Source organism: Polypterus senegalus, chromosome 10, assembly GCF_016835505.1.
Source record: "Polypterus senegalus isolate Bchr_013 chromosome 10, ASM1683550v1, whole genome shotgun sequence".
Lineage (NCBI taxonomy): Eukaryota > Metazoa > Chordata > Cladistia > Polypteriformes > Polypteridae > Polypterus > Polypterus senegalus.
In genome coordinates, this window is record NC_053163.1 from 135,514,945 (window position 1) to 135,587,033 (window position 72,089).

A 72,089-nucleotide genomic window follows, 5' to 3' on the forward strand; every position below is an offset into this window, starting at 1 on the left:
ACACTGCCATTTTAATGGCCACTTGTCTCAGTCTCATTTCATAACATTGAAAAAGATAATTATACTGTTATTGTGTCTTTGTTCAATAAAACAGACAACAACAGGAGATGCAAAGGAGATCTTTCTTCTTAATTGGACTATCTGGCAGTACATGCCATCCAGTTAACCAACTGTAACCACTAGGGGGTGTTGCAACACCCCAAACCCCAGACAAAACTGCACCGACACAAGTCCCGATATAATAAAAGGATTTATTTGCATGCAAATACTTTTGCAAATCTCACACCAATCATTTTCCTTCACCTTACACTCCTCCAAGTAAGCTTCATCCTCTTCTCTCGACTCACCTGACTGACACCGGACAAATTCTTTTATCTAAGACCTGGGATCATCTGAGCACATTCCCTATGTGGTATTTGTACATTAGGTACATATTTTTGATATTTTGGATTTTCCAGTGGCCTTAAACCCTTATAGTTATTATGCAAGTAATCCTCAATTCCAAACTCCTCCTTTTTCTTCTATCTAAGATCAGCTATTAAAGCACCAGGGTATTGTTCTGTCTGCTCCTCTGCCTGTACACCCACTACTTAAATTTGCCTTTGTACTTAATTCTGATTCCAGACCTGTCTCTGAATTTTATATTGGATAGTGCAGCAGCTAATCATATAGCCATTCAAAAAGTCTGGTAACAAGATTTGTTGGGTTACCATTTTTGACAGCATAAAGGCCTCCTCTAGAAATCCAGATTATCATTATGTGCAATTTAGATTTGTTCATCATACATATATCACACAATCAGTGCACCCTAGGTCAGGCTTATTAGTACACCAATCCTCTGTTTGGTAGCTAACCCGTGCTGTTAGGTTTTCCCTCCCCTTATGATCTGCTCACAAGGTGAATGCCTGATTCATATTAATGGTGGTGCTGGTCCTGCACACAATGTAAGTGTTTTTTATAGGTAAGACCGATTCCCCAGACTGTAATTTCTACCCCTCTAAGGTGCCTGCCACCTTCATGCATGTCTTTTTGGAATTTACCAGGGTGGCAGAAATGTGGAATCTTGTTGTGAGTGCCCTTACCTCCATTCTGGATATTCAATGAGCTGTATCACCAGAACTAATGATCTTACTGGATTTCTCTTTCTGGATTTCACTTCTATTGCTTTAAAATTTCTAATAGTGTGAGTAATAGTGGAGAGACCCAGATAGTGTATCCTTTAGTCAGTGGAATTTTTCTTTTTATAATTTGATGCTTTTAGAAGGCTCAGCTAATGGGCATTAGACAAAAGAATTAGAAACTGGGAGGCTATCATTAAGAAAATCAAAAGCCAATTATGCAGTTTAGTTTTTTTTTCTCTGTTATAATTTGCATACTATACTGTTTGCTGACATGGGTGAGTGGGCATTTTGGGGTTGGAGCAATGGGAGATTGTGGGTTTGGTGTTTTTTGACCACTCTAACATCTAACATTTAAAATGTAATTATTTTTCAAACATTGTTTATAATTTGTTTTTCTTTGACTTATCTGTAATTTTATATACTGTATATGTTTTCCTGTTTGTACATTTCTATTTGTCATATCTTACTCTCAAAAAATAACTGATAACAGAAAAACAAAATCTAAGACCCAGGAGTACTTCCAGTGCTACGACATAACCTGTTGGAAGAACTTTTGAGTCAACCGAAGGTTCCTGAAAGTAGGGAAGTATGAATCCCTGCAGCTCCCCCTGTTGGTCCCTACAGAACCCAACAGGGCTGCCCCATGGAACTACAGATCCCAGCATGTCTGTGTTGGAGTCCTAACTCAGGGATACTGCCATGTGGTGTATTTGAGGAGAAAATGTTCAGCCGTACTCATCTCTGTCAGCTTCTCATTGCACCGGCCCCCCAGCCAGGTAAGGATCTTTGTTCATTTCTGGAGCCTCATGTATAAACGGTGCATACACCCATTTCCACGCTCACATCGTAAAGTATAAAAACTAAATGGTGTAAAGCCACATGCATTCTCATACCAGCTCAAAGCATTGTGTAAGCAAGTTTTCTGCTCGGTTTTGGAAACTGGCAGCATCCAGCATCAAAGCAGTGCTACTGGTTCTGGGTGGTTTCCCTTTGTTTTTTAGATTCACATCTTTATCAAATACACTGAAATTAACCATATTTCATTTATAAATTTAAGGTATCTGATTGTAATCAACCTGTAACCATATAATGGTCCACGGAATGGCCAAACTATTCCAAATACCACAGCTGCTTTAGCGTTATCACTCTCAGTGCACCACTCAGAGTATGCTATCCCAATGTATCCGAGTGAGGAATCACATCTCTAAAGCAGCTGATCGGAAAGAGGATTATCAGGGTACAGCTTCTAGTACACACTGTCCCAGCAATGGGCACAGTCTACTTGAACTCCTCCCATTTGGCAAATGCTTCAGAGCCTTTCCTGTAGGGACGTCGCAGTTCAGAAACAGTTTCATCCCAAGAGCTCTAAACAAACTCAATCAGTCCATCAAGTGCTCCTGGTGGAACTGTTTGCACTTACAAGTACAATTACCTCACTATAAACTTGCATTACAGTTGTAATATTGCACAACCTGAGCCACTTATGCTTTCGTATAGTATATTTTTCATTGTTTTTGTTATTATTATTATTGTTGATGTTATTTTATCATTTTATAGGAAAATAGGTTTATGGAGGATTTGCATATTGAATCTCATTGTACCATACAATGACAGTAAAGGAATTCAATTCAACTGAGAGTGTGTATTTACAGATGATGACGACTGGCTTCAATTTAAATTTCCATGCGCTATCTTCTTGGAGCTCTTGATATCATTTTTAAGATGAAATTCAGTAAAGTATATATAAATGTAACTTCATTTAAAAACTGTATACTGTTAATAATTAAACATGTGGGCACAGAGGACAGCAGTAGGAATGAGCTGGCACCTTGTTCAGAAATTGTTCCTGCCTTGCGCTGTATGCTTGCTGGGACTGGTGCGACATATGGAATAATTATGAAGATATTTCAATGTTCCTTAAAAGTTATAAAGATTTGGCGTTCTGAGCTTACAGCTGGTTTGACATTTATTAAAGAGCTGATTGTGTGGCGATTGGTTACTTGGAGAAAGAAAAGGAAGGACAGGAATTGGGGGTTAGTACGTTTGAAAGAGACAATATTGCTGCAATAAATTATTTCATCGAAGGTCGCACACGGTGCAGCAAGCATCTTGGGGGAGGCAGGAACAATCCCCAGATGGGGCGCCAGCTCATCGCTAGTACTGTACCACCGTGTCCCCATGTTTAATACATGCTTTAATTCATTTCATCATGAAAATAATATCAAGTATACATCTTAGTATAGTGTAATATCATAAATGTAATGTATTATAAGTGATGATAAGTGCAATAAGAAAAAGTCTGTTTACGAAGCATGTAGTGATTCACACACATAGAGTAAATAGAAGAACACATAGAATATGAAGCATTTAAACGTGCTACCTTAGTTATGATGGGATTAAATTAAATGATTTTAAGATGAAGCTTATGACTTTTACTTTAATGACAAAATCAACTATGTGATTAAAGTGGAAATTTCGAGATTAAAGTTGACATTTCAACCTTTTTTTCCACTGTGTCCCTATTTTTTTTTCTTTTCTCTGTACCTTAATAAGCTTTCATATGATACTCAGACAGTGGGCTACAACTTGTCTTTTCACAGAGACTCTGATATCTGACCACTTCTTTTTATTTTGGGCACTGTGTGACTTTCTGAACTTGAACTTTCGAGTTTCTCTGCCACTCTGTCACTCGATCAACTTCCTTTTGTTGTTTATTCCATGCTTAAACCAACAAATAGTACATTTTTCTTGCCTCCACTTGGTATTTGCTGAAATTTTTCTATTTCCCCCCGTGCTTTTTCTATTGTCTTTTCACAGAATGCAGAACTTAAGGGGCCATTTATATTGATTTGCATACTCAAAGATGTGTAATTCTTGGAGGAGTCAGGGTGGGGCGGCAGGAGGGTGCACGTGCATTACATTTCATGCTGATCAGGATTTATGTAGCAGAAGAATGTGGGAGTTGGCATACGCACAGATTTATGCATCTGGATATTTTGTGCATATACACATTTCTTTTTTTGTCCATACGCCATGTTTTAGTGTGAATTCTACACACAGCGTTAAACATTTGGCCCCTGGTCTGTGATGATAGTCCATATGTCCCATCCATTACGCAGCACACACTTACATTTACCAAGCAAGGTAATATTACACAGGGAGACGATTTTGAAAAATTAGCTGTATTCACAGCATATTTTAAAATAGTTTAGGTTAGCTAGACTTTATTATCACAAGAGTTCACAAGCCCCCAAAAATTAACAAAAAGGCTTAGTAAAGGGGGAAAATATCAAACCAAGCTGATAATAAAGGCAAACACGGAACATTTATAAACAAATAAAATCATTTTATCAAAATATACTTTTGAATCAAAAGTAAACTCCGAGGAGCAACAAAAGGCAATAAGTATTAACTGACACAATACAGTCAATCCAAAGCAAACAAAGTCTCAAAACAAAATCCAAGACAAAATCAAAAACAGAGCAAAATATCCAATAAAAAAATCATAACAACACTCACCAGCTCCCAAGTGCATTCAAATGAACTGCAAGGGACTGTGGGTTACTCCCATCTTTATAGGGGGACCACCTACAAAACACACAAAACACTACAAACATACATGAACAACAGAAATTAAATAATCAATTCTGTCAACATGTGGCATGGTGGCACAGTGGTAGCGCTGCTGCCTCGCAGTTAGGAGGCCCGGGTTCGCTTCCCGGGTCCTCCATGCGTGGAGTTTGCATGTTCTCCCGTGTCTGCGTGGGTTTCCCCCGGGCGCTCCGGTTTCCTCCCACAATCCAAAGACATGCAGGTTAGGTGGATTTGCGGTTCTAAATTGGCCCTAGTGTGTGCTTGGTGTGTGGGTGTGTTTGTGTGTGTCCTGTGGTGGGTTGACACCCTGCCCGGGATTGGTTCCTGCCTTGTGCCCTGTGTTGGCTGGGATTGGCTCAAGCAGACCCCTGTGAACCTGTATTCGGATTCAGCGGGTTAGAAAATGGATGGATTGATGGAATTCTGTCAACATTAACATCAAAATTAACATCAAAACAGCACTTGAACCGCATTTGGGGGATTTTCAGAAATACAACAATCACATTCTTTAAATATCCTGCATGTGTGACATCAGTATGTCAGTAAATCTGAATGAGAGGTGAGAATGCTTGTCATTACTTCAGCCACAAACTGAAATTTGCATGCTGTGGTATTGTGGTTGCAAGTCATGTCTGAATCTGCTGGGTATTTTCTATGTGTTCATGCACAATGGGGTACAGTTTTTCATAACATTTGCACAGGTGGGAGACATTTTTAGGTGGCCTGATTGTCACACTAACCTTCCCATCCTTTTTTGAGGATTCCACTGTGTTCTCTCCTGTATAGCAATAGCAGCTCAGAAGAAGAAACATCAGTAGATGCTTATGGTGCCTTCCTCTATGCTAACCAAATGAGGCGGAGCAGTTAACCTTAATTCCTCAGTTCTACTTTAACAATCTTTCTCAGCAACTGTTATAAGGTTTGATTCAAATGGCTCTGGCTGCCCCATGACCTTGCCCTTGAGAAGCTGGTTAAGAAAAATAATTTATTGATTAAATACAATACAACACAAAAAGTGTTTCAGAAGTCTTTCTGTCTGCAGGTGATAAATATACGTCTTGGGATGTTTTATTCTTAGCAGTGTGGTCATCTGCTTGCAAGCATTATCAGCAAACTCACATCTCACTTGTCTGTGAGAACCACTTTGGGTATTCCTACACTCACAACTGCCCCAACTCACTCTCAGACAATTGCTTTTGAATTGGCAGACAGGAGCAGAACTGCCTAAGGAAGATGAATAGCTTTGTCTACTATGATAAACATTTATATCTGACCATGACCCAAAGTCTCCAGTGGACTCACCATATCCAGTAGCACTACTGGTCTTTCTGGCATTGTATGATTTGATGTAAGTGACATTCAGGACATAAGGCCATAAAAACATAAATTTGACATATGAGAGAAGATCATTCATTCCATTAAATTTGAGCCTGTGATCACATTGACTTTGGTACAAGGGATCAGTGTTATATACTTAGGGGCCTCTACCTGTCACTACTCACTCTGCAGTACACAGTGAGCAGAATAACATGCTTAATCAAGCAGTGAAGACACAAAGTACACTGAATCTATGCAGAAACACAAAGTATTTTCCTAATATTCTTATCATGGTATTAATGTACTAGTACAGTGAGGAAACATCTCAGCATCCCAGTTGGTAACGTCTTAAGCAGATATGTGGTCCAGTCGCACCCTCCAGAAATGACTATATATCTGCTGCAGCCATGTGGTACATGGGTATCCCCTTGGTCTGGTCCAACCTCTCTGGTCCTCAACAATGAGTATCCTCTGAGCAGGATCACCCTCAAGGAATAGTGCCACATGGCCATAGTGCCATAACTGACGCTCCCTCACAATATAAGTGATGTGCTTCATTCAGGACTCTTTGAGCAATCGTTCGTTCAACATAAAGTCAAACCAGCGGCACCCAAGGATTCTCTGTTGAGACACACAGTACCAAAGGGGCTCCAGTCTTTGTCTTAGGTCACTGGATAGCGTTCACCAAAGAGCAAAACAGGAAACACCAGGGGTCTCATGTATAAACGGTGCGTACACACAGAAATGTTGCGTAAGAACTTTTCCACTTTCAAATCGCGATGTATAAAACCTACACTTGGCGTAAAGCCACTCACTTTTCCACGGTACCTCATACCTTGTCATACGCAAGTTCTCCGCTTGGTTTTGCAGACTGGTGGCACCCTGTGTCAAAGAAGTGCTACTGTTCCTGTGTGGTTACTCTTTATTTTCCTGACACGACTTTATAAATACACTGAAACTAATTGCATGTTGTTTATTAGTGTAATGCATCTGATTGTAATTAACTTGTAACAATTTAATGGTCCAGGGAATAGCCATAGTATTCCAAATACCGAAACTACTTTAGCGTTGTTACTCTCGCTGCACCTTCTTCTTCTTCTTCTTCTTCTTTCAGCTGCTCCCGTTAGGAGTTGCCACAGCGGATCATCTTTTTCCATATTACTCTCACTGCACCACTCGGAGTATTTATATCACTGTATCTGAGTGTGAATCACAGAAGCAGCTGATCGGAAAGAGAATTATCGGTATACAGCTTCAAGCACATGCTGTCTCAGCCACGGCAAAACGTTTTAAAGCCTTTCCTGTACAGACCTTGCGGTTCAGAAACAGTTTCATTCCAAGAACTTGAAATGCAGCCAATCAATTGCTCCTTGTAGAACTGTTTGTACTTATAAGTACAATTACCTCACTGTAAACTTGCACTACAGTTATAATATCACACAACCTGAGCCACTTTATAAAGCGCGTATTTACATATGATGATGATATCATTTTTAAGATGAAATGCAGTAACATATGTTTATTATATTATACAGATAAAACTTTAACTTCATTTAAATAATCTATATTTTTCACTGGGACTGGCGTGAAGTATAGAATAATTAAACATGTACTACGAAGATATTTCAATGTTCCTTAAACGTTTTGAAGAATCGGCACTCTAAGCTTACAGATGGCTTAACTTCTATTACAGAGCTGATTGTGTGGCGACGGACATGGCCGCAACGGACATGGCCATCCACCGTGCATAAGCTACCTCACTGACATTGGCGGGCGAAGGAGCCACCGATTCTTCCTCTGCCCAGGGCCACCACAAGCCTAGAGCCGCCCCTGAGTACTGCTGCAATAAATAATTTCATCGAAGGTTGCACACAATCACTGCGCGTGAAACCCATGTTTAATAACGTGCTTTAACTCCTATCATCATGAAAATATTACATATACAACTCAGTATTTTAGTTATTCAGAGAGCTGTAATATCACGAATGTAATGGATTCTGTGTCCAGTTGGAGGAAGAGAGCCGGTTTAAGAAGCAAGTAGTGATTCACACACATAGAGCACATAGAAGATCAAATACAAAACAAAGTATTTAACGTGCTACTTTAATTACGATGTGATTTGAGAAACTGGTTAATTAAATGATGAAGATTATGATGTTCTACTTTAATGACACATAAACTACATGATTAAAGTGGAAATTTCAAGATTGAAGTTCACATTTTGTGCTTTTTCCCCACCGTGTGGCTTTTTTCTCTGTACCCTAATAAGCTTTCATATGACACTCAGACAGTGGGCTACAACTCGCCTTTTCACGGCAACATTGATATGTGACTTCTTTTTTATTTCTGGCACTGTGCGATTTTGTGAACGTGAGCTTTCAAGTTTCTCCAACACGCTATGTCACTCGATCAACTTCCTTTTGTTGATTATACCACAGTTTAATTAAACAAATAGTATGTTTTTCCTTTGCCTCCACTTGGTATTTGCTAAAATTCTTATATTTCCCCCCATGCTTTTCCCATTGTCTTTTCACAGAAGGCTGAGCTTAAGGGCGATTTATATTGATTTGCATATTGAAAGAGGCGTAATTCTGGGAGGAGTTGGGGCGGCACATAGGGCGCGCACACAAGCGTTACTTTTAACGATGATCAGGATTTATGTAGCGGAAAAACATGGAAGTTTGAGTACACACAGATTCCTGCATCTGGATTTTTCTGTGCGCTAAGCACATTTCGGCTTTTGTGCTTACGTCATGTTATAGTGCGAATTCTACGCACGGCATTATGCATGAGGCCCGAGGACTCTAAAGACTTGGATGGTTGTCCTTTTGCAAAGATATTGAGAGTGCAATGAGAGTGCCACAAACCGATTTCCAGCGACCTCATGACCCCCTGTGCTCGTCCAATCTGTCTACTGACTTCATAGGAAGGGTCATTGGTGACATTAATTCATTAATGTATTCCTCAAATGAAAAGATTTTTCAAATGTATATGGGGTGCAAATCTGTCTAGAGAACCAATCAGGTAGTGACATCACACATGCCTATACACACTGCAAATTATTCATGCATACATGAAGCTTATTGGGCAGCACACTAAAGTGTGAGTAAGGAACATACAGTATGCAGGTGTAAATTTTCTTTGAATGCACGACACAAACTGTGTAGATAGCGTAGATCAAGTAGTGACATCCCCATATAGCATGGCTGCTATGGCTTTTTGATGTCTTGCAGGCATTATAAAGCATCATGGGGTGTTGGAAAAAAAAGTTAATTTAAACCAACCCCACGGCAAGTCTTCAACTGCTCAAAAAAATTAAAGGAACACTTTTTAATTAGAGTATAACATCAATGAAACTTCTGGGATATTGATCTGGTCCATTAAGTAGCAGAGAGGATTGCTAATCAGTTTCAGCTGCTTTGATGTTAATAAAATTAACAACAGGTGCACTAGAGGGGCAACAATGAGACGACCCCCAAAACAGGAATGGTTTAACAGATGGAGGCCACTGACATTTTTCCCTCCTCATCTGTTATTTCACTAGTTTTGCATTTGGCTACGGTTAGTGTCAGTACTGGTATCATTAGGCAATACCTGGACCCTATAGATGTTGCACAGGTAGTCCAACTTCTCCAGGATGGCACATCAATACGTGCCATTGACGGAAGGTTGTTTTGTCTCCCGGCACAGTCTCAATGGCATGGATGAGATTCCAGGAGACAGGCAGTTAGTTTAGGAGAGCTGGACAGGGCCGTAGAAGGTCCTTAACCCATCAGCAGGACTGACCGGTATCTGCTCCTTTGGGCAACGAGGAACAGGATGAGCACTGCCATAGCCCTACAAAATGACCTCCAGCAGGCCACTGGTGTGAATATCTCTGACCAAATAATCAGAAACAGACTTCATGAGGGTGGCCTGAGGGCCCGATGTCCTCTAGTGGGCCCTGTGCTCACTGCCCGGTACCGTGGAGCTCGATTGGCATTTGCCATAGAATACCAGAACTGGCAAGTCCACCACTGGCGCCCTGTGCTTTTCACAGATGAGAGCAGGTTCTCCCTGAGCATATGTGACAGACGTGAAAGGGTCTGGGGAAACTGTGGAGAATGTTATGCTGCCTGTTACATCGTTTCAGTGCATCAGTGAGGGTCTGAGGAGGCATATCCATGGAGGGGCGCACCGACCTCTACAGGCTTGACAACGGCACCTTGACTGCCATTAGGTATCAGGATGACATCCTTGAATGCATTGTCAGACCCTATGCTGGTGCAGTGGGTCTTGGGTTCCTCCTGGTGCACAACAATGCCTATCCTCATGTGGCGAGGGTATGCAGGCAGTTCTTGGAGGATGAAGGAATAGATACCATTGCCCCCACGCTCACTCGCCTGACCTCAATCCACTAGAACACCTCTGGGGGTGACATTATGTTTCGGTACATCCAACGCCACCAGGTAGCACCTTAGACTGTCCAGGTGCTCAGTATTGCCCTGGTCCAGATCTGGGAAGAGATTCCCCTAGGACACCATTCGTCGTCCCCAAAAAAAACCCCGTCATTGTCAGGCATGCATAAAAGCACATGGGGGCCATGCAAACTACAAACATACAAACTTCTGTAGGTTGATCATTTTCATTTCCATCAAACAATGTGGCATCCTTCCATTCCTAACACATTACCCAGTCCATATCAGTAGAGATATCCAGCAGGATTTTTTTCCTATTGAGATCTGATGTGTTTTCAAAGCGTTCCTTTAATTTTTTTTGATCAGTTAATATATACATATATATGTGAATTTCCCCTTGGGATTAATAAAGTATCTATCTATCTATCTATCTATCTATCTATCTATCTATCTATCTATCTATCTATCTATCTATCTATCTATCTATCTATCTATATGGGTGTATATATATATATATATATATATATATATATATATATATATATATATATATATATATATATATATATATATATACATATACACACTGCTCACAAAAATTAAAGGAACACTTTAAAGAAACACATTATATACATCAGATCTCAATATGAAGTTGGATATCTATACAAATAATGACAGGGCAATGTCTTAGGAACAAAAGGATGCCAAGTCTTTTAATGGAAATAAAAGTTTTCTGCCTACAGAGGGCTCAATTGTGTAGACACCCTAAAATCAGAGTGAAATGAAGATGTGGCAGGCTAGTCCATTTTTCAAAAACTTAATTTCTGCTACTCAAAATGCTTTTCAGTATCTTGTGTGGCCCCACGAGCTTGTATGCATGCTTGACAACGTCGGGGCATGCTCCTAATGAGACGACGGATGGTGTCTTGTGGCATTTCCTCCCAGATCTGTATGAGGGCATCTCTGAGCTGTTGTACAGTCTGAGGAGCAACCTGGCGGCGCCTAATGGACTGAAACATAATGTCCCACAGATGTTCTATTGGGTTTAAGTCAGGGGATCGTGAAGGCCATTCAATTGTTTCAATTCCTTCATCCTCCAGGTACTGCCTGCATACTCTTGCCACATGAGGCCGGGCATTGTCGTGCATTAGGAGGAAACCAGGACCTACTGCACCAGCGTAGGGTCTGACAATGGGTCCAAGGATTTCATCCTGATACCTAATGGCAGTCAAGATGCCGTTGTCTAGCCTGTAGAGGTCTGTGAGTCGCTCCATGGATATGCCTCCAAGATCATCACTGACCCACCACCAAACCAGTCATGCTAAACGATGTTACAGGCAGCATAATATTCTCCACGGCTTCTCCTGACCCTTTCACGTCTTTCACATATACTCAGGGTGAACCTGCTCTCATCTGTGAAAAGCACAGGACGCCAGTGGTGGACCAGCCAATTCTGGTATTAAATGGCAAATGCCAATTGAGCTCCCCGTTGCTGTGCAGTGAGCACAGGGCGCAGTAGACATTTGGGCCCTCAGGCAACCCTCATGAAGTCTGTTTCTGAATGTTTGGTCAGAGACATTCACACAAGTGGCCTGCTGGAGGTTATTTTGTAGGGCTCTGGCAGTGCTCATCCTGTTCCTCCTTGCCCAAAGGAGCAGATACTGGTCCTGCTGATGGGTTATGGACCTTCTATGGCCCTCTCCAGCTCTCCTAGAGTAACTGCTTGTCTCCTAGAATCTCCTCCATGCCCTTGAGACTGTGCAGGGAGACACAGCAAACCTTCTGGCAATGACACGTATTGATGTGCCATCCTGGAGAAGTTGGACTACCTGTGCAACCTCTGTAGGGTCCAGGTATCGCCTCATGCTACCAGTAGTGACACTGACTGTAGCCAAATGCAAAACTAGTGAAGAAACAGTCAGAAAAGATGAGGAGGGAAAAATGTCAGTGGCCTCCACCTGTTAAACCATACCTGTTTTGGGGGTCGTCTCATTGTTGCCCCTCTGTTGTTAATTTCATTAACACCACGGCAGCTGAAACTGATTAACAACCCCCTCTGCTACTTAACTGACCAGATTAATATCCCATAGGTTTCATTGACTTTATGCTATACTCTGATTAAAAAGTGTTCCTTTAATTCTTTTGAGCAGTATATATATATATATATTTATATATATATATATATATATATATGGGTGTATATGTATACCCACACATTTATGTATACATAAATATGTAAAGGGTTAATATATAATTGTTCTTAAATGTATGTATTGTGGAGGATTCGGACCGGACACAAACATGCAGACACAGAATGTCTCAAAACACATGTTTATTTACAACCCCCACCACTTTGCACATAAATAGCACAATAATAAACGTCTTTCTTGCTCTCTCTTCTGCTGCCTCCAACTCCTCCCTCACAAGCTCCATCCTCTTCCACCCGACTCCGGCTGTTGAGTGGAGTGAGGCAGGCTCTTTTATACAGCACCTGGAAGTGCTGCAGGTGCTCCCTAATTAACATCCGGCAGCACTTCCGGGCGTGGCGGAAGTGCCACGGACCACAGTTCTAGAGCTGTCCAGGCACCCCCTGGTGGTGGCCACATCCCTCCATAGGGTTTAGCTTCCAAGCTCTGTGGCCCCCATGTAATCCAGGGAGGTTGCCCCCTTATGGTCCAGGGTCTGGCATCCTGGTGAGGCAAGGTCCCTGGACATCTGTCACAGTATATATGAAGCTATAACAGAATGAATACATAAGCACAATGAAAAGGATTGAGTGTAACTCAAGGGTTAACTAAATGCAACTTAAAGCTGAAAGAGGCCTCTCTTTTGTCTTGAAGAAGATCCCTGCAAGTTTTCCAAGGTTAGAAATTATAAAGTTCTACATATTAAGAGTCAGATGACATGATGTAATCAGGAAAAAATATAATAGTAGATGAATTGTTTAATTGATTGCTCACTCCGTGGACTGAGACATTTGTGCAAATAAAGAAATGTACTGCATTCTGTTCTGGACTCCATGGCTGACTTCTTTGAAGATGGAGGAGAGTTTTTTCCACATCAATGTCTAATGTTGAGAGCACTCTCAACTCCTCTTCCTCTTTTTGCCATTGTGTGTGGGCCCAGTTTAGATGAACACTTGTGTCTTATGAGTTTCCAGTCGCTTCAGTGTGAGTGGAGATATTACCATAAGTGGTGTAAAAATGCTAGTTGGAACAGAGATAATTTTCTTTTTAAATTAAACACAGTAGTGTGGATTTTTTCTGGAACTCAAAAGGGAAATGCCAGTGGGTCATGTTTTAAGGGTATATCTAGAATTGTACTAAATGTAGGATTTCTTTGTAGTTGCACTAAAATGTGTTACAAAAAGGATTATTAGTAAATATCGATGTTGTTGACAAAAAAGTAGTCTCATGTACTATGTGAGTGATAGCAGAATAATTCACGCATCTTTCATGTCATAAGACCAGCAAAGGACAGAGTAACAAAAACCAACATGGCTGAGGCTATAAAATACAAGCACAAAATGTCATATCAGGAAAGACAAAATTGTGATGAGCTAAAGTGAGTTACTGTATATTGATCTGATCATAACCATTATTTACAGATATTTTATATAATTCTCTTCACTTTAAACATGGATGCATGAAACTTAAAGAACCTTTCTTTAGTTGGATGGATTGACGGCCTCCTAGATTTTCTTTCAGGCAATCATCCATTGCTTTGGTTTTATGACCAAACAATGCGTATGGCCTTACTTTGGATAACAGTCCACCTGGTAAACTCATTGTGTCTGTGCAGTTGCAATTCTAAACGTTTTTGTTTTTTTAAAGGCATCACAATGTTCTAAATATTAATTGGGAATGATGATAGAATATTGATGGATGATGGTGTTACATTTTCTGGTACTGAGACATCCATGATGGTCTTGACTTATAAGGAGTATAAACATTACCTACTTATTTCATCACCTATATATTTCATTATAGCTCCTTTTACACTAATAATTAGCTTACTTTCCTGCTTAACTGCTATTTTTATGGCAATTTTCTTATACTTATTAAAACGTATCTCTTCATTTCTACTAATAAAGCCTTCTAATTTAGACTCTTCTTACTCAAATCACTGAATACACTTGCTGTACACCTTTATTATGAACAAATGTAAAACTGACAGGTCTCTTCCTGAACAGCAAAACGTTTTCCTCCTGTGGATGCCAACTGCACTAGGGTTTGTGGTCTATTTGAAAATGCCCGCCTTCCCCCTCCTTCCCCTATGCCTCTGTATATCAATGTGATCTAAGAAGCCAAGCTGCACAGAAAGAAGCAGAGTCATGCCGGGAGTGGGCTGGAGTGCCATCACCGCCATCTGCCTCGGACTGGCAGGTAAACTGGGACATGAGGAGAGGGGCTAGTGATGACATTTCATTTTGAATTAAACAATTTTGCATTCTTGTAAAGAAATGTAATTCATCTGCTATGTAATAACAGCCATCTTTTTTCAGAATAAGTACAAATTGATTTGAATGATGTTCATGTCAAACTAGAGCTAATTGCTAATGGTTGCATCGACTTATCCAGCCTCATACCTTTAACTTCTGTGCTTTCAGGTGTCTGTGGAGACAAGATCATTGATGGGACTGAAACCTCCCCCCACAGCCGACCCTACATGGCTTTTTTGAAAATAGAAAGTTACTTTAATAAATACATCTGTGGAGGGTTCCTTATTCACCGAGACTTCATCTTAACAGCAGCCCACTGTGAAGGACAGTAAGTCTCTTAGAGTCCTGGTTACCTCCATTAAACGAGAAGTTTATTTGGTAATGATCAAGTAAATTAGATAATGCATGCACCATGACCTTAAGAAACGAGTCCTGTAGAGAATAAAGCAGATTTGAGAATGTAATATTAACCATCATAAGGAGGCACTTGAAAGATATGAGTTTTTTACACTGGAACTGACATCTTCTTCTTCTTGTTCCTCTTCTTCTTTTCTCCCTTCTATGTCAGGTTAATGTGCTTGATCAACCTTTCCCAAACACCTCCGTCCTGCACCTCCTCCCTAGTCAGACCCTTTTCTTTCAAATCTTTATTTACTTTATCCATCCACCTCTGCTTTGGCCTCCCTCGCTTTCCGTTTCCTACTTCTTTCATTCCCATCTTTTTTGTCCCCACATATTCATTGTCTCTCCTCATCACATGTCCATACCATTTCAATGCACTTTTCTGTACTTTCTTAGATATCTCTCCTGCTTTTTTTGTACCTGTGATTGCCTCACTTCTTATTCCGTCTTTTTCTGTAACTCCACACATCAATCTCAACATTCTCATTTCTGCCACTTCTAACTTCTTCTCTTGCACTTCCTTTACTGCCCAGGTCTTGGTTCCACACAGCACTGCTAGTCTTACCATTGTCTTAAAAACCTTACCTTTAACCTTTGTCTTAATTCTTAGATCACACAATACTCCTGATACACTCTTCCAATTATTCTATCCACCCTGCGCTATGTGGGCCATCTCTGTATCTGATTTTCCATCTTGGGCTACCACTGATCCTAAATATTTAAACTTTTCCACTCATTTCAATAGCTCATCCTGCAAGCTAACTTCTCTTCCTGATCGTCGTTAAACTTCATATGTTCTGTCTTCTTCCTATTTGTCTGCAGTCCTCTATCTTCCAGGTATACCACACATAATTCAATGAACTTTAACTGCAAAAAGGTTTTTTGGTATCTCCACACTGAACTCCTGTGAGAACCTCATGTCTGGTTGAGTCAAGTTGCACTTACTGTATGCTGTTTGTGTGAGTGAGTCCAAAATGCTACTAAAGGAGAAACTTGTACACACAATGCAGAATAAGAGCAGGACTGTCCGGCACTGGAGAACAGTAACTGGTGTCATTTCTCCATGGGCTAGAGAGATTTTTTAAAGTTTATTAAAATGATGTTTTTCCAAATGAAACAAAATAAGCAGTTCTTTTAAAATTGACTCTCCATCCAGCCACCAAATCCAGAAGGCTTGACATTCCAGTTCATCCCAAAGGGGTTTAGTAGGGTTGAGGTCAGGCCTCTGTGCAGGCCATTTGATTTCCTTCACACCTAACTTGTCAAACATAGCCCCCTAAAATAGAAAATGACCAGCTTATAGCTAAGAAAGATCATTTGTAAATTCTATTTTGTCAATTATATATTATTAGAAGTGATTATTATCAGTGACGGTGTCACTGCCAATTAAAAATTAACCAACCTTATCTTAAAGTTTTCCTTCGTGCAACAGCCATTTTTGTATTTCATTTTTTCTGTTGCTGTCATTATAAAATGTTAATATTGTTTTAGTGATGTTAGAAAATCACCTTTTTGTTAATTGTTTTTGCCTACAAATGCCACCATTTTGTGCATGTGCATATGAGCATACTGATGCTGGTGGCAGCATCCAGTTGGTACCCTGTGACGTTGGTAAATTGTACTGCCAATATGCAAAATGACCACTGGGTGTCCATATTTCAATATGTTAGTCACGATGACTATAGTCATTTTTGCAGACTGTTTTGGACTTTAAAGATTTTGTCTGATTTTTTTCTCTTGATAATGAACCCTGCCTGTAGCTGAGCTCTGTAGAGGAGTCCCAAGCTCAAAATTCTGAAATAATCCCAAAACTGTCAAACATTGGCTATTTACAAAGAAAGCAATGAAGAATATTTATAAATAAAATGATTTGTTATTCAGAAAGGCTTTGTTCAACCTCCTTGGAGTTAACCCCGATCTCAGAATTCTGAGATTGAGGTGACATGTAATGTTATGCTTTATAGTGTTAAGTTCAAATAACCTGGGACAGTATTCAGCTGCCACCTAGTGGATGAAAGAACATAATGCTGTAAAACAAAATCATGAAAATTTCTATTCGTTCTGCCAATTTTTTGTAATTCATCAATATTCATGAGTAGGGTGGAGCTTCCAAAGAAAAACACAATGACAAACGAAGAGCTGTAAAGGTAGTTTTAGAATGAACTGAAACAGGTATTTTGTGCAGTAAATACAATCCCTTCTTTCTTCACCTTAGTAGTAACACCATACCACTCAGTTAAACAAAGTAAAGGCCGACTCATTCTGTATGAACAGTCAGTCATTTCATAACCTGCTATATCCTAACACAGGGTCACAGGGGTCTGCTGGAGATAATCCCAGCCAACACAGGAACAAATCCCTGGGCAGGGCACACACACACACACACACACAAAGGGACAATTTAGAATCGCCAATGCACTTAACCAGCCTGTGTTTGGACTGTGGGAGTAAACCCACACAAACACGGGGAGCACATGCAAACTCCATGCAGGGAGGACCTAGGAAGTGAACCCAGGTCTCCTTACTGCGAGGCAGCAGTACCCTCTGTATGAACAATAAAGCAAAATTACCAAAAGAAAAATAATTATATAAACATAAAATAGATCAATAATAGCATAAAATGGGAATCAAAATTTCTCCATGAAAGAAGAAAAGCACCTGATATAAGATCCCTATCTAGATACTGAAATTAGTTAAAACTCAGTAATTTATTAAAACTATCTTAATAAATAAAATGTTACATAGTAGGAATTGTAAAGGTGATACACATCTTAAAGATTTTCTTTGCAGTCTCAAAATACACAGAAGGGAAGGTAGCCCAACTCTTTGTCAAATGTTACAGTACTAAGCTTTATTATGGCACAAGCTGGAGTTCTGCTCCATTCTGGTATTTGTGCACGACGATAGTTCTTATACACCCCACTGCTCTGATCTACTGACATAAACTGCACCTCCCTTTCTAAGCCCATGCTATCTTTAAATAACTTTGGAGAACAGCACCTTTTTTGTGTAATAAATTAGTTCAACATCTTTTAGCTGCATGTTGATAACGTCTGTTCTTTACAATAATGATGTGCAGGTAATAGAGCCGTGAGGTACTTTATACTGTACATAAACACTGTTCCTTCCATCTATGCTTATTGAGCAGCATTTACAGAATTTCTTCCCTCTTCCATTCATTCATTTCCAGATAAGTAACTTTTTGGCATGTGTGTTTTGCATGTACCTTCCCGGTGTCTCACTCATACTGTCAGATGAGTACAAAAATAAAAATACAAGCTGATGTAACTGATCTCAAAGTAAAATTGAAACAGTAAACTAATTTATAGTTGAAGTCAGACAGAATGTTTTGCTCTTTAAAGACAGACAAGACTGCAAATCTTTGAAGGAGATTTTGAAATTTCAAGCCTTTGTAAAGCTTTGTATCTGTTTGAGAGATTACAACAGAAATTGAATTGTCTCAACAAATTTCCTCGAAGAATAAGCGAGCCACATTTCAACAAACCTGATCCGCCCGGGGTTGAGTTGTTTCATATAGACAGACAGGCGGACGGACGGACAGATGGACAGACATGTCTGTCTCAATAGGTGCTTCATGCATTTATATGCAGATGCAGATTAAAAGATCAATGGTGTGAAGTATGAAGAGACTGACAGCCTTAAGTACAAATGTTATTGATAAATGTCAGACCTCAATGTCTTTCCGTTTTGAGATGAGTTATAAATTAAACATGGAAGAAGCCCGAAAATTCAAGAGATTCGGAGGACTGCAGCAATCCAGTTTAGGGTCTCCAATAATTATTTCTATAGAATAGTACAATTTAGAACATTTCAATTAATTTCTCAAAGGTTATCATTATTTAGTTCAGTTCTCTGTATTTTCTCTATATTGTGCAATGTACAGATTAGGTTTCTCAGGGAAAGACTGGAAAATTGCCACCATCCTACCGTCAATGCAGAAACGCTCACCCTATACTTCTCCCTGACTCAAGAGCTGCTTTTATGCTTCACAGGAGAATCACGGTGACTCTAGGGGCTCATAACCTCTCAAGTAATGAGATGGCCCAGCAGCAGATACAAGTTCAGGACATCATCCCTCATGAACAATATGATGAGGTGACTTTTGCAAATGACATCATGCTTCTGAAGGTGAGTGCTGGGGGCTCCAGATTTAATTTATTTCTGCTGGACTTATAGAAAATCTAACTCATGGTTGTATTTTTAATGAAGCCTGAAGTTCTAAGTATGCCTAGAGCTTAAAGGTCAGACTGACTATACTCTTACTTTTCTTCACTGGTTCAACAGCTGAACCACAGTGCCGATCTCACACATGAAGTAGCAACAATCCGCCTTCCAGAGAGTGGTGAGTCCATACAGCCTGGTACCTCCTGCTCTGTGGCGGGATGGGGAAGAACTGCAACCAAAGGAAGAATCAGTGATGTGCTGAGAGAGGTGGAGGTGAAGGTCCAGAAATACTGCGACACAACTAAACAGATATGTGCAAGAGGCAGTGGAAGAAAGGGAGCTTGTATCGTAAGTCTCCAATCTGAAAACCTAGAAAACAAAGTTTGATTTGGTCAATTGACTTCTTTATCATTGGTATTTATTTTCATATGGTATCAATTTAAGACCAGTTAAAACCAGTTATGTTTATTTCAGGGAGACTCCGGAGGCCCACTGGTTTGTCTTGGCAGTGGGAACCTCTTCACTGCTGAGGGAATTGTATCTTATGGCCCAGACAAATGTGAAGATCCTGAGAGTAATGTCTACACAAGACTGTCCGAGTACCGAGACTGGATCGACCAGAAAATGGAAGCCAGCACTTCTGCTTGAGGTGCCTTCCAGAACCAGGAAGGGACCACACCTCATCCACTAAGTCATCTGGGTTCTTGAGGATTTTAATATATCGTACACTTTTATGTTAGCGTTTAGAACGCTGACACAGACAGGATGGATTACTGGGTGATTTTATTTGTTCATCTGCTTACCTGTCTGAATAAAGTCTTCATTGCAGTGTACAAAGTGTGTGACTTATTATTAAGAATTCAGATTCTGTAGTGGGGTGTTTTTCAACCAGTGTGCAGAGTGGACCGTGCCATGAGAGCTACCCAGGTATGCTGTGGAAATAACAGTGTAGAGCACCTGGGTCTGAACCTGAGAGGGACAGTTCACAGGTGGTCAAGACCTGGCTGAGGAGGACAGGACTACTTGGAGAAGCTGACATAAAAGCAGCTCTGCAATCCCTATGTTGTGGGCACAGCTTTTAGAGCATTTTGGACTTGTCCCCTGGCTGATAGAGTCCATCTACCTGGATGTGTGGTCAACAGCGAGTCTCACAGTACTGGTGGATAGTGGGCATATCAGTTACCTCTGAAGCAGAGAGTGGTGGGCAAAGTGACAAAGCAGTTGGGAGATGCCACCAAAGTGCCCACTATGTGCCGTGTCTGTGATCGCTGATATCGGTGCTGCTTTTTTACCTGCTTCTCTGATATTCCCACCCCATTCAGACTGCTGGGCCCATGTTTGAGATGTGATGTGTTTGTATTTAGTCAAAAAGTGGTGTGCCTTTGGATATTTTTGATTACAAAAAGTGTGCCACCATAGGAAAAACATAAGAATATGAGAAGAACATAAAAAATTTGACAACCAAGAGGAAACAATTCAGTTCATAAAACCTATTTGTTTAGCTAAGCTCTCCCAATAAAAATATTGGGAAACAACTGCTGTAGTGGATGATAGAAAGCACTGATTTTAAATAACAAATTACATTTTTTTTTTTTTTCTCATAACAGCTGTATAGACCTCAGAGCCGTTTCTGGGCATAGATGGTCTAGGCAAGCGCCTAAGGTGCCCTCTCATGGTCATGGCACATTACTGCAGCCCCATGTAGTGATTCCTATCTTTATTTTGTTTAGAAAAATGTATCAAACTGGAGCGGAGCACAAAGAAATGTTTATGTTGTGCACCTCAGCAGAGCCTGCACTGTCTGCACTCTGCACAGCACATTCTGTTGCCCAGAAATGGCCCTGGGTGACATGACATTTTTTTAAATAATACAGACCTGTGAACACTCAGGTTCAAAGCGAATGAAGTGTAATGTTTTGTATTATTTTAGCATATTCGGCCTTAATGTCTGACAACCTACACAGTCCAACAATAACACGAACAACAGCAGTTAGGATGATGAGTTAGGAGACCTGGGTTCGCTTCCCGGGTCTTCCCTGCATGGAGTTTGCATGTTCTCCCCGTGCCTGTGTGGGTTTCCTCCGGGTACTCCGGTTTCCTCCCACAGTCCAAAGACATGCAGGTTAGGTACATTGGCGAGTCTAAATTGGCCCTAGTGTGTGCTTGGTGTATGGGTGTGTGTGTGTGCCCTGCAGTGGGCTGGTGCCCTGCCCAGGGTTTGTTTCCTGCCTTGTGCCCTGTGTTGGCTGGGATTGGCTCCAGCAGACCCCCATGGCCCTGTAGTAAGGATATAGCGGGTTTGATAATGGATAGATGGATGTCAATAATAATAATTCTCAAACTGTAGCACAGAAGACATACACATAGTGAAATAAAATTAAACAATCAAAACAGCAACAGGACTGTAGCTCCTGAGTGAATTGCTAAAAGCTGATCTAACTCAAACTATGATTGTCTCCCAAATTGACATCTAATAAAACTTGTGTTAAAACTTAATAAATATCATCCTCTGTTCCGCACCACCATTTGTGAGATTTGCTCTGGGCACGCTAAAGCAGTTATTCGTAGTGCTTTTCTCACTGGCAAAGCTCACGGAATGATTGGATAAGTAGATTGCATTATTTGCATACACGACTATACGGTAAATAGGAATTGTGGGTAAATACTCCTATTTAAAGATAATATATTCTCAGTTTCACTGAATGTTGTTAGTATGTAAAGTTTTTGATATATTATATTAATTTAAATGACATATATGTTATGGTGATGCATGTATGTTATGATTATGTTGCATTTTCCACAGAAAAACAAAAGCTGGTATTGCTGGACTTGTGCCTAATATAGGTCTGTGTCAGGATTGGAGAGCTGATGCGCCCCCTGCAGGCTACAGAGTGTAAGAAAAACCACAAGCAATCATAAAGAGCTGGGGCAACTGCAGAAAAACTCTGTATAATTGAAACAAAATGTGAGCTAAAAAAATGCTAAAAAAAAAGAAGAAGAGGAAGAGGTCTGTCCAGGTGGACTGACACCAGAGGTGATGTCAAAAGTGGAAGCCATCAATCATACAGAGGGAGGAAGATCCAAGGAGTAAGTAATTAATGCCATCTTGTGTTCCAGTGAGAATTTACCATCACCCGAGTTCTTAAACTGTCCCCAGCTGCCCCCAATGTACACATGTGACAGAGGTTCACAGTTGCAATGCACTTCTACCCTGGACTACAGTCCCATATCTCACTGTCAGTAGTTTCTTAAAAACTTCGTCCAGGTATGACTGTCACTGTAGCCTTCCTCTTGGAAGTCTGCTCTTTCCTTTACTGATTTTGACTGAACTGAGAAAGGTTTGCAGCTCCTGGCATTTAAAATCGAGCAAAAATGCAGGTAGGAAAGAAATCTTTAATACGTTTTCATCTTAAAACATTGTTCAAATAGGTCTTAAGGGTGCTGCTGTAGTGGCAAACGGCAGCAGGTCAGTTTATTTCCATCTTTGTCTAACTTTCTTACTTATTGCCTCATCTTATTTTTATATTTTTCTTTATTCTTTCTTTTTTCATCTTGTAAAATACTTTGAGCTGCATCTTTAATATGAAAACGTGCTTTAAAAATAAATGCTGTCGTTGTTGTTGATAACATCACACAAAGAAGTCAATGGAGGCATGGACTTGAAAGGAAATACTACTGTACATGATTATGAGATTGTACAACTAGGATTAAAAAGGCTAAAAATAAATTAATTTCCAGGTTTAGACAACAAAGAGTCTGGAGCTTGTATTCATAAATCAATAGTGCATATTTTTTCAGGCATACAGTAATTACATTGAAGGGGAAAATCATAAATGATGGAAGTTATCAAGCACTATATAAAAAAGAAGATTAGGCTGAATCTCCTGGAAAAGAAGTCCTGGCCTATTTATGCACGTTCTCCATGTGTGCATATTGTTTTTTGTTCAGATACACAGGTGATTACAGTCCATATGGGATGACTGGTAACAAATTAGCATTCTGTAATTGAGGATGCCCTGTACTCGACTAGCTCCTTAAAAGAAGTGACATTTGATCCTTTTACCTCTCCATCAGAGCAAAACTTTAGGCAATCTGATTACAGGGGCAGCGGTTTTTGTTGCTATGCTGTTATCTAAAATACTGATCTGCAGGAAACTGCTGACTGTGCTTCTCTTCCAGCTAATGATTTCTATCTGATAGTCTTTAAATAACCACTTGTTATTGTTTCTCAACGCCTTTGCACTCCAAAACCTGTATAGCCCATAAAGAAAGGTCTCCTTGGCAGATGCATCTCTTCTATAAGAGCCTTAAGAGTCCTCACTGTCAGAGTGGGACAGCGTTGAGTTCTGTTTCAGTTTTGTCGTGTTTGACTGTAGCCACTTACATTTCCTTCTCTCCTCCTTGACGTCTTTCTATGATCCAGCAGGGGTTCTTCTCCTTACATAGTACTTCTGCTAAACTATGAATAGTTTCTTCTATTTGTATGAATAGAAAACGTTTTAACCATCTAGCTGTCCTTGAACTCTCAACACATTAAGATTAATGGATCATCTTCATAAATGTAAAATAATGGAGGTCCACTGTAAGTCACAGTTGCATAGCCAGATTCCAGTAACAGGAATGTATAACTTTTGGGTTGTCTTACATTCTGTACAATCCTCTTTGGTTTAGTCCTGTTGTATTTACTTACTAATATTCTTTATGACCATCTTTCTTTATTCTATGCTTATATATTCACTATATTTAATTGTAAATGTCAGTTCATATTTGTTTTATGTTTATCTTATTCATTAAAAATGTAATCACAAAAAATAATTGTCATCCAGTACAATTTTATCACACTGTACTGTTTTACTGATGGCTTGAAGAGTGTCAGGGGTGATTTGTGACAGACGGATATCAGGAAGAGTGAAAGGGAAGGTCTACAGAACGGTAGTGAGACCAGCTATGTTATATGGGTTGGAGACGGTGGCACTGACCACAAAGCAGGAGACAGAGCTTGAGGTGGCAGAGTTAAAGATGCTAAGATTTGCATTGGGTGTGACGAGGATAGACAGGATTAGAAATGAGGACATTAGAGGGTCGGTTCAAGTTGGTAGGCTGGGAGATGAGGCGAGGTGAGATTGTGTTGGTTTGGAGAAGTGCAGAAGAGAGATGCTGGGTATATTGGGAGAAGGATACTAAGGATAGAGCTGCTAGAAAAGAGGAAGGCCTAAGAGGAGGTTTATTTGATGCTGTGAGAGAGGACATGCTGGTGATGAGGTTAACAGAACAAGATGCAGAGGACAGGAAGAGGCAGAAAAAGATGATCTACTCTGGCAACCACTAACGGGAGTAGCCGAAAAAAGAAGACAGTACTGTTTTGTCGTGGAAAGGTTCTTAGGGACAACTCTCCTTAAAACATTAAGGTCCTTTCCAAATGCATTCAATGATGTGATAATGTTTACTTATCTGTCACTGCTTTACTTTGTCAGTCCTTACACTTACCATCTGTTATGATCAGAGATTTTGAATATTTAGTGCATCTGGCCCTGAGGGGATTTTTACAATCTTTATGTCTTTCTGAGGGTTTTAATACTCAAACGTGGATGAAAACATACATTTAATACATCTGAAATTCCTTTATGTCTTACTGCGATGCAATTTTGCTTTTTGTTGGGCCCCACCATGTTACAGTTTTGGGTCAATCATTTCAATGCGTGCTCGTTAGTAACATCACCATTAGCGAATAAATTAGTGCATGCAGATCAAAAAGGAGTCCCTGGTTATTCAAGTTGACAGGCAGAACTCTGTACTTAGTGAATTTCTAAACTTTAATTTTGTTTCATTTTCCTGATTATCAAATCGTTGAGTGGGGACGTACACAAGAAACCACTGAAATGTGGTGATGGACATGTGGTGACCATCCTCCTAATTACACAAACTAAGAAGCATACATTTTCTTACCAGTTAATGATTCTGTGGATTTTTATAAAGTGATATGTTGCACTAAATAGATGTTTTTTAGAAGCTTATGATACAGTTTTATTTGTAATGATTAAAACACATGTGCAGTGAAACAACAGTGCAAGATTAAATTAAGCCACATTATTTATTTAAAATGTGCACCCTCTGCAAAAAGCCATGCGTGACTCACTTGACTCCCACCCTGATGAATGATATTGGACTTAGTTGAAGTAAAAGTCATATTAAGCAGAAATGAATGTTCTTTTTTTCATAGAATACTCAAGATTAGATTAAAATATAATGACCTACACAGATTGATATCATCTTTCCAGTATGTGGTACCAGCAACATCTTCTCATCTAACAAATAACAAGAAATATGCTAAAAAAATGTTCCAAACACCACACTGTAAAGGACAGCAAGCATGAGCTTGCAACCCAACCTGGGATGGTTCAAGGTTCCCTACCCACCCAGAAGCCAAACCAATACTGGGACAGGAATTGAGGGCAGGATGTTCCCTGCCTCAATCAAGAATGACACAGCAAAAATGCTGACATCTGGGAAGGGCTCAGTTGAGGACTGAACAGCTGGGAGGCCATTATGCCGGAAGTTCAGGTGGTGATAAAATATATGAACTATTTGCTTCCCCAAGACATGAGATGGCCGCATCTATGGTGTATGGCACCTGTATAGATACCCACAGGGCATGCTGGGATCTGTAGTCCAGCAGGGTGGCCCTGTTGGGTTCCCTGGGTGCTCCCAACGAGTGCTGCAGAGATATGTGAAGTTTACTTTGTCAGACTTCCTCATGACCCTGAAGTGCTTCCAACAAACCATATCTTGACACCAGAAGTACTCCCGGGTGCCTAGATAAAAGGAATCGCTCTGCCTCACCTCAGGGAGTCAAAGCTGGGGGGCAGAGGACAACACTTCCTTGGAGAAAGAAGAGTGGGGTGGTGCATTGCTGTGTTATTGCTGTGGTGTGCTGGCGGGATACATTTTGGTATTTTGATTGCCCTTTGGACTTTAAAAGTCAGTTGGCCCGCTTAGGCCAAATCCTGCAGGTAGAAGTTGGGGTTGGTTGCTTAAAGGTGGTGCTACATGAATACAGGTTTGTGGAGGTCCTGGTCTGCTTTATGGCTTATTTTACCAGCCTCACACCCCTTTTCACCATGTCTCAAACTCTTAATTACAACAGCAAGAACACTGGAAGGAAAAGGGAGAGTAGCTTAGTGGGCCTGCCTGAAACAAAGGAGGAAAAAAAAGCACAAATTGGATTTAATATTCTTATTTTTATTGTTTGGTATATAAGGTGACTAACTTTATCTTTCCATAAGTAAAATGAAAGAGGTTCACTTTTGTTATGCAAAGATATACAACAACAACAACAACAACATTTATTTATATAGCACATTTTCATACAAACAGTAGCTCAAAGTGCTTTACATATTAAAGAATAGAAAAATGAAAGACACAATTATAAAACAAAATAAATCAACATTAATTAACATCGAATAAGAGTAAGGTTCAATGGCCAGGGGACAGAAAAACAAAAACTCCAGACGGCTGGAGAAAAAATAAAATCTGTAGGGATTCCAGACCATGATACCGCCCAGTCCCCTCTGGGCATTGTACCTAACATAAATGAAACAGTCCTCTTTGGATTTAGGGTTCTCACGGAAGGGCTTGATGATGATGATGGTCACGTAGACTTCTTCCTTTTAATCCGTCCATCATTGTTGGAGCATCATGAAGCTTTGAGTAGGTGGAGGTGGCGCAGGCCACCACCACAAAGAAACCGGAAAAAGAAACAGAAAAGAGAGTAGGGGTCAGTACCGATTTTAGAGCCACCATGAATAGTTATTTTGAGGAGATTGAACATATAGAGTATCAGGATTAAGTTAAATTACGATTAAAATGAAGTTATAAAAGGCCATGTTAAAGTAATGTGTTTTCAGCAGTTTTTTAAAGTGCTCTACTGTATCAGCCTGGCGAATTCCTATTGGCAGGCTATTCCAGATTTTAGGTGCCTAGCAGCAGAAGGCCGCCTCACCACTTCTTTTAAGTTTTGTTCTTGGAATTCTAAGGAGACACTCATTTGAGGATCTGAGGTTACGATTTGGAATATAAGGTGTCAGACATTCCGATATATATGATGGGGCGAGATTATTTAAGGCTTTATAAACCATAAGCAGAATTTTAAAGTCAATTCTGAATGACACAGGTAACCAGTGTAGTGACATTAAAACTGGAGAAATGTGTTCGGATTTTCTTTTCCTAGTTAGGTTTCTAGCAGCTGCATTCTGCACTAGTTGCAAACGATTTATATCTTTTTTGGGTAGTCCAGAGAGGAGTGCATTACAGTAATCTAGTCGACTGAAAACAAACGCGTGAACTAATTTCTCAGCATCTTTCAGTGATATAAGCGGTCTAACTTTATCTATGTTTCTTAAGTGAATAAATGCTGTCCTAATGATCTGATTAATATGTGATTTAAAATTCAGATTACAGTCAACAATCACCTCTAAGCTTTTTACCTCCGTCTTGACTTTTAATCCTAATGTATCCAGTTTATTTCTAATAGCCTCATTGTATCCATTATTGCTGATCACTAAAATTTCAGTTTTCTCTTTATTTAACTTGAGAAAATTACTATTCATCCATTCTGAGATACAAGTCAGACATTGTGTTAGTGAATCAAGAGAATCAGGGTCATCAGGAGCTATTGATAAGTACAGCTGTGTGTCATCAGCATAGCTGTGGTAGCTCACATTGTGCTCTGAGATAATCTGACCTAACGGAAGTATGTAGGTTGAGAAGAGCAGCGGACCCAGGATAGAGCCTTGTGGAACACCATATTGGATATCATGTGTCTTCGAGTTGTAATTCCCACAACTAACAAAATATTTTCTCCCTGTCAGGTAGGATTCAAACCAATTTAGGACCGTGCCAGAGAGGCCCACCCATTGACTAAGGCGATTTCTAAGTATGTTGTGATCAATGGTGTCAAATGCAGCACTCAGATATCATATACAGCAGAAAAAGACAGAGAAAGAGAAAAAAAAAAAGGTAAGATCAAAGGACAACTATAGCAAAAGAGCACTTTGAGCTCAGGGTTAAGCAACAGTTGAATGAAAAAACAAAGACAACCGCAGGAGGAAATTAGCTGAGAATAGGCTCTTTCCTTTCCAAGCTGCATACAAGAACTGATCATGCAGTTTTCTCTTAAACCAAATTGGCACCGGAAGAAACTATCCATACCCACATGATGTCACACAAGTGCAAGCACATAGGAGGTACTCCCTACCAACATGTGATGCCACCGACGATAATTCGCAAAAGGCAACAACTGGATGGTATGACCAATATACTAATAAATAACTGGAACTAAATACAGTAAACAAAATATAATTCTGACTGTGTTCTCCCAAATTTCATCATCTTTCTTGCTTAATTTAACACAAAAATATGCATAAATATTAACTTTTTCACTAGTAAGTCATTATCTGAATGTGGAGTGATATCATGGGTGGCACAGTGGCGCAGTGGTAGCGCTGCTGCCTCACAGCTAGGAGACCTGGGTTCGCTTCCTGCATCCACCCTGCGTGGAGTTTGCATTTTCTCCCCGTGTCTGCGTGGGTTTCCTCCTGGTGGACTGGTTTCACAGTCCAAAGACAAGCAGGTTAGGTCCATTGGTGATTCTAAATTGTCCCTAGTGTGTGCTTGTTGAGTGTGTGTGTGGGCCCTGCGGTGGGCTGGCGCAGTGCATGGGGTTTGTTTCCTGCCTTGCTCTCTGTGTTGGCTGGGATTGGCTCCAGCAGACCCCTGTGACCCTGGAGTTAGGATATAACAGGTTGGATAATGGATGGAATGATCTCATGGGGGTCGTATATTTTTCAAAATATACTTGTTTTTGCTGTGTATTTTACAGAACCTTTTCTCTGCTTCTACCTGTATTCTCTTAATTATGAGCCACATTTAAGTGAATGCAGCTCTGAATCTTATGTTGGTGAGATGATGAAAAAATAACATCATTCATTTCAATAATGCATTTTCATGCATTAATAAATAAATAAACAATATCATTCCTATCATTAGCAAACTGAATAAACACATACATCCTTCCATCCATTTTCCAACCCGTTGAATCCAAACACAGGGTCACGGGGGTCTGCTGGAGCCAATCCCAGGGAGCAAGGCAGGAACCAATCCCAGGCATGTCGCCAACCCACCACAGGACACACACACCAAGCACATATCAGGGACAATGTAGAATCGCCAGTCCACCTAACCTGCATGTCTTTGGACTGTGGGAGGAAACCGGAGAACCCGGAGGAAACCCATGCAGAAACGGGGAGAACATGCAAACTCCATGCAGGGAGGACCCGGGAAGCGAAACCTGGGTCTCCAAACTGCGAGGCAGCAGCGCTACCACTGCGCCACTGTGCCCAACTCATTTAAGGCTATGCCTTTCTTTATTTTATTTTTTATAAGATTCCACTGGGTAGCCATCCAGGCTGGTTGCTTTCCCGCTATGAACTGAGTTTATAGCATCTAATAATTCTGAAAGTGTCAGAAGTTTATCCAGTTGCACAGCACTAAGAGTATCTAGCAGTAATAACTGCAATGAATCAAGAAACTCATTAGACTGTGTTTTCTTTAAACTGAGTAGAATATAAGAACTTACAGTTCTCTCTAAATATGTAAGTTATAGTTTAATGGTCAATAATTTTGTCTCTGTTGTTAATTGCTGCTATTGCATTATGGAATTTGATCATATTGACCTTTTCTCCATGTTCATAATAATGATGCTGCAATTTAAAGATAAGCTGTTCTGCATCAGAAGTTAAACTATGATTCCAGAACCTGTCATTTCCTTTAAAGTGCCGATTTAAAACAAAAATCATGATGTAGTGAAAACATACACAAGACATCAAACAACAGAAAACAAATGCCTGGTGCCACACTAGAGTTTGCATTAGGACAGACCTGGGCATTGTATGGCCCCTGGGCCACATCCCTGACTAGCCCACGTTAGGTTATTGGGAAATTAGGAATCAAACATAATAATTGCACATCATTCATACAATACAACTACATACATTTGTTTTCTAAAGGCGACTATTTTTCTATGTACCTAATCAATTTACATACATTTGTGTGTGTGTGTGTGCATGCGAGTGCATACACCTTCACTGTACCGTGTTGGCAAACAGACATTTACGAGAAATGTAAGTTAGCTGTTAGCCCTCAACTCACATTTACAAAAGAAAGATTGATAAAGAATACAGAGTTATTAACAAGACATGGACTTCTAAGTATTTATTTATTGAAGTCAAAGGCAAACCATGTGCTTAGTTTGTGGAGAACAGATTGCTGTATTTAAGGATTAATCCATTATGAGACTAAATACGCAGAGAAATATAAGAGCTTGACTGATACAGAGCAGTCACGGACAATAACACATTATGCAATAACTCTTTATGTAATAACACATTAGTTTCTTGCACAAAGTTTAATGCTGCTCTTTGAAATACTGAAAAAATACGGACATTTTCAAAATTGTTTTTGTGAATGTTGATTAAATAGTGATATAATGTTGGCATTTTTACTATGCCTGTTCCAAATTTTCATAGCCTAATCATAACATCTCCTCTTACCAGTAGCAGATAATCAAAATCATACAATTTACTTCTTTTTATAAAGAGGTAAAATGAATATAGAACAGAATTGAGTCCAGCCTATTGGTCTGGCCCTCCAAAACAGTCCAAGTTTCTCATGTGGCCTCTTGGGAAAATGAATAGCCAGCATTATGACCAGAATTCTATCTGTTCCCCATTTTCCTACTTGAGTTTTTGAAATTCTCTAACTCTAACTCAAAGGTTGAAATAACTTTGCAAAAATGTGTTTGCTGGAGGACAAAACTAAAACTAAAACAGATGTCTCCTGTAATGCAACTTCTTAAAACACAAAGTGATCCAAAGTGTCCACAGCTCAGGCACTCACTACCCTTCTTTTTTCTCAGGCTGATCGCTCCAGGTTGACTACTGGCACTCTGGGTCTGAGAGCACTGCTGGCATATTAAAAGCAGTTAACCAGGAGATGTGTGTTTCTTTCAAAAATAACATAAAGGAGTTGCTTCTTGAAAAATAGAAATCAAATCAAAAGCTAAAAATAAACATTTCAAAGCACCGAATTTGTTTTTTCTAAACAAGAAGGCTTAGCCATAATCATTTTCAGGAATAAATTACAAGCTGTCGTTCAACAAAGCTGTACTCTAGAACAAGAGCCAAACTGGCAAAACACTGACAGAGACAAAAAGGAAACAGCAAACCTCAAAACCAGAACACCAAAAACAAGACTTTCCAAGAATACCTCTGTGGTGACTGAATCTGTATCTCGAACAAAGGAGCTTGCAATTCTGTGTTGTGTGAGGAAGACGGACCTTAGAAACAGTTAGGATGCTGCAATAAACATTATCTTATGAGTGCTGCAGAAGATGAATGGGCATTCCAGAAAGTGATTCCTTGCCTGGACTGGATGCCATGGGAAGAGAAAATGGAAGGACGGGCTGTCTGACTAGATGAGCAAAAAGAATCCTTACCAGCAGGGAGACCAGTATGAGAGGAGGACTAGGAGAGATACCAGCTACTGCGTCCCCTGATAGGATAGAGGGCAGCACCCCTGGAATTTGGGCCCCCGTCTAATATCCACAGAGTATCATTGGAATTAGAGTTCCAGAACAAAGCCTCCCTGGGTTCTGTGAGTGCCACCAGGGGGCACTGCAGAGGGTGTAGAGGCAGACTGGCGCAGGCACATTGATATACACACTTCACAGATCCTAACCACAAAAGTACTGTATGAAAGACGCATACACATGCATGCACATTATACCCCAGCACTTTAACCCACACATGTGCCATATGAATAACACATTCACAGTCTGCTTTCCCTAGTACTCCAAGAGATTTATGTATCATAGGCTTGAACAACGGGCGATGTCTTATATATATATCTCAGGCCTAAATATTACATTTGGTCTCCAAGAATATATTCAAACATACAAAGACTCACCATCCCTGGCTACAGGCCATTTATCAAACAGTGAGTGTTTTACTTTAACACATTGTTTATTATTGGTCAGAGCTCTCTGTCCACAGCTCAATAAACCTTGCAGCATGGATCATATGGCACTTCCTAACTGCTCCAGGTGCTCAAAGAAATTGACCTTATTACTTCAATCACTCTAAATGCGAAAACGTATAGAAAGTGAAAAGCAGTGTGGTATTTATTGCATGAATAATAATAATACCAGTAATATCTTTCATAAAAATAACATTAGCTTCCACTGTTATGCTGATGACACCCAGCTCTACCTCACTAGCAAACCTACTTTTTCCTTTCCATCTTCCTCGCTTATTGATTTCATAGCAGAAATTAAATCTTGGTTATTTTCACATTTTTGTTAATTAAATAGTGACAAAGCTAAGGTTCTCCTCATTTGTACAAAATCAACTTTATTCAAAACTGATCGTTTTTCCTTTATTATTAATCATTCCTCTGTCTCCCCTTCCTCACAGGTTAAGAGTCTGGTTGTCATCCTTGATAACACTCTGTCTTTTCAGTCTTACATCAGTAACATCTCCTGATCGTCTGCATATTTCAACCTGAGTAACATTAATCATATTCACCCCTCCCTTACTCCCCACACCACTGCTATCCTTGTTCATAGCCTTGTCACTTCTCATCTGGATTATTGTAGTTTTACTTTGGTCTTTCTCGCAGATCTCTTTATAAGCTTCAACTGGTTCAAAATTCAGCTGCCTTCATCATTTCAAGAACCCCGTCTATTCACCATTTCACTCCCGTCTTGCAGCCGCTTCACTGGCTTCCAGTTAAGTTCCGCATTCAATTCAAAATTCTTCTGTTAAGTTTTAAGGATATCCACAGCCTTGCCCCTCTTATATCTGTCTGACCTCCTCCATGTTGCCATTCCCTCCCGCATCCTCAAATCCTCTTCCTCCATCCACTTGACTGTCCTCTTCATCCATCTTACCACTATAATGTGAATGCTCTGCTCCCCAGCTCTGGAACTCACTACTGTCTGAGCTTAGAAATATTGAATCATTCTCACTTCTCAAATCTAAACCCATCCATCTATCCATTATCTATCCATTTCCAACCCGATATATCCTAACTACAGGGTCACGGGGATCTGCTGGAGCCAATCCCAGCCAACACAGGGCACAAGGCAGGAAACAATCCCTGGGCAGGGCACCAGCCCACCACAGAGCACACACACACATACACACACACCCACACACCAAGCACACACTAGGGACAATTTTAGAATCGCCAATGCACCTAACCTGCATGTCTTTGGACTGTGGGAGTAAACGGGAGCACTCAGAGAAAACCCACGCAGACACGGGAAGAACATGCAAATTCCATACTCAGCAGTGCTACCCAGTGCGCCACTGTGCCGCCCTCAATTCTAAACTTAAAACTCATTTGTTTAATAAGACTGCTTTTTCACTTTGACTAAAATTGCTCTGTCTGATTTTTTTTTTTAATTTTGTATTTAAGTTTTGTTTATAATGGGTGTTTTGTCTGTTGTAAAGTGTCCTTGAGTGTTTAGAAAGGCACCTACAAATAAATAAAATGTTTTATTACTATTATTAGAGAAAACCATAAAAGAAAATGTGGATAGCAAAGTCTGGATATATATAGTCTTTAGAAAAAGCTTATGAAAAGTAAAGATGACAAGGATAAATGTCGCGGGCGGCTTGTGATCTAGCACTCGTAGTTGTTCATTAGATACTTTTCTGATGATCAGATGGAAACGGCCGCACATTGCTGGCACCCTCTTCTGATGTCTCCCTCGCCCCGCTCTGAAATTGTCCTGTTCGCTTCTTCTCTTCCTCTTCTTCTTCTAATGATACTCTTCAGATGAGGCATATTTATTATAAACTTTCATGCCTGGGGTTTCACAGCACATGATTGTTGCATACACCTGATTGGCTGGCTGTCAATATGATGGATGAATTTTGCTCAAACACTTTAATCTATCTTTTTCCCAAATAATAGTATCTACTGGCATGTCTTCCTTTCCCAGACTGTAAACCCATTTAGCAACTTGTTGTCCCTGATGTTCATCCTTTCTCAGGTTATAAAGTAATCGATAGCCTGAGGCATCCTCTTTTTGTCTGAACAGCTGTTTTAAAAGTGAGGTACAAATGGGAAGAGGATATGCTTTGATATGTCTTGTGTTTAAATTCATCTGTTGTTTTCTTGAACAAAATATAATGAAAATATAAACCAAAATGTACAGATTTTGAACCCCACAACACTGCTGTGATCCTGTGCAGTCTTCTCATAATGATGAAGCCACAACGTTATAATTATGAAGTATCAAATATGAAAGGAACACACATGTTCATTGCAGATTTATTGTCTGTGTCTGTCTCCAGAGACATGCAGCCAAAACCTGACATGGAAGAAAATATGGTTCTTCATGTTTATGTGGCAGTGGCTGAACTGCCTGCCTCTTTTTGGCACACTTGTTCAAGTGCAGCTGAAGGGACTGGTGAGCATTCAGTTTTGAGAAAATTTGTGCAATCATTTCTTAGGAGGCTGACAAAATGGGTTATATACATAATATTGTCACAGAAGGATTTCTTTCTAATTGGGGGTTGCTGTTCAAAGGAATATGTAATTTGTAGAAAAATCGAACAAAACACATGCCGCCTCTGCAGCTTATCCACTCTTCTGGAGAACTGTTTGATTCTTGAAATGTATGAAGTTGAGCTACTGATCCTCAATGAATGTTCTGTGGTCTGTGGCTAGTTTATATCCACCCACCACTACCACCACAGCACAACACTCCCACACGGTGTCTTCATCAACAACTGCAGTATAAAAAAATGTGTCCAGAGTAATCGAGGTGCAGAGATGTTGAGGAACGTAGCCATGTTAGCAGTCTACTGGAGCACCATCACTGCTGCTTGCCTTGGATTGGCAGGTAAATGTGAAAGTATGGGTGAGATCTGGGTTTGGGGGGATTTATCTTCAGTTTGAATTTTTAATGTTTTGGATCATGCATAGTGACAGCCAAATGAGTAAAAACTGAAGAAAAAATATGTTAGTATAAAAACTATTCAAGACTGCAAATTAACATTGTTTTTATATTCCACTGTCTCTTTGGTATAACTTTGGTTTTGAAGTGCGTGGTGAACAACAAAACAGACTGCACAGTTTTCAGACATGAAACACTTCATCTCTGTAGCAGGACAGGTGCTTGGAGACAAAGAGATGATTTTAAAAGAAATGAATAAGTATAGCCACTTTCTGCCATCTTCTGCTGTAAATGTTGTACCAACAGAGTAGATCTTTGGCTTCTTTGCACTTTCTAACTTCTTGATGATTCTCTATTACTAACTAAATCTGTAAAGTTCAAAGGATGGCTATCATGAGATATGTTACAGGATAAGGTACACCCCAGTAATGACTGACACACACATGTGCACTTTTCTCATTTAGGTGTCTTAGGCGAGAAAATCATTGATGGGAGAGAAGCCGAACCGCACAGCCGACCTTACATGGCCTATCTGAAGATACAAAGAAGCGAAGGCTTTTTCAAATGTGGAGGCGTCATCATTCATCCAAGATTCATTCTGTCAGCCGCCCACTGCAGTGGAGAGTAAGTGATCTCACCTGCTTAGATCCTGAAGTATCCATTCAATTTTTCATTTTTGAATTCTGTTTAGAGGACCACAAGGTGGTTGCAGCCTGTCATTAGATGTAAAACAGGAATTCATGGATAGGATAGGATAGGATAGGATAGAATAGAACATTTCTAGATCCATGCCCTACATTTGAGCTCATAAATACAAAGCCAATTTATCTTTACAATATAGAAGAAAGGGAAATAGTCTGAAAAACTCTACTGGGATACAGGAGGAACACAGCTCAAACAACTGTGCTATCGCACCATTAATGTCTTAATTAAAGCAGTATTATCTTTATTAATACTAGACAACCTAATATGGCTGTTGCATCTACTGAATCAATTAAATTGAATCTATTGAATCCACCTCAGTGTCGAACAAATGCTTCACCTTAAGCTGAATAGACAGCTTCCTTATTGAGGTCCATGCGCCCTGTGGTCCTGGTTCAAGTTCCCACAAGAAAGCCATCTGTCCATCCATATACTGATATCCTACATCCATTAATTTATTTAAACTATCAGTTAATTCATCTATCAGTCCATTTACAGAACCAGTCCATTTGAGTATTTACTGAATCTACATAATCCTACCCCTGGTATGGCTAGAGGAAGTCATTTTCACCAACATTAGGGACAACACACTAGCCAGATTAGTATGGGACACGGCAACATCACAGCACCAGATGAACTGAAGTCAAGGCCTCAGGAGAAGAGGCTTATAATAAATACTGCAGGCGTGATGAGTATGGAAGACTACACATGCTAAAACTAAATGTAATCCATCATGTAAAATACACCAAAAAAAATGCAGATTCATGTCATGCATTTAAATTGGAATGATTATCGTAATTAAATGAAATCAATTGAATGCTTCTTTGCTTATTTAATTATGGAAACAAAATGCCTGTCTTTCCAAGGCCACGACTTAAGTGTGCCAAAGCTAAATGAAATGAGGTGACCAGTCAGTGTCACAGGGTGGCTCAACAGCAAGGGTAAGAAGCATTGCAGTCATGACTGTCTCTTCTCAATCAGTGAGAAGAGATACGCGATCTAACTATCATAATGAGCACTGACACCAGCAGAGACACAGAGATATCAAGCCAGATGAGCAGTTTGAGCCCTTAGACCAGCTGGCATACCTCTTCAATCCTAGTGGGGTTCTCTAGAAAACTATGGAAGATCACAGTTTCTTGTAGAGATTTTACTATCAATTAGATCGCTGATGATCAAAAACTGTTCTTATCATGCTGGTCGCTACACTGTTACCTCTTACCATGTAAAACATTATTTGAAAAAAGAAGAGCTCTTGATAAAGAGGGATTGTAGATGGGCTTGTGGTGGGGCTATTACTGGCTTCATTTGCTGATGGAGTACTCACATTACCTCAACTGCTCCAGAATATCCACAGTTTGCTTAAATAAGTCGATGTGGCCATTTTCAGCATTAACATCTGCCAAATGTTCGTCAAAGTACAATTGAAATAGGAAAAATAATAAGATCAAAATATAATATCTGACTATTTTAGTTCCAAGGTGCCTCACCATGTTTACACAAGCTCTCTCTTTTGTTTTTAACTTTTATGCATTTTTTTTAACAAATTATTACAGTTTTTTCCCAATTGCTTAAACACTATATCTTGAACAGACAGCTAGATAACCATTTGCTTTAATTCAGTCCTGAAAATGATCACACTATTCTCAGAATTACAAACTGTGTTCCTGTTTTTAGTGTCATATGACAGATTGGGTACACCATTTGAGCAGATCTTCAAACCCTACTCCCACAGGTAAAGCACACTCCTCACCATACAACTAATCTGAAAACACTCTTCTCTCTAATCAAACACAATGCGTCAAAACATAAGCTCTAGTAGCACTCGGCTCTCCATTTGAAAACACTGTGTGTCAAATTGCTTCACACTTGATGCTAAACTACTGACTGCTTATAGTTTTTCACAATTACTAACACACTAAAATGACATGCATAGCACAATTATTCAAACTGACACACAGAGAGAAAAACCTCTACTCAAGTCTCTAAAACTCTAAACACATTTCCTGCTTTACACACATTTTGCAATTCAAAATGGCACTTTCTAAATGCACTGAACACGGTTCTCTGCATAAAACACAACAATCTGACATATAGTGACATGTTTGCCATTACAACACACTGCCATTCAAAAGGACAGAACATGAGCTAATTGGCCAATATATGTGTCACCTGACCAAACACCTCAATGGTTAATTGTTACCACTTCAATCAGGAAGTAAGCACTATAAAAAGACCACAGGTGAGCACCTTTTTTCAAGAACAATGGAAGACATTGCAGAGAGAGGAAGAGGAAGAGGGAGGGTGAGGATGAGAGGGGGAGGATGAGTGAGAGGTAGGGATAGAGCTGGTATAGGAGGTCATGGGCGAAGAAGACTGCAACTGTCAAATGAAATCAGAGCAACCTTAGTTGATCATGTCATCAACCAATGTAAGAGGCTGGACGTAGTGTGCAGCCCAACATGAGCCGTTTTACTGTTGCCTCTGTCAACCGGACATTTAGACTGGAGCACAGGCATGCAACCAAAATGTCTTTCACACTGTGTAGTACACCCCATGTCATAGTGTATCAGTTGGGTGACACCTGTGTACTTCATGAATGGCTAATGTCATACACTAACTCTACAAGTTTCCTGTCCAATTTACTCTACTGTGGGGGATTTTTAGGCTGCATTGTCCAAGCCCTATATTTGTGTTTTTTGTTTTTGTAAAGGACTGAGAGATGCAACCATGGTGGAGGAAGGGGTGAAATGTTCACAGGGGTACAGGAAGCTGCCATTGTAAACTTGGTATTGGAGAATAATGAAATCAGATTACTGTAAGAGAAATTCAAAGCAACATCACACAAGACAACACCATATTCACTAACATTCAACGAGTCAGTCTGTCCACATTGGCTCGCATTCTCAAGCGAAACCAAATCAGCCTGAAACAATTGTATAAGGTGCCTTTTGAGAGAAACTCTCAAAGAAACAAAGAGCTCAGACGAGTATATGTGGATGTAAGTACAATATTGACTGCAGTACATTACACGCAACATTGTTTTCCAGTGTACTGGATAACACCATATTGATTGGTTTTAGTTCATTGTTTTCAGGGAGTACTGGAAATGGATGCTCATGCAATCCCACATGAGTTTATCTTCATAGATGAGGCTGGTTAACAAAGACCAGAAGAAGGGGAAGAAACGTCATTGGCCACAGAGCCTATATAGATGTTCCTGGCCAAAGTGGTGGGAACATCACAATGTGCTCTGCCATCTCCAATATGCATGGTGTCCTCCACCGTAATGCCAACCTTGGACCATACAACACAGGCCATATTCTAACATTTCTGGACAGACTCCATAACATTCTCCTTCCACCAGAGCGTATGAATGATGCAGACCATGCAAGAACCCGGTATGTTGTAGTATGGGATAATGTGAGCTTTCATTATGCAGCCCCAGTCCAAAATTGGTTTGCTGACCACCCACTGTTTCTCGTGCAATACCTCCCACAATTCTCACCATTTCTGAACCCCATAGAGAGTTCTTTTCGGCATGGCGGTGGAAGGTATACGACCGGCAGCCATATGTGCGCATGCCTCTTGTGCAGGCTATGGAAGAGGCATGTGATGAAATTGATGTGGGTGCGATTCAGGGATGGATAAGGCACTGAAGGCGCTTCTTCCCTCGATGTCCGGCAAGGGAAGATATTGCCTGTTATGTGGATTGTGGCCAGACCCAGCTGAGAGGCAAGATGCTACCTAATTATTTTTCCTTGCCTCTTTTTTTTCTATTTATTTCTTCTGCACATTTTCTTTTTCAGTTTACTGTTTTTTCTGAGCATATTTTTGTTCACTCCAATGTAAATATATCTGCTGTGCATATGTTGCACTGATTTGTTTGGTGAAAAATAAAACAATAAATGCATGTGTGTGTATCTGCAAATATTTCTGTGCATGTGAACACTCTAATTTTCTACAATTTGGACTATTTTAGTATTGTGGCAGAGCATACTAAAGATGAGAGTGCTTTTCATTTTGCTCAACAGTGTGTAGTTGGATAGACAAAAATATGGTGATATGACTGACATGTGTGCCATTTAGTGCAGTAGTTTGATTATGATCATTCTATATATAGTTTTGGTTGCAGTGTTTCATTTTGCAGGATATGTGAGGTGTTTTGCTCTTTGGGTGAGGTGTTTTGTGAATTGTGCTAAATGATTTGCAACAATGAGCCTTGTTGTCAACATTGTGCTTTAGCAATTGTAAAAAACTGTAAATGAAGCTGTGGGTTTACTATGGCTGTTTTTGGAGGAACCTACAAAGGATAACCGACAGGGAGACAGAAAAAGAAAAGAGAGAAACCGGGCAACAATTACATCAGAATCTCATTTGCTACACAGTTGCTTCCGTAGCCTGTACCTTCAGAATTAATTACAGGCAAAGCACTCTACCTGTATGGTATCTAGCAGACTTACATAATTACAGGGACAGTCTCTGTTGGGTCCTTGAGCAAGACCCTTAACCTGCACTTGCTCTGTCCTGGGTATGACGTTAATCAGCATCCAGCCCTGCAAGCAGAACCTCCAAATTGCAGGGAAAACTTTGGGGTTGGTGGGAGGATTGACACTCCAGCCATTGTAAAACAAACTCACACTATTCTACTCCATTTGAACTAGTGTGCTGCTGAAGTGTCACCAGTTGCATGGCTACATTTGGTTGCTAATCTGGGTTCCTGAAGTGTTTCGTAATGTGGTAGGGTGGCAAGCTCTGTTTCAGTGTATGCTCCCATCGTCTTCCTCCTTCTCCTCCTACATGGAGCTGTGGAAAAATGTTCATATTGGCAGTACTGAACAGATCCAACACAAAAATGACACTGTACTTAGATATTAGAAGATCTTTGCCTTAGAAGACCAAGCATCTTGTATGGCATGGATGAGGCGTTGTGGCCTGACACAGCCTGGAGACACGAAGCTGATAAATAATGTCTGTAATGTACAGTATTTGACAGACATGTTCTTTTTATTACAGTTTTTGCTTTGTGATCTGCCCCACCATAACCTATCATCTATGGGGGAGTAGTGAAAGCGCTAGATTCGTCAAAATTTCCGATCTCCAAGCTAAAACGGCTGGACGGAAAAATACCAAATTCGAAATCTAAGCCTGTTATGAGATGACAATGTGCTGATTAGGTTTTGAGCCAAATTGTGCAAGAGAAAGATGCACTCTAGAGGAACCCTAAAAATGAATTTTTAATAATATCTTGAGAATTATGCCAAATACTGTAATTCTGCAATTAATTATGAATGATTCTTGTCAATTGCTATTGTACTGGCCTGTTTTAATTATTTCATTCGTCATAACGTTTTTCATCATTTTAATTCATCAGAAAGATCAGCATCAGAGCAGTACATAATTACTGAAATGTTATAGAATAGTTAATTTAACTTGGTTCCTAGGGCATAAAGTCTACTGACGCTCACGTCTGATTGTTTTTTTTTGTCATTTATGGAATTTTTATTTACTGTACCTTTTATCATCTTAGTTTTATAGCACGTATAGTAATTTTTTTTCTTTTGTTGTGCATGAGTTTACATATTGTTGCGTTTGGAGCAGTGCATTTGAGTAAAATTTAAATTTGACAGTTGGTCTTGCACATGGCGTACCAGTACACTTTCATGATTGTATGTTGATTACAATTCATAGCTTGCTCAGTGTGAAGTATATGTTTCCTGTTTGTGCCATGTTCTTAGAGTAGTGTTCTGAATTGATCCTTGTTGTGTCTTGTCGTCATTGTGTGTGTGATCATTTTTCTTGCTTGTGTGTGTCATCTGCGTGAAATGTTTACTTTAAGCGACAGAGTGAATGATTTTGAGTTTACTGTTTGCTTTTGGGCTGGAAGTCTGGGATTTTATGATGTGTTTAAACTTTTAAGGAAATGAGAGCACTTTCAGTGAAATGTGTTTAAGCAATTGAGAAACACTGTAATGGTATTACTTACTGTTGTTAAGATGTGGTATGCATCTTGTTACTATAAGTTACCATAATTTTTTTAATGGCTTTTAAAATTGAGGATTTGCTTCTGTGATCACAGAAATGAGCTTCGGCTCACTGGAACTGCCTTTTGGTCGAGCTACGAGCTTAAGAGACGGCACAGGGTGAGCAATGAGGATCTAAAGGTTACCATACGTTCACAAAATCTGAGAAGCTAAGAAACTATGAGGAATTTAAATTGGGATTTATTCCATTTTTCTGTACTCGGCTGGTAGCACTGTCATCACTAACTCCAAAGGAGCTCACATCTTATTGAAGGAACAGCTCCTCGGAGAATGGCAAAAGTGAACTTCTAGAGTGGGAATGAAAGTAAGGTGCAATGGCTTTAAAACTGACCAGCCTTCATCGCTTTTTAAGATTAAAGGACTATCACGTTTCATGGCGAGTTACAGTGAGTTCAGGTATTGTGGTATTTTGGATATTGTGAAGAGTCAGGTTAAATCTCCTATTTCTGATTTAGGACGCATTACAATAGAAAGAGCAGGTGGGGGTCTGGAGATATACCAAAAAAGCAAGCTAAAATGTGTCATACAGACTTTGAAATGCAGTCCAAATTCATCCATGTTACTGACTAGGAAAGGATTTCATCATCCTGTTGATGCTTATTTATAAAATTAGCAAAAAAAATGATTCACTCTGCTGTGAACACTCTAAAGATTGGCCATTGTGAAAACTCGTGTCTTCCACAAGGCAACTTGGATGGAACGAACTTTTAACAGTCCAACCGAGAGAGAGAGAGAGAGGGACTTTTGAAGGGTGTTTGGTGCAGGGGCACTGTGTTGTGTGCGGGGCTTATAAAATAAACATTGTGTGTTGTGGAACATTCTGTGTCCACCTGTCTGGCTAACCTCCACACTATCTATCTACGAGGAATGTTCAAAAAGTTTCTGCACTTTTTTTTAACTCTGTTTATTAAAACTTTCAAAAATAAATGACATCACTTTTCTACATAGTTACCTTCATTTGTGATGCAATTTTCCCAGTTACTACTCCTCCTGCCTTCACCGATTCCAACGAAAATATAAAAAGTGCAGAAACATTTTGAATGTCCTTCATATCTATCAGATTACCCAAAAAAGATGAAAAGATGCAGAAAAAGGAATAACAAATACCTTCACACCTTAACAGCTACCATTTTAGAATTTCAATGGGTAGTCAATTGGTCACTAGAAAGCATTGCATAGATGCTAATGACCTCCTGCCAGGAGGAACAAGGATTCTTGTGACAAATACTTGCTTATGGATTACAGTGTAGCACCATCTGTCCTTGTCTCAGATTATGGATTTAAACTTTGTGTTAGTTTGGTGCTTTAGGTTCTGATCTTCTGGTAACGACTCATAACTGCCTACATCTCATCTTGATTCTCACTGTTAGAATTTTTGTTAGAATTTTTGTTCTAGGTGAATTACTGTGCTCTTGTTAATGGCTTCTTGCAGTTCTTGTTTGGCAACAGCAATGGTTAATTCCTCTGGTTTTTGATAACAATCAACAGTCCATAAACCTGTTTGTTTAGATTTCCATCTCTGATCTGTTGCTAATAACAGTTAGCAGCTACACTTGCTCTCATTTTGTCAGCCGGCTATTCAAAGAAGGTAGCTGGAATTTAGATAGATAGATAGATAGATAGATAGATAGATAGATAGATAGATAGATAGATAGATAGATAGATAGATAGATAGATAGATAGATAGATAGATAGATAGATAGATAGATAGATAGATAGATAGATACTTTATTAATCCCGAGGGGAAATTCATTCATACACTGATACAAAAAACAATATTAAATTAAAGAGTAATAAAAATGCATGTAAAAACAGACAATAACTGTGAATAATGTTAGCATTTACTCCCCCGGTTGGAATTGAAGAGTTGCATAGTGTGGGGGAGGAACGATCTCCTCAGTCTGTCACTGAAGTTGCTCCTCTGTCTGGAGATGACACTGTTCAGTGGATGCAGTGGATTCTCCATGATTGACAGGAGCCTGCTCAGCGCCCGTCTCCCTGCTACAGATGTTAAACTGTCCAGCTTTATTCCTACAATAGAGCCTGCCTTCCTAACAAGTTTGTCCAGGTGTGAGACATCCTTCTTCTTTATGCTGCCTCCCCAGCACACCACCGCGTAGAAGAGGGCACTAGCCACAACCGTCTGGTAGAACATCTGCAGCATCTTATTGCAGATGTTGAAGGATGCCAGCCTTCTAAGGAAGTATAGTCGGCTCTGACCTTTCTTACACAGAGCATCAGTATTGGCAGACCAGTCCAATTTGTCATCCAGCTGCACTCCCAGGTAGTTATAGTTTATACATGGTGGCATATAGAAGGCAGACAGACATCATCCAGCTGAGTCACTTCAGGTACTTGTGTATCTAAGATAACAGAATGTTGTTAATGCTGGTTAATGCTATGGATTGTTCTCCCTATACTCTTCTCTGACTCACTTGATCTGTTCTGATCAACAGGAATATTACTGTAATTCTAGGGGCTCATGATCTCCTGAAAATTGAGACATCATGGCAGAAGATTCTTGTGAAGAAGATAATCGTTCATGAGAAGTATAAGAAAAAAACCCATGAAAATGACATCATGCTTTTGGAGGTAAGCGTCGCCATGAGGACAAAGTGTTACGTAAAAGGCTCAGTGGCTCTGCAGCTCTGGGGCCTCATGTATAACGCCGTGCGTAGAATTCGCACTATAAAACGGCGTAATCACAAATGCCGAAATGTGCTTACACACAGAAAAATCCAGATGCAGGAATCTGTGCATACTCCAACTTCCACGTTCTTCCGCTACATAAATCCCGATCAGCGTGAAAAGTAACACTCGTGCACACGCTTTATGTGCCGCCCCACTCCTCCCAGAATTATGCCTCTTTGAATATGCAAATCAATATAAATTGCCCTTAAGCTCAGCCTTCTGTGAAAAGACAATGGGAAAAGCATGGGGGAAAATATAAGAATTTCAGCAAATACCAAGTGGAGACAAAGGAAAAACATACTATTTCTTTAATAAAACCGTGGTATAATCAACAAAAGGAAGTTGATCGAGTGACATAGCGTGTTGGAGAAACTTGAAAGCTCACGTTCACAAAGTCGCACAGTGCTGGAAATAAAAAAGAAGTCGCATATCAAAGTCGCCGTGGAAAGCCGAGTTGTAGCCCACTGTTTGAGTGTCATATGAAAGCTTATTAGGGTACAGAGAAAAAAGGCACACAGTGGGGAAAAAGCACGAAATGTCAACTTCAATCTCGAAATTAAAGTTTTATCTGTATAATAAACATATTTTGCTGCATTTCACCTTAAAAATGATATCGTCATCATATGTAAATACGCGCTTTATAAAGAGGCCCAGGTTGTGAGATATTATAACTGTAGTGCAAGGTTACAGTGGGGTGATTGTACTTATAAGTACAAACAGTTTTACAAAGAGCAATTGATTGAGTGCATTTAAAGTTCTTGGGATTAAACTGTTTCTGAACCGCAAGGTCCGTATAGGAAAGGCTTTGAAACATTTTGCCGTGACAGAGAGAGCGTGTGCTTGAAGCTGTATACCGATAATTCTCTTTCTGATCAGCTGCTGCTGTGATTCACACTCAGATACAGTGATATAAATACTCCGAGTGGTGCAGTGAGAGTAATATGGAAAAAGATGATCCGCTGTGGCAACTCCTAATGGGAGGAGCTGAAAGACGAAGAAGAAGAAGAAGAAGTTGCAGTGAGAGTAACAACGCTAAAGCAGTTATGGTATTTGGAATACTATGGCTATTCCCTGGACCATTATATTGTTACGAGTTAATTACAATCAGATGCATGACACTAATAAACAATTTACAGTTAGTTTCATTGTATTTATAAAGCCGCGTCAGGAAAATAAGGTGTAACCACACAGGAACAGTAGCACTGCTTTGACGCTGGGTGCCACCAGTCTGCAAAACCGAGCGGAGAACTTGCGTACGACAAGGTATGAGGTACCGTGGAAATGTGCGTGGCTTTACGCCAAGTGTAGGTTTTACACATCGCGATTTGAACGTGGAAAAGTTCTTACGCAACATTTCTGTGCGTATGCACCGTTTATACATTATGCCCCTGGTGACAGGAATAGTTCCACAGACATTTGTAGCCCAAGATTTGAAGTGTGGCATTGTGATCTGTAAAGTTTATCCCACAGTACATGATTTACACCAAAAAACTAAAGGCATGTATTGACACAGATGAACTATCTAACCTATGCAAATCAGCTGACAGAGAGAGATCAACACTTCCATGTAAGCAACCTGACAGGGAGATGGATCAAGACAAGTGGAGGCAATTCCAGTAGGATGTTTAATATGAGGGGCCAAACAGGCCATAAATCATATATTTCTGTGTGTAATCTATTGGTTTACGTGTGATCACTATTGGTTTATGAATATTTACTCTCGGTTTGCATGCATACATAATTGGTTTGCGTGCGAACAATACTGATTTCATTCATATGAACTATATTGGTTCGTGTCCATATATTATCAGTTTGTGCGTGAACTATATCCGTTTTTCAAGCATACCACTGGTTTGCATATGAACTATATTGATTTGCATGTGTATATCACTGGTTCCAGTACGATTTGTTATTGGTTTGTGAGTGAACTGCATTGGTTTACGCTTGCATGTTATCGGTTTGAGTATGAACTATACTGGCTTGTGTTCTGTGTCAGTCTAACAATGGATTTGTGTATGCACTATATTGGTTTCATGCATGTCTTATACTGGTTTCATGTGGGTAACTTGTCGATTTTGACCTTAAACTCTATTGGTTGTATGTGTGCACTATGTCGGTTTCGCGTATGAAACATATTGGTTATGCGTGCGCACCCTATTGCAACTCTGTGTATGAACTATATCGGTTCTGCATGTGAACTGTATTGGTTGTTCACGTGATCTTCAGCGGAAATGGGCGGGGCAAGAAACAGGACCTCAGGGGCCGGTAGAATCATGGAGTGTAAAGAGATGTGTCTAGGAGACACATCTGCGATTAAACGGCACTATATATTTAATTCTGAAATGATCATCGGGCTGAAGTTAGGTACGCATTCGGCTGGCATTTTATTCACTCCCAGCTACTCCCAGTATAAACTTGCAGTCAGCTACTTATTCACACAGCTTTTGCAAAGTGGCTTTTTATTCTATTATAACAGCAAGGCAAAATATTCTACAGTGTGTACATTAATCGGCAAAATGATCCATTATTTGAAAAAATAAATATTCCACATTTTGGTCCTGCACAGGTCAAAATTGTTAAACTCTAATTTAACAAATGAATCTGTCCTGGACAAGTTTATATATGCCAATGTCACAAAACAATAAAAATTAAGGTTGCCCAGCATCATTTAACACTTTACAGTGCCCATAAAATTTCACAGTAAATCCAATTTATCTGATATTGAAGTGGGAATACATTTTCAGTTTCACCCTGATACTCGCACTGGGCAGATCAAAACTCCGGTGCATCTTAAAAAAACGCATCTGTCCTTTCATAAAACTGTGAAAGGTAAGGTGGCCCAATATGATGTAACTGACCCATGCAGGTCCTAAATGTTAAAAGTTTAGCTTTTCAAAGAATTGGCACATTTAGTCAATTAATCTACACGTTATAGATGTGCAAGCATTGTGGTTAGGGCTTTGCACTTTCAACCCTTTGTTCGTGGGTTCAAGTCCTGGGACTGACACTGTGTGGCCCTGAGCAAGTCACTTCACCTGTCTGTGCGGCGCGGCGCGGTGCGGCGCGGGGTCGCCGGGCATAATAAATCTAACTAGTAGTAACTAAATGTGATGTTGCACAATGACGTCAATCGAAAATGTTGAATTTTTTGCCTCTAGAATAAGTAAATGTTTTGCAAATACTGTGTGAACAAGTACAGCTGCGGGTTGCAAGTAAGCATGTAGATGGGGTCGAATAAGAAGATGGCCAAATACATACCTAACTTCACCCTTGCGTTCATTACAGACTCAAGGGTAGATTCTGTTAAATTGTAATAATTACCACCAAGTCCTTTCGCAAATGTACGGTGGGGAAAAAATATATAGTGCCGTTTAAACGCCAATGCGTCTCCTAGGCACATCTCTTTACAGTCCATTGCTCTACCGACCCTTGAGTTCCTGTTTCTTGCCCCTCCCATTTCCGCTGAAAATGACGTGAACAACCAATATAGTTCACACGCAGAACCGATATACTGTAGTTCATACACAGAGTTGCGATAGGGTGCGCACGCATAACCAATATGTTTCATACGTGAAACCGACATAGTGCACACATACAACCAATACAGTTCAAGCGCAAAATCTACAGGTTACCCACATGAAACCAATATAGTGCATACGCAAATCCATTGTTAAACCGTCACAGAACGCAAGCCAATATAATTTATACGCAAACCGATAACATGCAAGCGTAAACCAATGCAGTTCACTCACAAACCAATAACAAATGTACTGGAACCAGTGATATACACATGCAAATCAATATAGTTCACATGCAAACCAGTGAGATGCATGTACAAACGGATAATATATGGACACGAACCAATATACAGTAGTTCATATGAATGAAACCAGTATTGTACGAGGGCAAACCAATTATGTATGCATGCAAACCGAGAGTAAATATTCATAAACCAATAGTGTTCACACGTAAACCAATAGATTACACACAGAAATATATGATTTATGGCCTGTTTGGCCCCTCATAGTTTAAGGAGAGTAGGCGTATCTCATGGTTCTCTTGTCAGTTTATTGTGCTGCAGTGACTAGCTAGCTATATCAGCAACAGATTGAACCCATAGTTGGAGATTGCATGCTCTTATTTTGCGAGACTTGGACTGTAGAGAAAGTATAGAAACAATTGCTCATGGAAGCTCATCTACAATTGGATGGATGGCATCATTTCTGCTCCTGCCTAAAAAATACATCTTGCACTTTTGAAGTTGATGGGCTATATGGTCTCCTCTTCGGTGTCAACATTTTACGTTCTGATGTTCTTGAATACATGGCATGCTTGCATCATCCATGATGGGATGGCAATGGGAATTGTCTTTAGTGTAAACAAAGCCATAGGTGGGCAGTGGCAACTCCTAAAAATAAAAGCAAAACAGTATGACAGAAAATAAATGAAAAAATATGTCTTTTTGGCAAGTGAAGTATTGCAAGTCCCAAACATAAATGTTGGGGTGCCAACCAGTTTGTCCCTGTTTAATTCAGTCCAAGAACGCCTCCTTCCAGCAACTTTATAGGTTGGGAACTGTAGAGGGCAAAGTCAGTTGTCCTCACTGGGTGTCTTCTCAGTACTACGGAGGGAACAAAAGAAGAGAAGGTTAGCGCTAGAACCCCCTCTTGACCTGGGGTGGTATGATCTGATGTGCATGTGTGACACGCTATATATATATACAGCAACACAATGTCTGTCCGGCATTGGTTCCTTTGCTGAGAGTAATGCACATGAACAAATCCATGTAGCCAGTATAAGACAGTAAACCATGCAGCATACATTTGAGCATCCATGCAAGGAAGGCAATTAGAAGCATAAAGAGAAGGGGATGTAAGGGATTCATAAATGCGGGGCATGATCTAAACAGACTAACTTACCATTGCACCACTAAAATGGGATTTTCACTAAGGTATACATAATGCCACAATGCAAATACGATTCACAATTAACAACCGTAATATTTAAAAATGTTAACAATTTTAATTCTCTCTGTCTCTCTATCTCCCTGACTTCTACTGATGGGTTGCTGTCCACCCCTAGTTAATGTGTGCACCCAGGTTTAACTCCTAATTTCCCTTTGCTGGCGGCCCTACATATTATCTTCTTGGGGTGGCCAACACAAATTTTATGTCTATTTCTCCCTAATGCCACCCAGGAGGGTCTCTTCTGCTGTGAGTATAGCTTTTTGTTAGACCTTTAGTTGTATTTTAAGTGGGCATGTATCAATCTGTAGGTGTCCTTGACTGACTGAGGTCACTACTCACTACTTAGAGAGTCTGCCAAAGTTCAGGGAGAAATGGTGGCCATCAGTTTAGACTGAAATGTCAGCTGGCATTAGTGAATATCATTCTGATCACAATGTGTCTTTAATTCATTTGAATCAGCTGTGGCACAAGGCCACATGGACTCCAGAGGTGCAGCCCATCAAGATTCCAGATGCAGCTGTGGATGTCCAACCCAACACCAGCTGCTCTGTGGCGGGATGGGGCAAAACGAACAACAATAGTACAAGCAACAAAGTGCTGAGGGAAGTAAACGTCAAAGTTCAGGATGTCAACGAATGTAAGGCTGCGAAAAAAAACAACCTAAAGGAAAAAGTGATCTGTGCACGAGGCACTGGCATTAAAGGGACCTGCAATGTAAGTACATGTCCCCAATACCCTCATATAATTTCTTTAATATTGAAACTGTCCACTTTAAATTTAAAAAACTGTTCCCATATGTATGTCTGCTAATGTCCTACATGGGGCCTATTCAGCTCAGTGCATAGAGGCCTGCAGGATTCCATTGTAACTAATGTCTTAATTATAGGCTAATTCTTGGCTGTAACTGACAATTACTTTTAGATTAAGCTGTGCACATGACATACTTTGAGAGGTGGGGGGATACACCAGAGTGCCAGGGAACACAGAGAGAACCTGCATGATCAACAAAGGCAGTGATTAGGCCAGGATATGAACCCTAGACTCTGCTACTGTGAGGTGGCACCGCAACCACTGCAATTCTGGCCACAGTTCTCTGTGAGATATATTTCTGGACAAGAACTCAGCTTTGTCAGACGTTGCCTCAGATGCACAAGTGGTGAGCACTGCTGCCTCATGGAAACCGAATACTGGCCCCATATCCAATGCCTAGTTGCTGCCTGTGTTTGTTTTGCTGCACATCTGTAATCAGAATAATAAGTTTAATGTCACTGTGCTCTGTATAAAAAAATATTTTATAAACCCACTCACATGTACAGGCCAAATTTAGTACACAGGGGCTCACCATTTAGAATTGCTAGGCAAGCATTAGAAAGGGACAACTACGAAAATGAGCATTGCACTATTTCTGTATGCAAATACCCAAGGGTTTTGTTCTCTGTAGTTAATAAACTACTCCAACCCGCATCTGGCCCAACTACCTCTTCTACTGAAGTCTGTGAGAAATTCCTCCACTTTTTCCGTAACAAAATTAAAGATCTAAATAATTCAACTAACATAAATACATCATCTTTTTATATCTTTCCCTGTTTTCCTGCTCCATCCAGCTCCTTCTCTATGTTTTCACCAGTCATATCTGTGTTTGTTAATGACCTGCTTTGTAAAATGAGGCCGACTACTTGTATACTGGACCCCATTCCCACCACACTACTTAAATCCTGCCTTCATGCCATAATCCAGACTATTACAACAATAATAAACTCATCCCTCGCCACTGGCTTTGTGCCGCTCACTTTAAAATTGCTTCTGTAACCCCAATGTTAAAAAAGTCTTGACAATCTTAACAATTTTTGGTCTATTTCCCACTTACTTTTTCTGTCAAACGTTCTTGAGCGTGTTGTAGCTTCCCAACTCACCAACTACTTAACTTCTAATAATTTGATGGAACCCTTTCAGTCTGGTTTCAGGGCGCAGCACAGCTGTGAAACTGCTCTTCTTCGGGTAACCAATGATTTGCTTATGGCAGCAGACTCTGGACAAACCAGCATATTAATTTTGTTAGACCTTAGTGCAGCATTTGACACTCAGGTCAGACATGACATTCTACTGTCCAGAATGGAGAACATGCTGGGTATCTCTGGCACTGCCCTCCAGTGGTTCAAGTCCTATCTGACTGATAGGCAAGAGTTTGTTAGTCTTGGCAACAGCAGATCCAGCACAGCGCCAGTCACACAAGGAATTCCTCAGGGCTCTGTGCTTGGTCTTCTGCTTTTCTGTATTTAAATGCTTCCCCTTGGTAATATTATTCATAGCTATGGACTGGGCTATCATTTTTATGCAGACGATACTCAACTCTACTTCAATGTTAATAGTGGAACTTCATCACAGCTTTCTCAGCTCATAACTTGCCTCAGTGAAATTAATACCTGGATGGAGCAGAACTCTTTAAAATTAAATTGCAACAAAACTGAACTCCTGCAAATTGGGACTAAAGTGCAACTTAATAAAATGAGCTCTTTCTCTGTTCATCTTGGCGGTGATCTCATCAGACCTGCCTCTACTGCAAAGAAACTGTCATTTTTGATTCCTCCCTTTCTTATTCCGCCCACATAAAGCACATTAAGAAACTTTCTTACTTTCATCTCCGTAACATATCCCGTGTTCGCTCCTTCCTCTCCTTTTCTAATGCTGAGAAACTTGTCCATGCTTTTATCACATCCCGCATCGATTATTGTAACTCGCTGCTGGCAGGTGCCTCTTCTAATCTTATATCACAGCTCCAGCTTATTCAAAACTCAGCTGCAAGATTCCTTACACGAACCAGCAGCAGCGAGCACATAACACCCATCCTGCTCCATCTTCACTGGCTCCCTGTGTCTTACAGAATTGAATATAAATAAAAAATCTACTAATAACCTACAAAGCCTTAAATAACCTCGCGCCAAACTACATCAGTGACCTTCTCCATCACTGTGTGCCTGCCGCCCACTAAGGTCCTCTGATTCTGGCAATCTTGTTGTGCCCCACACTAATCTACACTCTGTGGGTGACAGACAGGGCCTTCAGCTGTATAGCGCCCAGACTCTGGAATGACCTACCGAAATGAATCAGGTCAGCTGACTCCATGAATTCTTTTAAAAAACAACTCAAAACTCATCTTTTCAGGAAGGCTTTTAGCTCTACTTGAATTTATTACCCTTCTCTCAGTTAACCTCTATGTCAAGATGCTCATGTAACCTGTATGTGTGTGTGCTAGACCATCAATTCTGTTGTCTGTTAGGCTTTTCTCTGAATTTACTATCTTACTCTTCTTTATTTATTTATCTTGTTTAGTACAATGCTCTATACTGTATACCCTGCTATTCTTTCTTAAACTCTGTGAAGTGCCTTGAGCATTGGAAAGGTGCTATATAAATAAAATGTATTATTTGTAATATTATTATATCTATATAGTTTCGGGTTACTTAAAATGCCACAAAAGCTACAAAAGACCTTATTCCAACCAGGGAGCTAGCGACCCCTGCTGGAAATAACATCCCAGGTCAAGATCTTAAACTTAAAATGAAAAGAGAACAAGTCAATGTGATATGTTTGATTATCTGTTTTCCTGATATTCTATATAAAATGTCCACTATTTTTATTTCAGGGGGACTCCGGGAGTCCGCTGATCTGTCCCATCAAAGGAGCCCATCTGGCAGCTGTGGGAATTGTATCTTTTCGTTTGTCTAATGAAAAAGAGTGTGAAGACCCTGACCGCAATAACGTCTATATGAAGGTGTCTGCATATTGGAGCTGGATTAAAAAAAATATCAGGGCCAACTCCCAGACTTGGTGAGGCCACCACACTGCATTAAGCCAAATGAGCCGCCAGCAATGTGCCAGTCTGTAGGAGAGAGAGGAGGACGCAAGGTGACTTTGTCACCAGTAGCTATGCTTGTTAGCAAATGTAACTGCCTGCCTGAATAAACATTTCTGTCTAAGCAAACAAGCCTCTGGTTCATGACTGCAGCCTCAGCTTTTTTAGCAATGTGTAACTAAGTAGAATTAAACTTTATATGGTGTCTCAAGATTATTTAGTCCATGTTGTATTTATTGGCATCTGTGGTGAACTCTTAGGCCCACTTGTTACTATTTCCCTCTTGATTATTTCAACTTTTATGAGTGAGACTGGGAATTTACACTGGATGTAAAAATGTAGACTGTTTAGGGCAAAGAGAGAATTCAAGAAGCTCAGGAATGTAATCACAGATCATTTGTCTATTGTTCCCATTTAGGAACTTATTTTTCTAAGATAACAGAAAGACTTTATTATTATTAGCAGCTATTTTCAATAGACCTCTCGGACTCCACTCCATTGAGGAGGTTGTCGCTTTCATTAAATGTCAGTGGTAATGCTTGGTTACACTATGGTTAAGATTAGGGTTGGTGGAGGGTTCTCTGACTCATGTCAAGTAAATCTTGTGACAAAAACATGTAATCCAATCGGCTGTCCAGCAGAGCTACTGAATTGCGGCGCTATGGATTTCTGCAGCTGGACCCATCTCACTATGTTATCTGTCGAAGGTAATGACATAACCTGAAAAATATTTCTTATCTCTTGCTTTATGTGTAGCCTCAGTGTTCTTTCAACATATCTCTTCCGTATCCTTGTATATCTCAAACAGTCTTGGCTGGTGCTTCCTCTTGCAGTTGTATTTCCTTCTCAGATTCTGTAATTTCGAGGTGCGATGCTCACCTCTTATCTGCTTTTTGACTACTACCAACAGTGGACAGGTCCCAATTACCTGCTGTGAAAACATCATTTGTATTCTTGTGAATACTTCCTCTCTTTGAAGGTAACTCTCAGCATTCCTCCTATGCCTTTCCTTGGTATCCTTGTGTGTGTTAACCTTCCTTGCCTGGCACTTCCTATCTCCATTGTTTCTGGCTGAGCAACCTAAAAAAAATTGACCAAGAAGACCAGAGCCAAACAGATGAATTAGATTGCTCAGAGAGACCAGACATTAGTGTTTTATTACATAGTTTTCTTATATGGTTGACGTCTTTCATTTAAGGTAAAATTGTTTCCATTTCTTTTTTCACTTGGAGTACAGGCAGGTGAAGTGACTTGGTCAATGTCACACAGTGTCAGTAGCAGGATTTAAAAGCACAACCCCAGGGTTTAAAGTCCAAAGCCTTAACCACTACACTGCCAGATGTAAGAGGAAGCCTGTCCTAGCAGCATTTAATAGAGCAACCAGCTGTTAGGTGCCAGTCAATGCGAGCCAGACTCACATGCACACCCAAACTCACTCATGCAGGACCGATGTATAAGCACTATTTAAGTTTGTTGGGGGAATCTGTAATATCCTGGAGAAAATCCACCCAGACACCATGAGAACTTGCAAAGGCCTTGGTCACCAGGCCAGGATCTGGAACTGTGAGGCAGTATTGCTAAGCACTGCAACACCAAGAATTAATTCCATTTATTTATGCATTGTTTTCATATTTTGCAGTTGGAGCCAGGTTAAATGACTTAGGGCTTTGAGGTCAGATATCTTTGAAAAATTAAGTCTCATAGAACAGTATGTGAATAAGTGATAGAACAGAGTTATTTCAGCTAAACAGTTAAACAAGGAAACTGGAGACACCTAGTGGATTGTAAGCAATTCTTTAAATAAAGATTATACACTATTCTAATGTTCACAGTCAAAGGCTCATTAACTTTTCAAAGAGTGACAGGATGGAGTTTTAAGCACCAACTACATATCTGCTTCCTGCACTGCTCCTCTAAAATGATATTTAAGTCACAACCTACCATCTCAAATGTATAAATTCTCATTTTAAAAACACACAGAAACTGGACAGCAAGAAATGGACAAGATTTGGGGGATACACTGTCCACTATTTAGCACACAATGTCCACTAAAACAAGTGTGATAGACTTACCAGACATTGATGCAATTGTTGAGACTCTTCTAAGTTACTGTTTTAATAGGTAATTAACACTAGAATTACCAAAGCCTATGAAAAAAACTGTAATCCCAGCTCCACGCAATTGTTGTTACGGTTCTGCCTTTGTGCCGAAATGGTTTCATAAACTTTATGAACTTAGTCTCGGAAAGTCTTTTTCCCTATGGGCGACTGGGATCTTTTACTGAATATGGTCAAACACAGTTGCGCAGGGTGCAACAGGAGCTTTTACCTGCAGCTAAAGTCACTTCAGTGCACATGTACTTTGTCAGCATGCCCGTGTCGATCAAACAGAGGGAGCTCTGCAGTCTACTTGTGACTTTAAGCTGTAGGAAGATAAGTAAATGAATCAAGGTAAATACCATTCGATATGGCTTTTTATGTAAGTAACATATAAATGTTTTTTTATATAAAGACCATCACAAAATATAATCACAAACAGGACTTTGCATGATACCTTGGTGAGCTCTGTAAGCCCTGCTTGTTCTTTGAAGGACAGGTGAGGGGCAGACTGACTGGCATGATGACGCCTGACCTGTTGCTGCATCCTAACGGTGCCATCTTTTGCCTTTATGCCTGGTGCAGGTACATTATTCTTATATGTGAGTAGACATTTCTTGTGGGGAGGGCTACTGTTCTCTTTCTCAAATGTAGAACCTTCATCCTCATCTAAGTTCACCTCTGTTATAGGACGTCTTTATTTGAAAATATCAGTCTCAGTTCGGGGCGAGCGTGAATGTGGCTGAAAGAATAAAACTGAATTTAAACAAAACAAAAAAAGCTAACATTTACAAGTACCATAAATGTACAGTGGCTGCTACAGGCTCTAATCAAATGTATGTTTTTATTCTATAATAGTAAGAATAAGAGAAGCTCACTGCTCAAAATGGAAGAATTCAGGATCGAACCACAAGCATCTTGATTACGAGTAAGCAGTTCTTACCACTACACCACCAATGCAGTCTTATTTAGTGCATGCCAATGTCACACCCTAACATGAGTTATTTTTCTGCAGTTATATTCTTGAATAAAAGTACACTTGTTTTGTTATACTTGCAACTTTTGTGAAAGTGTTTATTTGATATTTGGATTTCAGGTTTCAAACATTATACACTTCATGTCTACAGTTTGTCAATTATTACTAAAACATGAAAAATGTTTCTGTTTTAACAATGTGTTTACGTAGATTGTTGTAGACACGCAACACACATGAAATGCATGTATTCCAAATAATGATCTATTACTTACCCTCTACAACTCCAGGCAACTCACACGCAGGTAAACAGATTTGAGCTGAGAGAACTTTCTGCCCTTTCTGTGTTGGTGGGGGGATCAGATAACAGGCTGCTTGCTGCTTTTGCCGATCGACACATTTACAAGACAAAAGACACTGACGGAGAGGTGTGATTTAAGGTGGGCTGGGATTACGAGTTTTTTCATAGGCTTTGGTAATTCTAGTATTAAGAAAAGAAAAAATATCTCAAAAAACACATTAGCACATGCCACTGCATCAACCCTCTTTTACAAATCAAATCTAACTCAACTGTTGAAGCTCCATCTCTCTCTGCCTGCTGTGGCTCAAAAGATGACCTCTTGGCTTTGTTCTTCCACTTTTATGGTCCCCAGCTCTGGGAGGGCAGGACTAATATCCCCCTTCAGGGGCATGGCTAAAGCCCCTCTCCTGCTAAATGCTCAGTACTGTGGTGAAAACAGGAGATACCTCTGGGTGGTGTTTGTCGACTTACCAGAGCCGTCCAAGTGATCCCAATGCACACATGCATGACATGGGCTCTTAAAACAATAATGAGTTCGGTCATTAGTGTACTGCAGAATAAATTCTCCCATCTGGGAAAAGTTCTGGGTTGCCAGTAACTCTGTACCTCTTTGGAATGTGGGAGAAAAAAAAACTTCTCTTTACAGTTTGGGGGAAACAACTGCCCTTAGGGAGGAGTTTAAGTATCTCAATATCTTATTCACGAGTGACAAAAAAAGGAAGCGTGAGTTTGACAAGCAGATTGGAGTGTCTGCAGCCATTCTGTGGGCGCTGTGCTGGACCATGCTGGTCCATGGTGGTGAAATGGGAGCTGAATCTAAAGACATAATTCTCGGTTTATTGTTTGATCTCTTTTGGGCAGTGAGTAATGATGTTGAAAGACCTGAACCTTCTGAGAATTATAAGAATATCACTGAAGATGGTAAATGGCCTGTATTTGATATAGCGCCTACTAGAGTCCAAGAACCCCCCTAGGCGCTTCACAACACAACAGTCATTCACCCATTCGTGATGATAAGCTACTTTGTAGCCACAGCTGCCCTGGGGCACACTGACAGAGGCGTTGGTTTCCTCCCATAATCCAAAGACATGCAGGTTAGGTGGATTGGCGATTCTAAATTGGCCCTGGTGTGTTTGTGTGTGTCCTGCGGTAGGATGGCACCCTGCCCAGGATTGGTTCCTGTGTTGGCTGGGATTGGCTCCAGCAGACCCCTGTGACCCTCTGTTCGGAAGATCGATCTAATAGATTATACATGCAGAAAATGGTCATAATCTTTAGGGATCTGCAACCTTTACTAATCTCTTCTTTTCTCTGTTTTCATTTGCAGTTTTTCTGTGGTGGCGTTTTCACCACCACCATCACATGATTAAACATCTTTGACAGTTGTTCCTAAAGCACCTCTTAACCTACAGACTTACGTCTCATATCATGAAGACGATCATTGAGAGACTGTTCCTGAACTATATGAGTATATGTAGTATATATCTTTTGGTAGACCACCTGGACCCACTGCAGTTTGCCTATTGGACAAAGATTGGAGCGGAGGATGCAATTCTCTGTCTGCTCCACAAGGCTCATAACACAGAGGAATTGTAGAAGAGAGAGCAGAGCAGGCTCTTTTTTCTTAGAAGACTGCGTTCCTTTAGTGTGGGTAGTGACATCCTTCAGATTCTCTAGATCTTTGTGAAGGCCAGTGCAGTTTTCTGCAGTGTGGTATGCTGGGCTGATAATTTCAATTCAAGAGAGACCCACTGAATCAGCTAGCTAATTAAACGGGCAGACTCAGTTATGGCCACACTCTAGATCACCTGGAGGTCATAGTGAAGAAGAGAATTAAAACAAAATGGAGTACCAATGCTGTACATCCTCTCTTTGACACAGTAACACTGAGGACTTTCAGCCAGCAAAGTATTCAACAGAAGTGCGTCGCAAAATGCTCCTTCATGCCCAGAGCAATATGCCTGCATAATGCCTAACTGCGACTGGCACTGCCAGTTCTGAAGTTTTCTTTCTTTTTAATCATCTTTCCTTGAAGTCATTCTGGTGTGTGATCAGACCATTGTGTGTGTGTGTATATTTATTTATTTATATATTTATTTATTTAATGAGCTTCTGTAAGAAGCCAAATTTCCCCTAGGGACAAATAAAACTCTACCTGTCTATCTATTAACTTGACATTAATATAAATGAAATATCATCCAGCTGATATCTGTACAGTGTTTCGTACAGTATATTATAATCTATCCTAGAAAAAAATCACATTGTAACAGCACACGTTGTAAACCCACTATTAACTCTATCACAAAACAGTAGGCTGTAAATTGAAACTTACGTATGCTGGCAGGCCTACCATTTTCAGTTACTTTTAGTAAATTACAGAAAGAGGAAAAGGAGAGGTTAGGAGCAGGTGCTGATACAGCGCGTTACTGCACTCACCACATGACAAACCAACTCAGGATCCCAGATTAAGACCCGAGTGCAGCCATTGTGAATATTCTAGCTCGGATCACAGACAGACTCTAAGGACACCAGTACCAAAGCACACGTGATTTTATTTATACACTTCCAACAAGCATCAACACACTTTACTTTTATCCCTTTTATTTCTACTTCTTTATCTCTCTCTTTCTCTCCATCTTTCTTTCTCCTCCACTCTCCCTCCGGCAACCTTCGTCCTCCTCCTTCCGACTCTGGCTCTCGGAGTAGTGTCTACTGGCTCCTTATATAGGGCACCCGGAAGTGCTCTAGGTGTCTGATGATGTGTTTCCAGCAGCACTTCAGGCTGTGGTGGAAGAGCTGCTCTCCAGGGCTCAGCAGTAATTGTACAACCCCCTGACTTTACCAAACTCCAGCTCCCATGAAGCCCTGCGGGAGTCTGAGGGACCACTGCAACCCAGGAGGGCTGCCATCTAACGTTCCGTGGGAGGTAATGCTTTGGATACACTTGCTCTCCTGGTCCTCCTATAGTGGAGATGTCCCAGCTTAGCAAAGGTCCCAGCTGTCTGTCACACCATGTAATGGGTGACACCTCAGCACCACACTAGTTCAAATGGAACCAATGTGAGTGTTTTTTTTTTTTTTTTATGGTGACTGGACTGCCAGTTCTACCACCAACCCCCTGGTTTTTCCCTGCAGGTTGGACAACCTACATGCAGGGCTGGATGAAGATTAATGTCGTACTCAGGACAGTGCAATTGCAGGTTAAGGGCCTTGCTCAAGGGCCCAACGAAGTAGAGTCACTTTTGGCAGAAAGTTCTAACTAAATTTGAATCACCAATTTAAAAGACTGTTTAGCTTTTTCCAGGTTAAAAAATAAGAATTGAATGATTTGTCTTGGGTCTGGACACACAGTACAGTGGAACCTCGGTTCACGACCATAATTCGTTCCAAAACTCTGGTCGTTAGCCGATTTGGTCGTGAAGTAATTTCCCCCATAGGATTGTATGTAAATATAATGAATCCGTTCCAGACCGTACGAACTGTATGTAAATATATTTTTTTAAAGATTTTCAAGCACAAATATAGTTAATTACACCATAGAATGCACAGCGTAATAGTAAACTAAATGTAAAAACATTGAATAACACTGAGAAAAACTTGAAAAACAGAAAAGTAACACTGCAAGAGTTTGCGCTATAGCGCTACAAACCGCTCGCTTAAAACACTTTTTTTTAATGAGTTTTAAGCACAGGGAAAAAAATTTGAAAAATCCTTAATTTAATAAACCACCAAGAAAAGTAGCATTGCAACAATGCACGCTACGAACCAATCGCTGTAAACAGAAGTGAAGTGGAAGTTAAAATACAATAGAAAAAAGTCTTCATTAAATACAACAAGGTTTAAACAATGCTCGAATCAGTCTCTTTAAAAACAAGCATGGTGCATTCTTCAACTGCCTTCTCGGCCTTATGCGTCCAGCCGTCTCTCTCGCTTGCGCGCCCGTCTGTGTGTGTGTGTGTCTCTCTCATGTGTGTCTGTGTGTGTTTGTCTCTCACTCGCATCTGTGTGTGTGTGTGTCTCTCTCGCTTGTGTCTGTGTGTGTGTGTCTCTCGCGCGTGTGTCTGTGTGTGTGTGTGTCTCTCTCGCTTGCGTCTGTGTGTGTGTGTCTCTTGTGTGTGTGTCTCTCTCTCGCGCATGTCTGTGTGTGTGTGTCTCTCTCGTGCGTGTCTGTGTCTCTCTGTTTCACATACGGAAATCATCGGACGTGCACAAACCGAAAGGGAAACTGGCTTGTTCGTATACCGAGTCTGTGGTCGTGAACAGATGCAAAAGTATGGCGAACTTTTTGGTCGTAAACCAATTTATACGTGTTCCGAGACGTTTGTGAACCGAGGTTCCACTGTATATTGCATACCTTATGTAGAGTATATTTGAAAATATATTTGTTGCAATATATTAAGGAAAAAACATGTTTCCTTACATTTCAAACATATATTTGATCTACATATGTGTTACGTTATATTGAAAGATATGTCCACATATTTGTTATATTTTTCATTTTTCAAAGGAAAGCATGTGGGGAATTCATATTTAAATGTGTCACAGAAATAGAAAGAAAGGGCCAGTGCCTAAGAAAACGTCCAGTTACTGACAGTTCTTTGATGAAAATATGACAGAGGCCAAAGTTGTTTGACTTGACTTCCTCAAACTAAAACTCAGTCAATTAATAGCTGGGACCAACAGGGGTATCAAAATAGGCATCTCAGTGTTTTTCTATGTTTGTCATGGATGGCGTAAGGTGGCCAAACACACAAGTGAAACCCACTTCTGTTTGTGAAATACAAGATGGTGTGTTTGGAGGAACACGACAACAACATAGCAAATATTCTTAATTGGCATTTTTTATGTGAGAAAAGTCTATAATGAAGCCAACAGATAAAGTGACTTTAAAGGAAATGCTGAATGATTAGGACATTGCACTATCCATTATCCAACCCGCTATATCCTAACTACAGGTTCATGGGGGTCTGCTGGAGCCAATCCCAGCCAACAGAGGGCGCAAGGCAGGAAACAAACCCCAGGCAAGAGAATCGAACCCGGGTCTCTTAACTGCGAGGCAGCAGCGCTACCCACTGCACCACTGGACATTGCACTACTAAGATTAAAAAGGCCAAAAATAAATTCATTTCCAGGACCAGACAATAGTGAGTCTGGAGCTCAAATTTACAAATCAATAGTGCATATTTTTTCAGGTATATTTATTTACATATATGTGGAAATTCCTAAATGCTGAAAATGATATAAAAACAAACGATTAGGATGATGCTGCCTATAAGAAGTATATTGCAGACTGTGCTTGGTGTCTCAACCTGTTTGACATTGTCTATAATATTTCTTCTTTAGGTGTTCTGGTTTTGCTTTCATATTTCAAAGAAGTATGGTCCAGAGGGTTGGATTGACTTGTAACTACAAACTGGCCATCTATAACCAGTCATCAGGAAACTTCATACATTTTGTTCAATCTGATTATAGGGGCATCTTGTCAGCACTTTTTGTAGATATGCCTCTATCTGAAAAGCTGGTCTGCTGGAAACTGCACGTTCTTCTTCTATATTGCTTATACTGTATTTCTTATTCTATATTGCTTAAAGATTTCTATCTGTAATATTAAAGAAACCGAGTCTGCCTTGTTTCTTTCTTTAAAAATAGATATTTTTTGTTTTATCTAATGTTGGAAACCTCTTGGAGGACTGACAACTGGGGAGCATATTACAGGTGTTGGGGAAAAAAGGAGCATATGGGGAAGAGCTTGTCACCATCACTAATGTGTGTTCCATTTGTGTGTAATAATAAAACATATATATATATATATATATAAATATATATCATATTATATATATAGCATATTATATATATGTCACAGAAGGCTGGGGTTCTTACCCAGCTGGGAAACCTTGAAGGACCGGAAGGTGGCATTTATGCCCTCCGGGCCATGAGGGGGCAACTGCCCCAGATCAGGAGAGGACCACGGGAGAGGAGCAAGGAGATTCCTACCCATTGGGACCCGTGGCCTCAAGCCTCATGAAGCCCGGGAAACATTTACTTCCGCCACACCCGGGAATATGGAGGAAGATCCTTCCAGGGATGCCCGGAGTGCTTCCGGGTGCAAGGGCAGCACTTCCGCCTCACCAGGAAGTGCTGCTGGAAGGACGTCATCAGGCACCTGGAGCACATCCGGGTGGGAATAAAAGGGGCCGCCTTCCTACAATCGAGGAGCTGGAGTCGGGAGTGGAAGCAGGATGAAGCTCCCATAAGGACATTGAAAAGAAGCCCGGAAGAGGGGTGATTGGTGCTGGGAGCACTGTGTGCTGTGTAAGGGACTGTGTATTTGATGCTTAATAAAATGTGTGCTTTTATAAAGATGTGGTTTCTGACTGGTGGTGTCCGGGCATGTTTCACAATGGTGCCCAATGTGGGGCCTTCTGCCTGTTCCAAGGCAGGGACCCCTATAAAAAAATATTTTGTGAGCTGCCCGGCACCTCAGTCAACCACACACATGCGCCGCATGGAAGCGGCCTGCACTCTGCACCGCGGATGTTCCACGAATCGCCCAGAGGCCATCAGAGGTTCCCCGAAGTGCCATCTCTCACCCGATCGGGGTTAGGAATGCCAGGCAAGGCAGGAGACTTGATGATTCTCCAGCGTTCGCCGTCACCGTGCAGACCGCGGTAGGCACATCCACTGATTTGGCCAGTGGAAGGCTAGAAGCTCTGAGAGATGGGATCCAAGAGGTGAGTCCCAGGCCCTGCGATATGCAGCCCACAGGGGTCGGCCGTACAAGGCTCTGTATCGGTTTTGCAGGAGGGGACTTCCTGGATCCGCGTCGCCGGCTGGAGTGTGCCGATCCTGACAACGAAGCCGGACGGCAACGCTAGAAGAAAGGGAGGATCCGCCACGTCTTGAGAAGCCACGGCAGAGGTGCTGCAGCGAGTCTCACCGAACCCTCAAGAGAAGGGAGAAGATGGCGTCAGACTGGAAGTCCCTCTCCGTGACAGGCAAGGGATTGGACGGTGTGTGACGTGCTCCCGTCGATGATTGGTTGGCGGTGGGACCGGCGAACGTCCATCTTGAGCAAGGGGAGGGCTCGGCAAAACCCGGAAGAAAGCTCCAGAGTGCACAGCCGGTCAGTAGGACCGATCTAAAGGTAAGTCCTCCATTGGCTGATGCTTTGTTTGTACCTGCAGCTCAAGACTAATCAGAGATTACTCTTCGGTTCTCAAAGTTGTTGTGGCAGGTGGAACACAACCTTCATGTCTGCATAGATGAGCTGAAGAGGAAGGCGATCGCACCACGTCAGACATTACGTCAGGGGGCAGAGCGGCGCGGCGCTGGAATCTTTGGCCGGAGGATTGTGGCGGTACAAGTAAGTGAAACCGGTACCGTAAAGAGAAACGGAGAAGTTAGCAAATGTGTCCCGGTATCGTGCGGTTCCAGTGAACGAGTAGCCGCATCTCTGATAGTGGTGGCGATGCGAGAAGCTGATCGCATGAAAAGGGTGGAGCCAAGACATCAGCTGATGAGTGCTGTGGGTGTTCGTGCCCTACTGCCAGAACCAGCATCAGTTTCATGCCGCTCCACAAGGGTGCAGACGGGGAGGGGTCTCTTCCTTTCCCATAGGGAGACCCAAGCCATCAGAGCGCCCCAGAGGAAAAGGCAGAATCGGAGGAGGAAAACCATCTCTTCCTATGAAGTGAGATGTGAGCCCATGAGCTCACGTATCGTGACAGACCGCCCTTTGCAGTGGCAGAGTGAAGCCCCGAAGTCAGCGGGGATGACGAGAATACGAGCGGTCCCAGTAGTCAACCCGAAGATAGGGGCATGAAGGACACAGAATGGGTGCCGAAGTTTCGGCAACCAGCGTTCCGGCCGAAGGGGGGAGTGTTGGCCCTTTTATAGAATGGAAGACGCCAGACAGTGGCGTCAGGGCAACGGCTCTGCCCTGTGTCAATTTTATTTCATATAGGACCCAGCCCAGGACGACGGCATTTTGAACTTGCTTCGTCGGAAACCTACCCTCGTGGAAAGGCGGCCACGGACATTGAAAAGAACCCCGGAAGAGGAGTGATTGGTGCTGGGAGCACTGTGTGTTGTGTAAGGGACTGTGTATTTGGTGCTTAATAAACGTGTGCTTTTATAAAGATATGGTTTCTGACTGGTGGTGTCCGGGCATGTCTCACAATATATATATATATTTATATACTAGCTGTTTAAGCCCGTGCTGTAAAAAGCACAGGGTCCTAGAAACTATTGAAATAGAAAAAAATTGAAATGTAGAGATATCAGGTAATTGAAAGGAACTACTCTGGGCACCTCTCTCCTAGGAGTTTTCATGTTGCTGACGTGCTCGCCTCGCTTGTGTATTAGCAGAGGGAGGAAAAGTAAAAGGGATACCGTGCTTGCCCCGCCTTTGTAATAGCGGATAGGCGAGTGACTCTTTCTTCGGAGGATTTGTTTTGCTGACGTGCTCACCTCGGTTGTTTATCCTCGGAGGTGGAGCACTTAGCCCAACTCCACATCTCACTTCCAGGCCTGACAGACACAGACCCAGCAATATACCACATGGTAACAGAATGAAATAATGGATATTTATTCATTTCCCAGACACTTTCTACAATCCTCTCCTGATGTAAGCCACAATTATAAAATCAATAAACAATAAACTAAAAATTCTCTCTCCTTCTCTACCTCTATTGAGCTTTGCCTGCTACCTCCTGACTCTGACTCATCCATGTGTGACAACGGCCTTTCTTTTATGACAAGCCGAAGAGTTCTTCTGGTGCCATACCATATCTTCTGGTTAGCACTTCTGGGTCATAAAGAAAATAAGGAGCCCCCTTTCAATCCAAAGGCACCTCTCCATCTCCCAAGCACCCCTGTAGGTGTCCCAACTAAATTTCCAAGCAAGGATGACTACCATCTGTTGTATGGGGAATGTAACCACTCCCAGCTCTCAGCTTCTGCTGGTCCACCCAACATTTTAGTCTGACTAGGTGTAAAGTGGGCGGCACGGTGGCGCAGTGGTAGCGCTGCTGCCTCGCAGTTAGGAGACCTGGGTTCGCTTCCTGGGTCCTCCCTGCGTGGAGTTTGCATGTTCTCCCCGTGTCTGCATGGGTTTCCTCCCACAATCCAAAGACATGCAGGTTAGGTGGATTGGTGATTCTAAATTGGCCCTAGTATGTGCTTGGTGTGTTTGTGTGTGTCCTGTGGTGGGTTGGCACACTGCCCAGGATTGGTTCCTGCCTTGTGGCCTGGGATTGGCTCCAGCAGACCCCCGTGACCCTGTCTTCGGATTCAGCAGGTTAGAAAATGGATGGGTGTAAAGTTATTTCCTCGTTCAGCCACCCATCCAATCTGTCCTTCTGTTTTGCTCTCCCATTAGGGTAATAACACATCCTCCTCCCAGCTGTATTGCCCATTCTCCTTCTACTATATGCATATACTGTGATACCTTGGGGCATGTACAGCCTCCCTAACCTGACACAGGCAGGCAGGACACAGGTTCACCACACAGCACACATTTTATTCCTGTGCGGGGAAGTGCTTTCGCTTACTCCCCACTTCTCCCCACCAAGACAAAACAGAGTTATAGAATGGTGTTTTTTAAGTTTAGGCCTGTGAAGAACACAATGAACTTGTCAAGTCATTTTCTAACCTGCTTAATCTAGATCAGGATTGGGGGGTGGGTGTATGTGCCGGAGCCTATCCTGACAGGGTGAACCACATTACACACCTGCACATCGGCCAATTTAGTACCACCAATTCACCTAACCTGCATGTTTTTGGACGACAATGCATTTACTAGTTTTGTTTTTGATGTTATATTTAAAAAAATCCACACTGGACTTTGTTCTTTTGTACTGACTATGTTGAACTCCGATGCCACCCTAAAAAAAAAAAACGGAAGCAAGAGAAAAATAAGTAAAAAAAAAGTCTACACATATGCTGCCATCATTTGGAGTATTCAAAAAAATGTAATGATTTACAGTAGAGTACATAATAGGCAACGACCCGGCCGGGACGCCGTGAGGGACCAGAGGACCCGGAGGGAACCCACACAGACTTGAGGAAAACATGCAAACTCCACACAGGGAAGACTCAGGAAGTGAACCCTGGTCTCCTTAGTGTGAGGCAGGAATGCTAACACTGTGCCACCATGCCGCCCTCAAGCAGTATTACTGGACTATAAATCACAATACACAAATAATTTAAAGTAACATCTGAACTGCAGGCATCTATAACCATTTGAAAAGGTAAGTACACCCCATGCAATGTTTTTTCTTTTTTAATACTTCAAGACATATCAAGATTTGATCTTCATTTAAATAGTATTTTTAGATAAAGGTGATGTAATTGACATCAAAATAAATGACAATGGGCGGCACGGTGGCGCAGTGGTAGCTTGCAGTTAGGAGACCCGGGTTCGCTTCCCAGGTCCTCCCTGCGTGGAGTTTGCATGTTTTCCCCGTGTCTGGGTGGGTTTCCTCCGTGTGCTCTGGGTTCCTCCTACAGTCTAAAAACATGCAGGTTAGGTGGATTGGTGATTCTAAGTTGGCCCTGGTGTGTGCTTGGTTTGTGTGTGTCCTGCGGTGGGTTGGCACCCTGCTCGGGATTGGTTCCTGCTTTGTGCCCTGTGATTGGCTCCAGCAGACCCCCGTGACCCTGTGTTCAGATTCAGCAGGTTGGAAAATGGATTGATAAATGACAATTTCAGTTTGAAATCATTTTTTCCAGCAAAAAAGTAACAGATATGCATCTGTAAAAAAGTAGGTCCACCCTTGGCTCAAATAACTGGTATTGTCCCCTTTGGTTTTATATGGTGATTTGTTTCTTTAAGTTAAGACCAATTTAACCCAAAACCTGGCTATAACAGCTTTAAGAGAAAATCAAATCTTACAGTTCACAAAGACTTTTCTTTTGTGTAAAATTTAACAGTAAGCTCCCTTTAGAGCTGCTTGTGTAATAAACTAAGGGGAGTTCCTACCTTTCTTATACCCTTAAGTGAACTACTTCTTATCCAACATATGAAACTGCATCTTTGCCAGTTTCCCAAAATCGAGCTGCTACTGAGTTGGCAAGGTAAGCTCTAGGAAACATGTAACAAAAGAAAACTCAGTCCAATAAAGTTTGTTTTAAAAATGGTTTAGTGAAAATACAAATAAAAACACAAATAGAGAAAAAAGTTGTTACACATGCAGGATAAACGACAAAAATGGGAAAAATGTTTCTTCTATAAACTTAGCTTTTTCTTGTTAAACTTCAGTTACTTTTTATCCTTAAAGGTGACGTTATTTCTATATGGCAAACTTACATATGCTTTACTTAATACATTCAATATGTTCCATATGTACAGCACATTCAATATGGCTAATCCAATATGTTACGATATACGCTTTGAAAACGATTTGCCTCCATGCTTTACCAACTGCAAAGGAGATCACAAACTGGGACTAATCTGTAGTCAGACGGACAAGAAATAATTAGGATATTCCACTTCAGGTTTAGCTTGTGAGAGATACTGTATATGAGAATGTCCCACAGACTATGCACTAATATGTAGGCAAACATTTTAACATAACTAAGAAAATCCTTCAATCAATTTAACATCACTGTACTAAATAACAAATGGCTCTTACAGTATTTCTTGTCCTGGTCTCCGCTGAATCCTGACCAGAACAGTCAAGACTTCTGTGGTTGTTCTTGACCTCACTAGGCCGTTTCAGCTCCCACATACCCTCAGTTACCATACTGAGTGGGTCCTTCATGAGCCTTGTGCAGACTCCTCCAAAGGAAAAAGAAGAACACTGTCAGGGTTCAGCCAATATATTCCCCCGGCTGGTGGTCAAAGTTGTGTTTCTGGCTTGTTTTATTTGTTTGTTATTTTATGCCATGTATTTGTATTGAGGTTTATTTTGTTTATTATGTACATTTTTCGTTGTGTTCATTTGTCCTTGTCCCTTGTGCTTTGTGGATGGTACCACAAGGGGTGGGACCACCTGCCAATTACCACTAAAAATGGCCCTCCACCCTATTTAAGGGAGGGCCTCCCCATGATTCCTTGCAGTTCATTGAATGCACTGGAGTGGTGAGTTCTTGTGAGTATCTGTGTCTTTGCTATTGATTTTTGATTTTCTGGATAGCGAACCTGCACTGTGTTTCTCAACTTCGTCTTTGGACTGTATATCTGATTTTTTGAACCTCTGCTACGTTTTGACTTTGATTTTTATGGATACTGTATTGGGACTCTGTTTTCTGTGTAACTTTTATCTTCCAGGCAACACTTTGTGCTCTTTGGAGCTTCATGCCTGCACAGGCTTTTGTGAGAATAAACCTTTTATTTTTATCAAGATTTATCTCGACCCTTTGGGATTATAGTGGGGTATTTTCACAGTGTTTTTCCCCTCAAGTTGGCAGGATTGGAAGTGTTTTGCAGCTGTACTTTTTGAACTCAGCCATTTCATGACAAGCACTCTGAAGTATCCAACGTTCCTCAGACATCACAAGGAGGAAGAGTGAACTGTGACACAAGCTGAACTGCTGAATATAATCAAAAGACCTGAATTGCCCATTTTGGGGTGGCAAATGTTTCTCAGGCTTTGTCCCTATCTGCACTGTGGTTTACAGCTGGTTTCAAGCTATCTTTTTTCCAAATCCATTTCTTTGTACTGTATATCACTGTGATCTCAGTGTAGCCTTGATGGAATGTTCTTGATGGACATGATCTCCTCCTGCCTCAGACCAGCAGGTAAAATGGGTTAGGATGAGGACTGCAATGGAATTGTCTTTGAAGCATTTTATTGAACAATGACAAATTTGTAGTCACTGTTCACTTTGTTTTTAATCGGATTGGAGAACAAATCCAGTTGATCAAATAATTGGCTCTTTTGTCTTCTCCCAGGTTACAGGGGATTCCTTTGGCCAGTTTAGTAAAACCCCCTACCTGCCTCAGGTTCTTTTCACATTTTCAGGTAGCGAGAAAGACAAGATCATCGATGGAACAAAAGCCAAAGCGCACAGTCATCCCTATATGGCCATGGTTACGGTGCAAGATATCTCATTCACTGAGATCAGCTTATACTGCGAGAAAGAGTAACCGTCTAAGTGGCTGGCCATCTTGTCAGTTCTTGCCATGCAGCACTCATGTCATTAAAAGTCATGAATATTTCTGCAGAAAAATCCATAAAGAAGTATGCTTGCTATCAGAGAGAGTTCCATTTGGTACATGTTTACCATTTCTTTCATTTCCTTTTGTTCACTTATTATTTGTGTTTATTTAAATGGTGTGCCGTCCTTCAGATTGGGACAGTGTTGGATAGTGGGAATAGCACTGTATAGACAAAACTGTGCTCCCTCTACTCCTCCTTCTCTCATCTGCTGAATTTTCCTGTTCAACAGGTCAATAACTTTTGGTTTGGGACAAGAGACCCCAGTGGAGAAAGTCATTCCTCAAGAGCAATTTAAAGGCAAGACTTCTGTAAATGACTCTGTGCTTCTGAAGGTGAGTTTTAACTAAAATCACAGCTACATATTACTCAATGCTACTGGCTTTTGGGTTTCTGGTAACATGAGGGACTGTCACCCTGAATCTTTTGCATGATGTGAAGAATAAAAATTAAAGCTCTTTCTATTTATCCTTTCCAATTTAATCATAAAGAGATGGTCAGAATGGAAGACTTCTTAAATTGGCCAAATAGACTCCAAATCCATACACCAAACCAGAGAGCTACATGAAGTCCTCATACAGAAGGTTTCCATCTGCTTTTCCTTCATAAATACCATGAAATTGAAGTAACCTCTGTATCCTTCCACCTTGGCACAGGGCTCAGTGGTCACTTGAAGGGTAGAGTAGACTTAATAGTTTCCAAGGGTTTTCAGATCAGATAGAATGCATTCTGACATTTCTCCATTTGGAAACAGCTCAATCACAATGGCAAATCACAAAAGAAGTGCAGGTAATCCATCTTCTAAACAGCAATGAGTCCTTTCCACCTGGTACCACCTGCTCTCTGGCTGGAAGGGGAAAAACTGAGAGTGAATGTCAAGGCAGCACTGTGTTGAGAGAAGTGGAAATGGCAATCCGGAAAGACTATGACTGAAAAGACGAGCGCAACACTGGAGCAACACAAGGAACTGGGCTGTCTCCTTTTCTCTTCACTCTGTATACTTCAGACTATAAATATTTATAACACCAGGTCTGTCATGTCACTTGCAGAAATTCTCAGGTGATTCTACACTTATGGGGTACATTGATAAGGGGTGTGAGACAGAGTAGAGGAGTCGAGTAGAGAACTGTAATGCAGACATTGAAACTCTGGCTCTCGGAATTTGTCCATAATCTGCGATCAAGGAGATAAATAAAATTATCCTTATTAATGCTTATATTATTCCCACCACAAATGGGGACCTAGCAATGGAAATGATTCATTCTGTCACCAACACTCTAATGATGACTCACTCCAACTCTGCAGTTATAATATAGATAGATAGATAGATAGATAGATAGATAGATAGATAGATAGATAGATAGATAGATAGATAGATAGATAGATAGATACTTTATTAATCCCAAGGGGAAATTCAGTTATGTTGGTGACTTCAACCATGTGACTTTGGAACAAATGATGACAAAGTTCTATCACTCTATACTTGTTCCACTCAACAAGATAACATGCTGGACCAGCTGTATTCAAATGTTAAAGATGCCATTAAGTGTAAATTGCTTACTCCTTTAGGCAAATCTGACCACAACCTGATTCATGTTTTCCCAGCTACAAACCTATTAGTAGACAGCAGCCTGTTACCACCAGAAAAGTGAGGAAATGGAGCCTGGATTGATTCTGCTCTTATGGGGTGTTTTGATAAGTGGGATGAGACAGAGTATAGGAGACTTCTTAACATCAGCAAAACCAAGGAACTGGTTATTTACTTTCACCACACTAAAGAGCGTTTATATCTGATCACTGTTCAAGGAGAGGATGAAGAGGTGG

General features: G+C 40.7%; 1 protein-coding gene across 1 annotated transcript; it reads left to right on the forward strand.

Annotated features, from left to right (window-relative positions):
* Nucleotides 1–14,758: 14,758 nt before the first annotated feature.
* On the forward strand, nt 14,759–53,867 carry LOC120538252 (transmembrane protease serine 9-like). The gene is made up of 10 exons (XM_039767705.1): nt 14,759–14,814; nt 15,039–15,198; nt 19,286–19,421; nt 19,578–19,805; nt 19,932–20,099; nt 35,250–35,424; nt 35,943–36,102; nt 44,681–44,816; nt 50,342–50,596; nt 53,526–53,867. Exons 1-10 carry the CDS (start codon nt 14,763–14,765, stop codon nt 53,712–53,714), a joined length of 1,659 nt encoding a protein of 552 aa, XP_039623639.1. The 5' UTR covers nt 14,759–14,762; the 3' UTR covers nt 53,715–53,867.
* Nucleotides 53,868–72,089: the final 18,222 nt, after the last annotated feature.

What these genes read in the sequence shown, in the direction of transcription:
- LOC120538252 (XM_039767705.1), top strand. Translation starts at nt 14,763, where the DNA reads ATGCCGGGAGTGGGCTGGAGTGCCATCACCGCCATCTGCCTCGGACTG. An exon ending in ATGACATCATGCTTCTGAAG is followed by an intron (nt 19,422 to 19,577) that starts GTGAGTGCTGGG and finishes CTGGTTCAACAG; the next exon opens with CTGAACCACAGTGCCGATCT. An exon ending in GCATTAAAGGGACCTGCAAT is followed by an intron (nt 50,597 to 53,525) that starts GTAAGTACATGT and finishes TTTTTATTTCAG; the next exon opens with GGGGACTCCGGGAGTCCGCT.